We start from the raw sequence: 67,316 nt of genomic DNA, 5'->3' as shown, positions 1-67,316 counted from the left end.
ACACTGTTAGCTTTTTTTGCTCCAATTTTCCATACGTAAATACATGTGTTATTGCTAACTACTTGTGTAATAGGACTGTGTGCAATAATACCACTTTAACTTACTAGGCCAAAGGAGATGTGTATTTTCTTCCTTCAGCACAATTATTATATGCAACAATTTAGCACTTCTCCATCTTTAACTACTATGGTCACTATTGTTCCTGATCTGCCCTGATCTTCGGTCATCAACTTGCCACAGACTGCAGATGGAACCTAGCTTTTGGCTACAATTTGGCACCTTTACATTTTATATGTTTATTCATGTGCATTGTCCCATGTACAAACCCCGTTTCCATATGAGTTGGGAAATTGTGTTAGATGTAAATATAAACGGAATACAATTATTTGCAAATCATTTTCAACCCACATTCAGTTGAATATGCTACAAAGACAACATATTTGATGTTCAAACTCATAAACATTTTTTTTTTGCAAATAATCATTAACTTTAGAATTTGATGCCAGCAACACGTGACAAAGAAGTTGGGAAAGGTGGCAATAAATACTGATAAAGTTGAGGAATGCTCATCAAACACTTATTTGGAACATCCCACAGGTGAACAGGCAAATTGGGAACAGGTGGGTGCCATGATTGGGTATAAAAGTAGATTCCACGAAATGCTCAGTCATTCACAAACAAGGATGGGGTGAGGGTCGCCACTTTGTCAACAAATGCGTGAGCAAATTGTTGAACAGTTTAAGAAAAACCTTTCTCAACCAGCTATTGCAAGGAATTTAGGGATTTCACCATCTACGGTCCGTAATATCATCAAAGGGTTCAGAGAATCTGGAGAAATCACTGCACGTAAGCAGCTAAGCCCGTGACCTTCGATACCTCAGGCTGTACTGCATCAACAAGCGACATCAGTGTGTAAAGGATATCACCACATGGGCTCAGGAACACTTCAGAAACCCACTGTCAGTAACTACAGTTGGTCGCTACATCTGTAAGTGCAAATTAAAACTCTCCTATGCAAGGCGAAAACCATTTATCAACAACACCCAGAAACGGCGTCGGCTTCGCTGGGCCTGAGCTCATCTAAGATGGACTGAAACAAAGTGGAAAAGTGTTCTGTGGTCTGACGAGTCCACATTTCAAATTGTTTTTGGAAACTGTGGACGTCGTGTCCCCCGGACCAAAGAGGAAAAGAACCATCCGGATACTTATAGGCGCAAAGTGTAAAAGCCAGCATGTGTGATGGTATGGGGTGTATTAGTGCCCAACACATGGATAACTTACACATCTGTGAAGGCGCCATTAATGCTGAAAGGTACATACAGGTTTTGGAGCAACATATGTTGCCATCCAAGCAACGTTACCATGGACGCCCCTGCTTATTTCAGCAAGACAATGCCAAGCCACGTGTTACGTCAACGTGGCTTCGTAGTAAAAGAGTGCGGGTACTAGACTGGCCTGCCTGTAGTCCAGACCTGTCTCCCATTGAAACTGTGTGGCGCATTATGAAGCCTAAAATACCACAACGGAGATCCCCGGACTGTTGAACAACTTAAGCTGTACATCAAGCAAGAATGGGAAATAATTCCACCTGAGAAGCTTCAAAAATGTGTCTCCTCAGTTCCCAAACGTTTACTGAGTGTTGCTAAAAGGAAAGGCCATGTAATACAGTGGTGAACATCCCCTTTCCCAACTACTTTGGTATTGCAGCCATGAAATTCTAAGTTAATTATTATTTGCAAAAAAAAAAAAAAGTTTATGAGTTTGAAGATCAAATATCTTCTCTTTGTAGTGCATTCAATTGAATATGGGTTGAAAAGGATTTGCAAATAATTGTATTCCGTTTATATTTACATCTACCACAATTTCCCAACTCATATGGAAACGGGGTTTGTAAGAAATATGTAACAAATATAGCAAATGGCAACTTCCTATCAGGAGTTTTATAATACATCTATGAACAAGCTTATTGGTGTGTCTGTTGGGACTGATGAAAGTTAAGTAGGAGAAAATGTGGCCGTTTAAAAATTATTTAATGTCTATGTGCGGCCCAGTAGCAAATGCGTCACGGACCGGTGCCGTTCCCCGGACCGGTGATTAGGGACCACTGACTTATAGCATATAAGAATATTGTATTACTGTTAAGCAAACTATGAATAATAAAACACGCCAAAACATGTGTCCTTTATCAACCCTTTTTCGATTACGCATGCACCTCCTGGTACCCCAGCACCTCCAAAACCCTCAAATCTAAACTCCAAACATCCCAGGACAAGCTAGTCAGGTTACTTCTAGACCTCCACCCCAGATCCCACCTCACTCCTACCCACTTCTCCAAAGTGGGCTGGCTCAAGGTGGAGGACAGAGTAAAACAACTTGCACTGAGCCTAGTCTATAAAATCCGCTACACCTCCCTGATACCGAAGTACATGTCAAACTCCTTCCATAACGTAAATGACCGCCATAACCACAACACCAGGGGGAGCTCCACTAACCACGTTAAACCCAGATTCCGATCTAACAAAGGTCTTAACTCATTCTCCTTCTATGCCACATCAATATGGAATGCACTCCCAACAGGTGTAAAAGAAAGTGCATCCCTATCCTCCTTCAAAACCTCACTAAAAGAACACCTCCAGGCAACTTCAACCCTAGACTAACACCCTCCCCCCTCCACATCCCACCTCAACCATAGACTAACACCCTCCCCTCCTCCACATCCCACCTCCCCGGATTGTAAATAATCAAATGTAATTAATCAAATGTATATACTTTTTCTTGTGCTTTCTGAGCTCACTATGTTCACTGCTCGCTGTACATATCCTACCAAGTCAGACCTACACTGTTTCAATGTCCATTTATCAGATGATGCAATTGTTGATGACTGAAGTGCTGATATCAACCAAACCTATCCCCCCCTTCCACATCCCACCTCCCGGATTGTAAATAATGTAAATAATTCAATGTATATACACTGATGATTAACTTGTGTGATGACTGTATTATTATACTGATAGTATATATTTGTACCATGAATTGATTAACGCGGACCCCGACTTAAACAAGTTGAAAAACTTATTCAGGTGTTACCATTTAGTGGTCAATTGTACGGAATATGTACTGTACTGTACAATCTACTAATAAAAGTTTCAATCAATCAATCAATAGCTACACGTATGACGAAAAAACGCTTGAAAATCAGTGGTCATCAGTGAGGTAAGATTAATTAGTAGGGCTGCGAATCTTTGGGTGTCCCACGATTCGATTCAATATCGATTCTTGGGGTCACGATTCGATTCAAAATCGATTTTTTTCGATTCAACGCGATTCTCGATTCAAAAACGATATTTTCCCAAAACGATTCTCTATTCATTCAATGCATAGGATTTCAGCAGGATCTACCCCAGTCTGCTGACATGCAAGCAGAGTAGTAGATTTTTGTAAAAAGCTTTTATAATTGTAAAGAACAATGTTTTATCAACTGATTGCAATAATGTCAATATGTTTTAACTATTAAATGAACCAAAAATATGACTTATTTTATCTTTGTGAAAATATTGGACACAGTGTGTTGTCAAGCTTATGAGATGCGATGCAAGTGTAAGCCACTGTGACACTATTGTTCATTTTTTTATTTTTTTATAAATGTCTAATGATAATATCAATGAGGGATTTTTAATCACTGCTATATTGAAATTGTAACTAATATTGATACTGTTGTTGATAATATTAATTTTGTTTCACTACTTTTGGTTTGTTCTGTGTCGTGTTTGTGTCTTCTCTCAATTGCTCTGTTTATTGCAGTTCTGAGTGTACATATAACAATTTAATTAATTTTTTTTCTTTTTACATTTTTTTCCTCTCCAGTGACTGCACGTCACTGGTAAGGTGTGTCATTTGTTGTGAGTTCATGCACTGTGTTGGTTTTGTTCATTGAACAAGGTGATGTTCATGCACGGTTCATTTTGTGCACCAGTAAAAAAACATAACTTTTTCTTGAATTTGAAAAAAAAAAAACATTTAATTTTTCACTAAAGAAGGGTTCGGTGAATGCACATATGAAAGTGGTGGGGTTCGGTACCTCCAACAAAGTTAAGAACCACTGTTCTACTTATAACAGGGGTGTCCAAACTTTTTCCACTGAGGGCCGCACACTGAAAAATCAAAGCATGCGGGGGCCATTTTGATATTTTTTCATTTTTAAAACCAACACAATATAATAACACAAAAAAATAAAAAATAAAAATAAACATTGAATATACACTTCTTCTTTTTTTAACCTTTGGGGCTCCCTCAAGTTAGGTCCGAGGGACCCAGAAGGGTTTCAGTCTTAAAAGGTTAAAAATAAGTCATTTATTTATATATTATTTTTTTTATTAAACGCTTGAATCTCTAATTCAGCGTTTCTCAAAGTGTGGGGCGCGCCCCACTGGAGGGGAATAGAGACATGACAGGTGGGGCGCGAGGAACGGCAGGAAATTTCACTTTGATTTTTTAAATTTTTTTATTATTATATTCTTTGATTTTTTTTTTTACTATGCTTTCATTTTCTATACACACTGGAAATCACTTTGTGATTCTGTCTGTGAAATCCGCTATATAGATAAATGTAAATTACTTATTTTTCCTGTAGGCTTTACATTTCTAGGTAGGAGCGAAAGTTTGACAGACATAGCAACAGTAACTAATGGGGGCGGGGCTAAGCAGAAGCTTTGTGAATGGCGAGTCACTGTGCGAGGATTTGCTGTTTTGCAAATACATAAAAAATAGAGCCACTGCTGATGAGCTGTTCAAGATAATGGACAGTTTCCTCAAAGAACACGACCTTAAATGGGAAAACTGTGTGGGCTTTTGCTCTGATGGCGCGCATGGCAAAGTCAAGAAACGGGCTGCAGGCTCTAATAAAGAGGGTTGCGCCAAATGCGCATTGGACACAATGTGTCATTCACCGGGAAACACTCGCGTCAAGGCAGATCAGCCCCGAATTCAATGAGGTTTTAACAGTGGCAGTGTCAAGCCTGAAACCCCGATTTGAAAAGCTGTGCAGTGCAAAACAGGCTCATTGCAGCCACTAATGCTGGAGTACTGTAAAACTCATGTTCACTTGCCCTGTCCTCCTTTTTTTGGCAAAGATTGCAAAGTGGCACTTTTATTTTCATTTATTATTGAACTTGATGCAAGTTATTTGATTTATTATTGAACTTGATGCAAGTTATAACACTTTTATTTGATTTATTATTGAACTTGATGCAAGTTATAACACTTTTTTTTTATTTATTATTGAACTTGATGCAAGTTATAACACTTTTGTTTTATTTATTATTGAACTTGATGCATGTTATAACACTTTTATTTGATTTATTATTGAACTTGATGCAAGTTATAACACTTTTTTTGATTTATTATTGAACTTGATGCAAGTTATAACACTTTTGTTTTATTTATTATTGAAGTTGATGCAAGTTATAACACTTTTGTTTTATTTATTATTGAACTTGATGCAAGTTATTTGATTTATTATTGAACTTGATGCAAGTTATAACACTTTTATTTGATTTATTATTGAACTTGATGCAAGTTATAACACTTTTTTTGATTTATTATTGAAATTGATGCAAGTTATAACACTTTTGTTTTATTTATTATTGAATTGATGCAAGTTATTTTATTTGATATTGAACTTGATGCAAGTTATACCACAGCTGCACAGTTATTTTATTTATTATTGAACTTGATTTTATTTTATGTTATTGAGTTTGAATGTATAACACTTGATGTTACTTGATGTTCGATAAATTTGAAAATGTTAAGCTTGGCATTAGCATTCTGTTGGGGCGATGGGGGCAGGTGGGGCTTGAAAACTCCCCCTTGTCAAAAGTGGGGGATGACTAAAAAAGTTTGAGAACCACTGCTCTAATTCAACTTCAGGTGAATATATATATATATATATATATATATATATATATATATATATATATATATATATATATATATATATATATATATATATAATTTTTTATTTATTTATTTATTTTAATTTTTTTATTTATGTATTTATTTTATTATTATTTTTTTTATATTTCATGAGCTTTTTGTAAAAACCCTATTTTTGTGGGTAAAAATACAAAATATACAATATTTTTCCCAAAAAGATTTTCAAAGTGGAATATTTGATGTGAAGTAATTGGATCCCTAAATATCAATCAATCAATCAATCAATGTTTATTTATATAGCCCTAAATCACAAAAGTTTCAAAAGGCTGCACAAGCCACAACGACATCCTCGGCACTAGGTCAATAATCCATAGCAAAATTGACTTGAATTTATTATTATTTTAATTATTTTTAGCAAAGACCAGTGTTTTTTGTTAGGGACGGCGTGGCGAAGTTGATAGAGTGGCTGTGCCAGCAATCGGAGTGTTGCTGGTTACTGGGGTTCAATTCCCACCTTCTACCTTCCTAGTCACGTCCGTTGTGTCCTTGGGCAAGACACTTCACCCTTTGCCTCTGATGGCCGCTGGTTAGCGCCTTGCATGGCAGCTCCCGCCATCAGTGTGTGAATGGGTAAATGTGGAAATGCTGTCAAAGCGCTTTGAGTACCTTGAAGGTAGAAAAGCGCTATACAAGTATAACCCATTTATCATTTTAATTCCACTAAAATTCTTGGGGATCTAAAAGTGCTCCACTCATAAAAAGGTCATGCTTTTTTTTTTTTTTAGATTCAACACTTAAATCTCTATATCAGCTTCAGATAATCTATAGTGTAATTAGTTTAATATATTTATAATAACAATCAATATAATAATTAGTATAATTAACATTAGTATATAATTAGTATGTATTTTTTAAAATAATTTTCATATTTTTTTGTTTGTTGTATTTATGTCCTTTTTGTCCTTGAATCAGTCAATAATTCATAGCAACATTGATTTTGATTCATTATTTTTTGAGAAATCATTTTAAAAAATGGTGTTATTAGAGTCAACAATGCAACTTTTTCTCGTTGCATTTCACCGATTTGCTCTTTTATTCTACTTTTTAAATGTTTTTTTAAACATTTTTTTTTAGTATTTTTAGAATGATGTGCCGTGGCCCCCGGGCCACACTTTGGACACCCCTGACTTATAAGATATCTATGTTATTTTGGGTGAGTCAACGGTAGACGGTTTGTTGTTGGGGGGCGTGGCGTTAGACCGTTTTTTAAAAGAAAAAAATAGCTCTCTGATTGGTGAAATGCCGTCCGCTATGGATGATCAAACCGGAAGTCGTTTACTATTGGACAACAGGCCACCAATGCTCGCGTCTCATTGGCTATTTGCACAAACGGGTAGATTTTTAAACTTTCCACAACGCTTGTGGGAAGAAGCGTGAGATATCATTCTGAAGTTACGTGCTGTGAGCATCGGAAGGATACCATACTTCTGCTAACTTTAAACAAGTAGTTTCTATTAGGAATGTAGGTCGTTTACCTACTGCCTTGTGATACTTTAAAATGTCCGACATTGGAACGTTACCACCGGGGACCTTTATGGACTTTAGTCCAATACGGAAATGCGGCGCCGAGAAGGAAAATGAGTTCCCTGTTTTGAGTCTGGTGCTGTTTTCTAAGGCTCCATTTGTATCGTTCGGGACAGTGAAGGTCGGTACCTCGAAGTCTGCTGTTCTCCACATTGAGAATCCGGCAGAAGACGCCGAAGCTGAGGTCACCGTTGACAAGATCCCGTCCAGCAAAGGCTTCTCCGTCAATCAAACCGCGTTCACAATCCAGGTATGTTGTCCAACTCACTGCAAGTCCAATTCTAAATGCATGTGCTATTTTATTTGAGTACATTCGAGATGCTTTATGACAAACACTGTCCATATAGAAACAACTTGGTAAGAAGCAAAATACAAATAATCAACCATGGATGGCACATGGACTGAGAAATGCTTGCAAAAAGAAGGATGCACTATATAGGACATTTGTAACACTAAGATCTACAAAAGCAGAAAACAAGTACAAAACGTATAAGAACAAGCTACGAACATGTATACATACATACACTCATGCACGTAATCACGTTTCATCAAACATACATTTAATGTTGTTACCCTAGGGCAGAGCTGGGCAAATATTTGGACTCGGGGGCCACATTGAGAGAAAAAATGTGTCTGGGGGGGCCAATGTGTATGTGTGTATAAATTATATATACACATTTAGCTGTAAAAATCTGCTGTATAGTATGTGTGTTTGGGTCCCTTTGTTTCCCCAGGAACTCTAATACCAAAAGTCACAATGTCCCATAGAGTTCTAAAAACAGACCACCTCAAAAAAACGGAATGGAACTTTGCAGTTTTTTACTGAATGGGACACTAGACTAGACTTCCTTTTTATATGTCATTCAAATTTGAACTTTACAGCACAGATAAGAACAACATTTCGTTACATAAACTCATGGTAGTGCAGGATTTTAAAAAAAAGCAATAAGGTGCATATACACTACCGTTCAAAAGTTTGGGGTCACCCAAACAATTTTGTGGAATAGCCTTCATTTCTAAGAACAAGAATTGACTGTCGAGTTTCAGATGAAAGTTCTCTTTTTCTGGCCATTTTGAGCGTTTAATTGACCCCACAAATGTGATGCTCCAGAAACTCAATCTGCTCAAAGGAAGGTCAGTTTTGTAGCTTCTGTAACGAGCTAAACTGTTTTCGGATGTGTGAACATGATTGCACAAGGGTTTTCTAATCATCAATTAGCCTTCTGAGCCAATGAGCAAACACATTGTACCACTAGAACACTGGAGTGATAGTTGCTGGAAATGGGCCTCTATACACCTATGTAGATATTGCACCAAAAACCAGACATTTGCAGCTAGAACAGTCATTTACCACATTAGCAATGTATAGAGTGTATTTCTTTAAAGTTAAGACTAGTTTAAAGTTATCTTCATTGAAAAGTACAGTGCTTTTCCTTCAAAAATAAGGACATTTCAATGTGACCCCAAACTTGAACTGTAGTGTATAAACAAATAAATAAATATATAAAATAAATAAATAGATTACTGTACAGATAAATATATAGCACTTCCTCACATGCGTCCACGTTTATGGATGTATGTTATATTGTCTTTTTTATTCCAGCAAGTTAATCCATTTTGGGGGAAGTTGAGGGGATAATTTAATTATGATGCGTTCAAGAGTTTTGCGACCTGAGGGAATAAGCTGTTACAGAACCTGGAAGTTCTGCTTCGGAGGCTGCGGAACCTCTTTCTAGAGTCCAGCAGTGAAAACAGTCCTTGGTGGGGGTGGGAGGAGTCTTTGCAGATTTTCTGAGCCCTGGTCAGGCAGCGGCTTTTTGCGATCTCCTGGATAGGAGGAAACTGTACATTAAAATAAAGAAAGTGGGATTTACAATATTAACTATGAACAATAAAACATTGAATATTAAACACATATGAACATCGCTCCTCTTTTACGTGGGATTTACAATATTAACTATGATAAATAAAACACTGAATATTAACAACATACAAACATCGCTCCTCTTTCACATGGGATTTACAATATTAACTATAAACAATAAAACACTGAATATTAACATATGAACATCGCTCCTCTTTTACTTCTCAGACCAGCTCCTCCATAGACATATTTTACAATCAAGCAAAACAAAAATGTAACAGACAGCTTTCTTTTGTCTAGTTATCATAACGTATACGTATTGTTGCATTTGAACAACTGTATTGTTGATAATAGAGGTAAATTATTGGTATTATTCATTATCAATAGGTATATCTATTTTTAGGAACACTAGTACAAAACCTCACAATAATGTCTGACTGAATGCTAAAAACGTTATGACAGACCGCCTTAAAAAACGTAATGGATTTTTTTTTTCTATGAACGATAAAACACTGAATATTGACAAAATATGAATGTCACACCGTTTTCGATCAACATATTTTACAACGCAACAAAAATGCAACAAACAGTGAAATATGAATGCGAAGGGTACACAATAAACCCACCTACAATCTGATATTTGCTGAATTTCCCCCAGGGATCAATAAAGTACTTTGTATTCTATTCTATTCTATATATCACTAAGCTTTAGAACTTTGTTGTGAAAATCTCCTTCCGCGTCTGTGGAAACGCTTCCCGCCCACACTGCTGAGCTGCTGTGACGTAGATTACCATAGTAACTAATTAGATGACCCAGGGTTTCCCACACATTCATTTATTTGTGGCGGCCCGCCACGAAAGAACTACGTCCGCCACAAATAAAAACGTTTTTTTTTTGGTTTTTTTGTCCTCTCCAGCTTCTCAGGCAAATCATATAGTTGATGTAGATGCCCATATCGGCTGTTCAGATTTACTTTACAAAAGAGAAGTGTAGGATACTTCTCCTGTTGCCTTATTTGTATTTGACTTTATTAAATGTATTTATATTAGAAACACAACATGTGTATATAACGAAGGGTGCAAAGTCTGCAGGCAGTAGGAAACACATGGTTAAGTGTAGGGAGTAAAACTGATGGCAGTCTAAAGTTCAAGATTTTTGGAGCTCTTTGTTCAGTGGATCAGATGTTTGATGAAGCTCTGTGTCTATCTACCACCACTACTGTTTTCTGTTTATTTGTTACTGACTGTGGCAGGACACCTCTGCCTCTGTTTCACTTTATGTTGCTGGTAAATAATATGGTTGTAGTAGTAGGCTAAAGTTAAATTATTTAGTATGCACTAATTAAAGGGGCAGAGCTTTGAGACATTTTAGCTTTTATATTTTATAAGATATATTTTTTGTAAGAACCACAATTAATAAATATATTTCAGTGAATAACTTATTGTTCAAATCTGTATATAAATATGTACATAAAGTGTTGTAATTATATTGTAAATTGGATAGATGGACGTTTAAAAGTAAGTATACATTTTTTGAGCCTTTTTAGAGAAAATCAAATCATTGTAGTAAATATGCAAATTACTCGATGTCATGGTGACCACGCCCATAGCCACGCCCCCACCGCCACAGGTATCTTGGCAGTTTATGGGAAACACTGTATTATATTCTATATATCACTAAGCTTTAGAACTTTGTTGTGAAAATCTCCTTCCGCGTCTGTGGAAACGCTTCCTGCCCACACTGCTTGGTGCCTCGTCTGAGCTGCTGTGACGTAGATGACCATAGTAACTAATTAGATGACCACAGTAACTAATTAGATGACCATAGTAACTAATTAGGTTACCATAGTAACTGGTATATCATCCATATGCACAGATTCCAACCATTGAAATACTTTGTATAGTTCAAGACTTAAGTTCATTAGAAAACATGACTGCACATCATAATGGCAGCTACAGTTTCCATCTTAAAGATCTAAAAAAAATTTTTGGGAATGTCCGGCGGGCCAGATTGCAAAGCTCAACGGGCCTCATGTGGCCCCCGGGCCTTAATTTGCCCAGGTCTGGTCTAATAGGTTCATTTTGTTTGCATTTTAGGGGCAACACAAACTCTCAATATGGTGCATCATCATTCTAAACCAGGGGTGTCAAACTCATTTTAGATCGGGGGCTCACATGGAGAAAAATTTACTCCCAAGTGGGCTGCAATGGTAAAATCACGGCACGATAACTTAAAAATAAAGACAACTTCAGATTGTTTTCTTTGTTTAGAAATAGAACAAGCACATTCTGAAAATGTACAAATCATAATGTTGGTGTTTTTTGTTTTTTTCTCTCTTACATTTATTTGTCGTTATTTATACTTTCTGATTAAATTAATGTTCATCAGTCAACTCGTTGGTGTTAATTTTCAATCCATCAAGATAAAAAAAAATTATATCGAAATCAAATTAAAGGATGTTATTTATGTAGTTTGCTCATTTTCCTCGACTGGTGCACTAACATCATGTTTTTTATTACATATGTAGCATCATCTACAAAGATACAAATAATTGCTATTGCGACACCTAGTGGGCACATTTAAAAACAGCAGTTTCTTTCATTTAAAACATTTCGGCTCATTTTTATACTTAGCAAACTCATCCCGCGGGCCGGTTAAAACCTGTACGTTTGACACCCCTGTTCTTAACGGCTCCAAACACTTGCTACAATAACCTTGCGTCTTTATAATGTGATTCAAAGCAACTGCTCTGTCATAGATTCTGCATTTATTATACCGATAACTTTACATTTTGGATTGAAAGTATTAGTGTTATCCCAGATTTAATATATGAAACTGTGTACTACTTCTACTGCAGCAATATTGTATCTGGCATTGTAAGCAAAAAGTGTGAAATGTTTTAGGTTTGTTCATGATACGGCATCATCTTTTTGATTGTTGATTGTGTGTAATGAAGCAACTAGTAATTGAATCATTTACAATTGTGCTTGTAGCCCCAGGGTGTGTTTAGCCTGACAATAACCTGGACTCCAACGGAAGAGGGCGGAATCAGAGAACTTATCATCTTCATTGGCAATAGAGTCCTCAAGCACCAGGCAGTCCTGCTTGGGAGAGCCGAAGCATCAAAAAAGAAAAAGGTATTTCCCCCCCATGCAATTACACAATTTGGTTTCACTCCTGGAGTGCAGTTCAGTGACATTTTAGTTGCTTGCTCGGGATGGGCATGGTAATTGATTAGAGATGTCCGATAATGGCTTTTTTGCCGATATTCTGATATTGTCCAACTCTTAATCAACCGATACCGATATATACAGTTGTGGAATCAACACATTATTATGCCTAATTTTGTTGTGAATCCCCGCTGGATGCATTAAACAATGTAACAAGGTTTTCCAAAATAAATCAACTCAAGTTATGGGAAAAAAAAATGCCAACATGGCACTGCCATATTTATTATTGAAGTCACCAAGTGCATTATTTTTTTTTAACATGCCTCAAAACAGCAGCTTGGAATTTGGGACATGCTCTCCCTGAGACCCACTACAACTATAGGAAGTACTATACTTTGACTTTCACGACGTTCATTATTTTTTAATTTTTTAAAACATGCCTCAAAACACCTACAAAAACAATGAAGGCACACAGCTTCAGTCCAGAGTATACTAGAGTCATAAAGTAAACAATAACATTGTCCTCCTTTAGTGCAAGACTGCCTGGCATACTGTATAACCGGAAATTATAAACTGGGCTCAATCTGCCCTGCTCTAACGTATTTGTATGAGTAACAAAAATGTACTGCAAGCGAGTGGTGAGTGCTTGAAGTGGCCTACCAGTCAGCCAGAGCTTCTGAAATGCTGCGTTGAGACAGGGCAGTCATTGCAAATTGCCAGTTTTTTATCTGTCAGAGACACTTTAAAATAATCCCGAACCATGTCGTTAGTCAGTCACCGAGCGAGCTCGCTTGTTAGCCACGGCTACAGCACCGGCAACAACACACTCTTGCTGTTGTTATGCTCCGCTCGCGGCGGTTTGATGAGGTCATCAAGCGTCTCCTGTGTTGTGTGTGTGGGAGAGGGGAGAGGCTGCTGACTGGGAGACGCAACTGCTCTGTGCTTCTCCCTATGTCCGTGTACCACTCCGTACAGCGGCGTTTTAAAAAGTCATACATTTTACTTTTTGAAACCGATACCGATAATTTCCGATATTACATTTTAAAGCATTTATCGGCCGATAAAATCGGAATGCCGATAATATCAGACATCTCTATAATTGATAATATCATCCGTTGTCTATGAATGTTCTCATTTATTCAGGTCAATCAATCAAAGTGTACTTACATAGCCCTTAATCACAAATGTCTCAAAGAGCTGCACAAGTCACAACGACATGCTCGACTCAGATCCACATTAGGGCAGGAAAAAACTCAACCCAATGGGGACAACGAGAAACCTTGGAAGAGACCGCAGATGTGGGGGAACCCCCTTGGGCGACCGGTGCAATAGATGCCGAGTGGTTACAGTTAATAACGTGAGATTCCAGTTCATGGTGAGGTCAGAAGTGGATACTCGTGTATGTAGACAAGTCAGCAGCGCGGAGACGTCACCAACTGATGCATAGAGCAGTTGTCCGTCTCGGGTACCGACTTGAAACAGCTAGCGCATCCTCCGTGGAAGCTGATATGTGGCTACATGATAACTATCTATTTAAAGGCTAAAGTATACAAATTAGTTTTAACATGGGACTTAAATGCTTCTACTGAGGTACCATCTCTAACCCTTACCGGGAGGGCATTCCAGAGTACTGGAGGCCGAATAGAAAACGCTCTAAAGCCCGCAGACTTTTTGGGGGCTCTGCGAATCACTAAATAGCCGGAGTTCCTTGAATGCAGATTTCTGGCCGGGACATATGGTACAATACAATCAGCAAGATGGCATGGAGCTAAACCGTTAAGTATTTTATACGTAAGTAGTAAAACATTAGCGTCGCATCTTAAGTGCACAGGAAGCCAGTGCAGGTGAGCCAGTATAGGCGGAATATGATCAAACTTTCTTGTTCTTGTCAAAAGTGTAGAGGCAGCATTTTGTACAAACTGTAATCTTTTAATGCTAGACTTAGAGAGACCCGGAAATAATACGTTAACAGTAATCGAGACGAGACGTAACAAACACATGAATAATGATCTCAGCATTGATGGTTGACAAAACGGGACACATTTTAGCGATATTACGCAGATGAAAGAAGGCTGTTTTAGTAACACTCCTAATGTGTGACTCAAATGAGAGAGTTGGGTCGAAGATAATACCCATATTCTTTACCAAGTCACTTTGTATGATTGTTTGGTTGTCAAATGTTAGGGTGGCATTATTAAATAGGTGCCAGTGTCTAGCAGGATCGATAATCAGCATTTCCGGAGACAATGCAAAATATGTGGCTGTCCTAGTTGTTTGCTCATATTAATGTTTTGAAGGGGTCACATTATGGTAACATAGGATTTTGGGGATTAGTGATGGTGTGTCCGACAGAGTGGGAAATTGTTGTACAAATCCGCTAATTATCATAAGTCCAGCAAAGGTAGTGTTGTCCAAAGAATAACATTACATCTGCTTTGGGAAGCTGAGGTATGTCCACAAAGGGCACCATTATTCTACCATTTCATTTTGGGGATGAGGCAGGCATTTGAATATTGAATATTTTTCAATATTGTTTGAGAGCATTGCTTCAATCCGCTTTGAGAAAGCTTCTCACTGTACACTAACTGTATTCTTGTTTTTCAGAAGAGCTTATGGGATGCAATCAAAAACAAAAGGGGAGCTGAAAAAGGATCTCCTTACAAGGGGAAAAGGACTGAACCACCGACAAAGATGGCTGCCAATAAAACTGTCCAAGTGTCCCGAAAACCACAGCATAAACGGGATAAACTCCGCAGTCCACTTTCTTCACTTAATGAGGGAAAACCTGTCAGAGAGAAGTTATTCCACAAGCACAGTCACCCTGATGATAACCCTCAAGAGTCAGAGCAAAAAAAGGCTTTAAATCCCATTTATAAGCCATGGTCTCTGGCAGACCAGGAGAACGTACGCCATGTTCAAAAACACTCTTCTCCTGTGTTAGCCACACAGGTGACAGGTTCTTTGGTGGAAAAGCTGGAAAGCAAAGTGCTTGCCAAAATGCTTAATACAACTCTGTCCCCTATTGGGACACCAGAGAGGTTCAAAGAGATCATGCCTCGCATTAAATCAGTTGAAAGTCATGTTATCGGAGGCCCAGCACTCTCTTTGACTGATGCACTGGCCCTCATTGACTCTGATCTCAGTCCTGTCAGCAGCAGTCCCCGAGACACCAGTTCCAATTGTGTATTTTCCGACTCCCTTGAATCAAAAAGCGACAATCATGAATGTGGAATGAACGAGAACGTCTTCAACGCTCAGGTTGGCAGCCCAGAAATGTCCCAGTCCACAAAGCACGGACTTACCTTTAGCAAGAAGGCTGTTATGCCCGAGGCCGTGGAAATACCTACAAAGTTGGCTTTTAATTGTGAAACGGTGATTAAAAAGAAGGCACCGGTGAGTGAAAGGAAAATAAAGAAGTCAAAGCGTCGCCTAATGGAGAAAACTCTTGAGTTGACTGAAAGCTGCAGCCACTCTGAGTCTGGACCAGGTACCCCGTCTCTACCTGTAATAGAACCAGACTGGACGCAGAGATCAGCGGAAGTTGGTTTCTCATGTGTCAACACAAGAGCAGTCCAAGAATTAGATACTTCCAGCACAACTCAAAAAGCTGATGCCTCACCATCACCTATAGCTTTACTTGCCGGCACGCAGAAACCCACAATTCATTTGGACTTCACCACCAATTCCCCACCCCTCAATGCTCCCCTCATGACATTCACTGTCACCTCTCCATCATCGTTGAGCGAGTCTTCCTTTCGCCACTGCAGCAACAAACCCAACAATCGCCTTCCCGAATCGTCTCCAACAGATATCGCCTCAGCCGATCCGTCCGCTCGGTTGGACTCATTTCCAATTCATACGGCAAGGAAGAGCAGAAAGAGGAAGAGTGAAGAGTATTTGAAAAGTGCGTTGAAGATCGACGCTGGTGGGAAAACTGAGCCAGTCAAAAGGACCAGAACGGTGGTTTGGAAAAATGAGCCCACCAAATCGACACACGAGAGGACGTGGTTACAGAAGCAGCAGGCCAAATCAACAGGTAGTTTGCGATATCACACAATGGTATCACGAATCAACATCTTGTATTGACTTCATACATATAAAAAAAGAACCAATGCAAACAGATAGTTAACCCTCTTAATCAATTACATGACAATGTTTGCTTCTATTCTTTATACTAGTGTGGTACCTCATATTTTTCATTGATCAGCTCCCAAAGGTCCGTTGAAAACCGAAGCAATTTCCCATTGTAAAAAAATGCAAATCCAATCAATTTGTTCCAGACACCCAAAAATGTTACCAGAAGATCCAGTGTTTCTCATCTTTGTCGAAGTGCTGGCACTCTTGTTATATCCAAAAATTTATGAACACATTTGTGCTCACTGCTTGGTATCAATCAATGTTTATTTATATACAGCCCTAAATCACAAGTGACTCAAAGGGCTGCACAAGCCACAACGACATCCTCGGTTCAGAGCCCACATAAGGGCAAGGAAAAACTCACAACCCAGTGGGATGTCAATACGAATGACTATGGGAAACCTTGGAGAGGACCGCAGATGTGGGTGACCCCCCCCCCCCTCCCACCCCCCAGGGGAGACCAGATGCAATGGACGTCGAGTGGGTCTAGCGCAGTGGTTCTTAACCTTGTTGGAGGTATCGAACCCCACCAGTTTCAAATGCGCATTCACCGAACCCTTCTTTAGTGAAAAATATTATTATATGTATTTTTTTTAAATTCAAGACAAAGTTATGTTTTTTTACTGGTGCACAAAATGAACCGTGCATGAACATCACCTTGTTCAAAGAACAAAGCCAACACAGTGCATGAACTCACAACAAATTACTGTCAGGTTCAAAAACCAAACTATCTATTACACAAGACAAGAAGAAGGAATCAAGCAGAGACTGAGTTGAATTTTACTCATGAGGAGAGACGTATTGGTCTGTACACTCAGTTACAGTTTCCCCCTACGCTCTAAGGTACAGTCCCACGTGCTCCTCTATTTATTCGGGAGGTCCCTAGTTAACATCACCGAGGCTGCTTCTGAAGGGAGGGATAATGCATGCAGCCCCAGTAGTCACAATACGTGATTATTCAGAATGGAAATGTGCTGACACTCGTGATTTCGCCCTGTCTCTGATTTGTCTGCATTGAGGTACTCTATGTCCGTCCTTGGCTGTCAGCAGGCAGGGTCTGGAAACAAACTGCTGACACGAGACAACTCGCAAAGCAAGATTACAAGTTGTGCCTTTGCACAGATAGAAAAGTACAACTTCAGCGCAATTGATAATAACTATAGCAACGGCCTTTAAGCATAAGAGTTGTGTGATAACCTATACATAAATATTCTAACATTTACACACCTGCAAATCAGATGGAAAATTAAAGGGAACATTGTTTGGGGGTATCCATAACACGGCGATAGGGAGAAGTTTTTATTCACACGATGAGTCGGGTGGTCTTGACCTTCGCCAAACCCCTGAGACTGACTCACCGAACCCCTAGGGTTCGATCGAACCCAGGTTAAGAACCACTGGTCTAGCGTAATATTGTGAAAGTCCAGTCCATAGTGGATCTAACATAATAGTAAGAGTCCAGTCCATAGTGGGGCCAGCAGGAGACCATCCCGAGCGGAGACGGGTCAGCAGCGGAGAGATGTCCCCAACCGATGCACAGGCGAGCGGTCCACCCCGGGTCCCGACTCTCTTTCCATCAGTTAATGCGTGAAACACCTTTTGCTTTTACGAAACTACAGAGGACAGCCAGTAAGCGCCATATTACCCGTCATTGTCTAGCTAGACTTATCGTAGCAGTGTGGTGCGTTCAATCACAAATTAGAAACATGGATTCTAAAGCTCTTTTGATCGTGATTGGACTATTACGAATGCTACAGTGTTATTTGGTTGTAGTTAATTTGCAGCTGGAGTCAATTAAAAAAAAAGGGACTGAGTCACCCATATGTGTTTGTGTAGAGCAGGGGTCACCAACGTGGTGCCCGCGGTAGCTCGTAAGGACCAGATGAGTCGCCCGCTGGCCTGTTCTTAAAATAGCTCAAATAGCAGCACTTACCAGTGAGCTGCCTCTGTTTTTTAAAATTTTATTTATTTACTAGCAAGCTGGTCTCGCTTTGCTCGACATTTTTAATTCTAAGAGAGACAAAACTCAAATAGAATTTGATAATCCAAGAAAATATTTTAAAGACTTGGTCTTCACTTGTTTAAATAAATTCATAATTTTTTTACTTTGCTTCTTATAACTTTCAGAAAGACAATTTTAGAGAAAAAAATACAACCTTAAAAATGATTTTAGGATTTTTAAACACATATACCTTTTTACCTTTTAAATTCCTTCCTCTTCTTTCCTGACAATTTAAACCAATGTTCAAGTAGATTTATTTTTTATTGTAAAGAATAGTAAATACATTTTAATTTAATTCTTCATTTTAGCTTCTGTTTTTTCGACGAAGAATATTTGTAAAATATATTTCTTCAAACTTATTATGATTAAAATTCAAAAAAAATTGTTCTGGCAAATCTAGAAAATCTGTAGAATCAAATTTAAATCTTATTTCAAAGTCTTTTGAATTTCTTTGAAAAATTTTTGTTCTGGAAAATCTAGAAGAAATAATGATTTGTCTTTGTTAGAAATATAGCTTGGTCCAATTTGTTATATATTCTAACAAAGTGCAGATTGGATTTTAACCTATTTAAAACATGTCATCAAAATTCTAAAATTAATCTTAATCAGGAAAAATTACTAATTATGTTCCATAAATTTTTTTTTTGTAATTTTTTCAAAAAGATTAGAATTAGCTAGTTTTTCTCTTCTTTTTTTTGGTTGAATTTTGAATTTTAAAGAGTCGAAATTGAAGATAGACTATGTTTCAAAATGTAATGGTCATTTTTTGGGGTTTTCTCCTCTTTTAAACCATTCAATTAAGTGTAAATATAATTAATTATTAATAATAACATAGAGTTAAAGGTAAATTGAGCAAATTGGCTATTTCTGGCAATTTATTTAAGTGTGTATCAAACTGGTAGCCCTTCGCATTAATCAGTACCCAAGAAGTAGCTCTTGGTTTCAAAAAGGTTGGTGACCCCTGGTGTAGAGGGACTACGGATGGACATTAGCGTTTGGCTGGAATCAGATATGTTTATATTTCAATACAACATTTTGAGAAATGTTCATCAATGTGCACTGTCCCTCCCAAATAAAATTTAAATGGAATCATACTAAAACAGACATATTTTTGGTAAAAATGTTGACCTTAAACGAAAGCATACTAAAACTAGGGCGTAAACGAGGTACCACTGTATTTGCATAAAAAGCTATATTATATTTGACTTTTGAATAAAGATAAGGTCCATATCCTTTTTATTTGGTGTTTTTTTTTAACTATATCTAGTAAGGATGTCAAAAAAAAAAGTTTTTCAAATGAATCGCAATACTTTTTTCTCACCATTCTTAATCGATTAAAACAAATTGATCCATTGATATCAAAAATCAATTCAAAAGATAAAATTAACTTCTTTTTTTTTTTTAACTGTCCTTTCCAGCTAGGCCAGGGGTCGGCAACCCAAAATGTTGAAAGAGCCATATTGGACCAAAAATACAAAAAAAGTCATCTGTCTGGAGCCGCAAAAAATTTCAAGACTTAAATAAGTGTTATAATTATGGCAACACGCCCTGAGATGGGTAGGTTGTGAGTACAAACCCCGGCTGAGTCATACCAAGGATTATAAAAATGGGAGCCATTACCTCCCTGCTTGGCACACAGCATCAAGGGTTGGAATTGGGGGTTAAATCACCAAAAATGATTCCCGGGCGGGGCCACCGCTGCTGCTCACTGCTTCCCTCACCTCCCAGGAGGTGATCAAGGGTGATGGGTCAAATGCAGAGAATAATTTAGCCACACCGAGTGTGTGTGTGTCAATCATGGGTACTTTAACTTTAACATGATGTAAATATGCCTGATTAGCACTACATAACAAGTCAATAATATCAACATAGCTCACCTTTGTGCATTCACGCACAGTATAAAACCTTTGGTGGACAAAATGAAACAAAGGAGTGGCATAAAACACATCTTTCTGTGGTAGCGTCGGAGAAAGTTGGACATGTAAATAAACTGTTGAGTCACAGTCCACACAACGGTGAGTTCAAGGGCACAGAAATTAGTAGGACAAAACAGCGCTCGCCAAATACTCTCTTTAGTGAAGCAGAAACACAAACATATCAAACAGTTGTCTTTCTAACAATGAGGAAGGTTTGTGTCGTGTTTGTCCTACAGAAACCACATTACAACAAAAAATATATTTTTCACTCCGTTTTTTCCCATTTCCATACATTTTGTGAAAAAGCTCCATGGAGCCACCAGGGCGCTGCTCAAGAGCCACATGTGGCTCTAGAGCCGTGGGTTGCTGACCCCCGAGCTAGGCAAACCATATTGTTGATGTAGATGCCCATATTTGCTGTACAGATAAGTAATACAACGTATCAAAGCTGTATGTCTATTAGAGTGTAGTTAATCATATAACTGGCACCCAATGTTATTATAAAATATTGATTATGAATTGGGAATCGTTCTGAATTGAGAATCGATTCTGAATCGAATCTTTACCTCCAAAATTTGAATCGTGTGGTGCCTAAAGATTCACAGCCCTAATATCTAGTGAATACATCGATTAGTTTATCTCTGTCTGGTGTTAAAAAAAGTAGTATTCACAAATGTTGCACGGTACCAAGTAATTAGATTTTATTTTAGTTGTATACATAACAAAAACAATTCGGAATTGCATTTCGTCAATGATGTACAGTAATAACTGAAAGTGTATCGTCAACCTTTTGTTTATTTATACTGTATATAATGTTTTTAAGGTTCTGTGCACTCCATGACGACGTCTCTAAAGACCGCAAAATCATCAGTGCCTGCTCAGACAAAGACACAAAGCACCAAACTTGCCTCGCAAGGTATAATAACATTTTGTTATGTTGTTATTGCATGAGAAATGTCTCCAATAATTCCACGCTACTATATGTATATTTACGCTACAAAGAAAACAAATTTCCAGCTTGGCATGATTACTATGAACATTAAGTCCTTATACTGTATTGTAATGTTCCCAGGCGCTGGCTTTCTGAGGTCTTCCCGAGAATCGAGGGTCAAGGGTGTGAAGCCTGCAAGAGTTGCTGCTTTAGCACAGTCAAAGCTGACCTTCATCAAACCAGCTCAGACAGGTATTTGGCAAGCCGTTTTTGTCCATATTTTGATCAATATTTACCCGCTAACCAAACGTGCCCTTCTCAACCCAACCAGTCGAGGCTTTTGTTTGAGCTTTCTTCTTAGAGGGAGTTTTTTCCCTGACTCCTTCGACGAGTGCTTACGAAGGATTTAGTTAGTTTTCTTAGTGCTTTGAGATTAGGGCTTGGTATTGCAGTGTTTCCCCCAGAACATTTGTTAGTAAGGTGGTGTCTCTCCAGGGGGAAGGGGGTGGGTGGGTGTAAGGAACAGCGTAACTCGGCCTGTCGCCATCACCTCTCCATCTCATCGCTGCCACCGCAGCCTGGGGGGGCAAAAGACTACAGACTGTGGTGAAGTAGGCCAGCTTTGTCGCGTGAGGAAGCCTACCATTTTTGGTTGTTTTCCGCTCCATATGCTGAATGCCGATATACTATAAATATCTCAATATTTTTTCCGTAAAGTAAAAACAATACACAAAACAGCCCTAGTTACCTGAGATACTAAGTGTCATTATTATGACTTAGTAAGTCAATATTTTGACTTGGTAATTTAATAAGTCAAAAATATGACAAAATAATGACTTACTAAGTCAAAATAATGACCCAAAAATGCTGGAGAAACATACTGACAGAGGCAGAGGCAGAACTAAGCTTGTTAAGACTTTAGTTTAGGCGGTGGCTCTTTGTTGGTAAGGCGGCCGCCTTAACAACAAAGCGCTGCGGGAAACCCTGTATTGTTTATATATTACGCAATACTAGTGCCAAATCGATGTTTTGAAACAATGGTCGTGCCGGCTTAAATATTATTTTTTATGGTCACACCGCCATCTTGTGTTTTTGATAGATTACATTTGTGATTATAAATTTCATTACTTAATGATCTTGAAAGTATAAACATTGGTATGCCAATACTGCCCCTGTAACTACTGTACTTTGTTTTGTATGGATAGATACCCAAAACTAATGTCAAAAGGTAGAATAATAAGTGTTGTATTATATTTTAAAGGGACCCTATTATGCAAAACCAGCTGTTTTTTTACCTATTGGTACCTGCTGATGATTATTTGGTATCTGCATTAGTCCTGAAAATTTTAGATTAAACAGTTACAGCATTGCAGAGATATTTATAAAATCATCTTGCCCTCTTTTATACTTCCAGGAAACGAGCTGTTTGCAATTTGCCCATTTGTTAACCATATATGGTCGAGGTTTACCCAAAGAGCTTTGCGCAGGTCCGCCATTGTAGTACAACGCTGTAATCAACAAGCTCCTTCTTTTTCGCTATCCTCTCTTATTGTGGGGCAGATCGGCTCGTACATGCACATGCATCCCCTGATGTTGTTGATCCTAATACAAAGAAGCTTATAATTCAAACTTAATCTGTCAGGAAATTCACTATGAAAGAGGTAAAAGTTGATTTTGCATCATTGGCCCTCTTTAACGATAGCTACAAAAATCTAACTTGACATATTTCTTCCCCCCCAAAAAAAAATATTTCATATGTTTCTTCAAGTCATACCAAGGCATCCACTTCCTTTTGCTGCCAAGAACATGTTCTACGACGAGAGATGGATTGAGAAGCAAGAGAGGGGATTTACATGGTGGCTCAACTACGTCCTGACCCCAGATGATTTTAAAGTCAACACTGAAATGACCAAAGGTGGCTTCTGTTAACACTTTGAGCAATATATCTATCCCTTTCTGTAATATAAATTTGAAGTATATGACATCTTTGTCTAGTGAGTGCTGCTTCCCTTGCCATGGGCTGCAGTGATGAGTTCCACGTTGCCAAAGCGCCCACCAAAGAGGAGATGTCTTTCAGCACTTACACTGCCCGTCGAAAGTTAAACCGACTCCGCCGATCTGCCTGCCAGCTCTTCACCTCCGAGACTTTGGTCAAGGCCATCAAGAAGTTGGAGATTGAGGTGGAAGCAAAGAGGCTACTTATCCGCAAAGACCGCCATCTTTGGAAGGATATAGGTAAAACTCACACCACTATTCTCTGGTATTTGGCCTTCATACATAAAACATTTTTCAGGTGAACGACAAAAAGTCCTCAATTGGCTTCTTTCCTACAATCCATTATGGTTACGGATTGGTCTTGAGGTACAAATGTTTTGCTCTCCTTTTATCTTCAGTTATGTTATTGTGTGATGCCACTATTCATGTAAACGCTGACTACAATTTCACTCCATACTCAGACAATCTTTGGGGAGCTCATCTCTCTGGAGAACAACAGCGATGCGATGGGTCTAGCTATGTTTATACTCCAGCGACTTCTATGGAACCCAGACATCGCGGCTGAGTTTAGGCACCCCAAAGTTCCTCATCTATACAAAGATGGTAAGACAGCTTTCAAGCTTTTATTCAGTCCCTGAAATGATTTGCAATGTCGTGGGTGCGCCATTTCCCGCATTGATTGATTGATTGAGACTTTTATTAGTAGGTTGCACAGTGAAGTACATATTCCGTACAATTGACCACTAAATGGTAACACCCGAATAAGTTTTTCAACTTGTTTAAGTCGGGGTCCACTTAAATTGATTCATGATACAGATATATACTATCATATATACTATCATCATAATACAGTCCTCACACAAGATAATCACATTGAATTATTTACATTATTTACAATCAGGGGTGTGGAGGGAGGGGGGGGGGTGGGGAGGGGGATATGGACATCAAGTAGTGGACATAGAGAGAGAGAGAGAGAGAGAGAGAGAGATCAGAAGGCATAAGAAAAAGAAAAAGTATCTGCATTTGATTGTTTACATTTGATTATTAGCAATCCGGGGAGGGTGTTAGTTTAGGGTTGTAGCTGCCTGGAGGTGAACTTTTATTGCGGTTTTGAAGGAGGATAGAGATGCCCTTTCTTTTATACCTGTTGGGAGCGCATTCCACATTGATGTGGCATAGAAAGAGAATGAGTTAAGACCTTTGTTAGTTCGGAATCTGGGTTTAACGTGGTTAGTGGAGCACCCCCTGGTGTTGTGGTTATGGCGGTCATTTACGTTAAGGAAGTAGTTTGACATGTACTTCGGTATCAGGGAGGTGTAGTGGATTTTATAGACTAGGCTCAGTGCAAGTTGTTTAACTCTGTCCTCCACCTTGAGCCAGCCCACTTTAGAGAAGTGGGTAGCAAATTCAACCAATCCCTGCAAATTTTGGCCAGTCAAGTTTGTCTCTGAGCGGCGCTCAAAACTGCACGTTAACTGTCAAATCCAGTAACTGTAACCTATATTATCAGCATGTAACTGCTCAAATGGCACAATTGTCTTCCTCTTGTGTACCTTAGACCAGTGTTTTTCAACCAGATACAGCAGGGGTGGGCAATTAAATTTTACCGGGGGCCGCATGAGCTACCCGAGCACTGCTGGAGGGCCACATCGACAATATTCCAATTAAATTTTGCTCAATATTATTTTTGATGTATACCGTAAGATAAATAATAATAATAATAATAATAGTAATACTTCAACATAGTGTGTGTAACAGCATTCCATGACTAATATAAATAAATTAACATTAATAATAAATGACAGTAAAATAAGCACACGTATGACTGAGGAGTCATAGTGTAACTTTGTGTGGTGTTTGAGTTGTCCGACTTTTTGTGTGGCCTAAAACGCACCAGTGGTTTAGTGCTATGCGTGTTGGTGACAGATGACAAGTTGGTTTTGGCCTGGTTTGTACGGCAGAAAATGACTAGTTTTTCGAGATAGAATTGTTTTACTCATGTTTTTGGTGTGGTTATGTCCGAATATGAACAGTTTTTCTCAATAAAGTGATCGATATAATTCCTGTCCTCGAAGCATCTCGATAGACGTTACAATAATTGAACGGTGTTGACGAACACCGTTAGGGCCGCTTGTTGTCACTGTCACTCAGAGTTGCATTGCAAAATTACATAGAATAAATATGTTTATTTTGTTTAGAATTCAGATGGGATTTGATTTGGTGCGCGGCATATATTTGCTGCGCGCAGCGGACGCTTGAGCAGTGCGCAATTGCGCAGGCGCGCACCTTAGAGGGAACGTTGCTTCGCAGTCCATGTCTTGTTGAAAACACGCCATTCCTCATCAACTTTTCTCATTTTAGCGTCTCGGGTGTGAACCGTGCATCACTTGTCGCTGCATGTGCACCTTCACTCGCAGGTTACACACGGACACACGCCCATATATAATACTTTTCAAAATAAAAGCAGCACAGTTGTGTTGCGCGCATACGGAGCCCCTAAAGGGACATGGGATTTTTTTTGTTTTAGACATGTATCTCGTGGCCACGAGAAAGTATCTCGTGGCCACGGGAAACTTTTTATTAAAAAAAAAAAAAATTTTTTTTGTTTTTGTTTTTTTTTACTAAAAGTTTCTCGTGGCCATGCAATATTCAGTGTTGACAGCTAGATTTTTTGTGGACATGTTCCATAAATATTGATGTTAAAGATTTCTTTTTTTGTGAAGAAATGTTTAGAATTAAGTTCATGAATCCAGATGGATCTCTATTACAATCCCCAAAGAGGGCACTTTAAGTTGATGATTACTTCTATGTGTAGAAATCTTTATTTATAATTGAATCAATTGTTTATTTTTCATCAAGTTTTTAGTTATTTTTATGTTTTTTTCCAAATAGTTCAAGAAAGACCACAACAAATGAGCAATATTTTGCACTGTTATACAATTTAATAAATCAGAAACTGATGACACAGTGCTGTATTTTACTTCTTTATCTCTTTTTTTCCACCAATAATGCTTTGTTCTGATTAGGGGGTACTTGAGTTAAAAAAATGTTCACAGGGGGTACATCACTGAAAAAAGGTTGAACCACTGCTCTGTATTATCTCTCCTGTATAGGCCACGAGGAGGCGCTGTCTTGCTTCACTCTGAAGAAGCTGCTCTTACTGGTGTGTTTCTTGGACAAGGCCAAAGAGTCTCGCCTGATGGAACATGACCCATGTCTGTTCTGCATGGATGCAGAGTTCAAGGTAGGCCAGGAAGTCTCAGCGGATGTTGGATTTAGCCATCAAAATAAATCTCTTTTGCAGTTCATGAATGGTTGAGCTTTAGGCAAAGATCTCAGGCATATAAGACACGTTTGTGGTTGGCACGGTGTTGTTTGTATGGACATGCTGAACAAGTATTAAGGAACACCACATGTTAAATGGACTTAACATAGACGCTGTATGGGAACCTTAGTTAATACTGTAAAAAATTAAAAGAAAATACTGTAACGTTTCCAGACCAGTGTCAAGCAATTTAAAAACAAAAGCTTAATTGACACAAATGGCTTTGAATTGTAATCATTAGAGATGTCCGATAATATCGGACTGCCGATATTATAATTATATTAAATGCTTTAAAATGTAATATCGGAAATTATTGGTATCTGTTTCAAAAAGTAAAATGTATGACTTTTTAAAACGCCGCTGTCTACAAGGACGTAGGGAGAAGTACAGAGCGCCAATAAACCTTAAAGACACTGCCTTTGCGTGCCGGCCCAATCACATAATATCTACAGCTTTTCACACACACAAGTGAATGCAAGGCATACTTGGTCAACAGCCATACAGGTCACACTGAGGGTAGCCGTATAAACAACTTTAACACTGTTACAAATATGCGCCACACTGTGAACCCACAACAAACAAGAATGACAAACACATTTCGGGAGAACATCCGCACCGTAACACAACATAAACACAACATAACAAATACCCAGAACCCCTTGCAGCACTAACTCTTCCGGGACGCTACAATATACACCCCCCGATACCCACTCCCCCACCTCAACCTCCTCATGCTCTCTCAGGGAGAACATGTCCCGAATTCCAAGCTGCTGTTTTGAGGCATGTTAAAAAAAAAAAGCACTTTGTGACTTCAATAATAAATATGACAATTTTTTTCCATAACTTGAGTTGATTTATTTTGAAAAACCTTGTTACATTGTTTAATGCATCCAGCGGGGCATCACAACTAAATTAGGCATAATAATGTGTTAATTCCACCACTGTATATATCGGTATCGGTTGATATCGGAATCGGTAATTAAGAGTTGGACAATATCGGATATCGGCAAAAAAGCCATTATCGGACATCTGTAATTATAACTAGTGTCTACATTTAAATGTGTCTGGTATTATATTAGGAAAATATTAATACAGGATTTGTTTTCCATTTGTTTTTGAAATGTTGTGCTTTTTTGGGGTTAAGGTTACATGGAAACCTTAAAACATTGATAATAAATTCATAAAATCGCAACGATCGCAAATATTGAAATGAAAAAAGCCTTAAAACATTACAACTTTAGCCAAAACTTTCTGAAAAAGCTGCAAATTCAAGCATTTTAAACCACAGCAATCTCAAAAAAAGCCTGCAAAATCCTCAAGGTACTGTTCATTGATGTATTTGTTTCCCATAGATACCCATAGTTTTATTTATTTTATTTTTAATAGAAAAGTAAAGACCTGCTGCTGGCTTTCTCGAGAGACTTTCTAAGCGGAGAGGGGATCCTGCCCCGCCATCTTGGCTACCTGGGACTACCCGTCTCCCATGTTCAAACTCCCCTTGACGAGTTCAACTTTGCTGTGGGGAATTTGGCAGTTGACTTAAAATGCGGAATTCGACTTGTGTAAGTAACTCCCTTTTTAAATGTAATTCTTTATCACAACTTTACTATCATTTTTATTTTCGTGATTTTGTTTTTCTATCCTCAGGAGAGTCATGGAGCTGCTCATAAAGCAGTGGGGCTTGTCAGCAAAGCTTCGACTGCCAGCCATCAGCCGCCTGCAAAAAGTCCATAACGTAGATATCACTTTCCAAGTCCTCAAAAGCAGAGGGGTGGACCTCAAGGATGAACTTGGTAACTTGATTGTAGCTTGAATGCAGAACTTTTATCATTTCACTAGTGAGATTGTTTTCTCAGAGACATTTCTGCTTCCTTGCGACCTCTTAACGCCCACAATAATAGACATGTTGTTAAATTATAACCTTTTTAGAATAGTATATCATATGAGAGATACTAATCCGTCTTTTTTGTCCATTGAAAAGATGGCTTTGAGTAAGGCAGCAGTCATGTCTGGAACCACCATTACATGTTATGTAGACCAAAGAAGAAGAAAAAAATATGACTCCTTTAATGCGCCCTATAATCCGGTGCGCCCTATGGTCCGGAAAATACGGTAGCTATTCCTGGCCCTCCAGGGATGATACTTGTAAAGAAGTGTAGTTTATTTGCTGCCTTAAAGTGAGGATTGCTGACTTTGAAGTGGTGTTGCACCGTGGAGGTAAGTTAGTCTCTAGTTGTTGGCTTATTTGCAGACACAGAATGTCATCAACATGCGTTATCACAATATAACGATGGTATTAAATGGTTGTTTTGCTAACCTGCATTCTTTTTTCAACATTTTTAAATTGCTGTTTTACTGTGTTTGCATTGATAAAAATGTGTCACCACACAGATCAAGGCTCACATAACCCACCACTCTCATGTGCGCTTTATTGCATCGGCCGTGCGGAAACCATGTCTACCTATTTAAAGTTTTGGGTACTCCATGCGGTCTGCATTTTTAAAATAAATGTTTATTAGTTGACCGGGGTGGTGGTTCCTCTCTTTAAGAAAGGGAACCGGAACTATCGTGGGATCACACTCCTCAGCCTTCCCGGTAAGGTCTATTCAGGTGTACTGGAGAGGAGGCTACGCCGGATAGTCGAACCTCGGATTCAGGAGGAACGGTGTGGTTTTCGTCCTGGTCGTGGAACTGTGGACCAGCTCTATACTCTCGGCAGGGTCCTTGAGGGTGCATGGGAGTTTGCCCAACCAGTCTACATGTGCTTTGTGGACTTGGAGAAGGCATTCGACCGTGTCCCTCGGGAAGTCCTGTGGGGAGTGCTCAGAGAGTATGGGGTATCGGACTGTCTGATTGTGGTGGTCCACTCTCTGTACGATCAGTGTCAGAGCTTGGTCCGCATTGCCGGCAGTAAGTCGGACCCATTTCCAGTGAGGGTTGGACACTGCCAAGGCTGACCTTTGTCACCGATTCTGTTCATAACTTTTATGGACGGAATTTCTAGGCGCAGTCAGGGCGTTGGGGGATCTGGTTTGGTGGCTGCAGGATTAGGTCTCTCCTTTTTGCAGATGATGTGGTCCTGATGGCTTCATCTGGCCAGGATCTTCAGCTCTCACTGGATCGGTTTGCAGCCGAGTGTGAAGCGACTGGGATGAGAATCAGCACCTCCAAGTCCATGGTTCTCGCCCGGAAAAGGGTGGAGTGCCATCTCCGGGTTGGGGAGGAGACCCTGCCCCAAGTGGAGGAGTTCAAGTACCTAGGAGTCTTGTACACGAGTGAGGGAAGAGTGGATCGTGAGATCGACAGGCGGATCGGTGCGGTGTCTTCAGTAATGTGGACGCTGTATCGATCCATTGTGGTGAAGAAGGAGCTGAGTCGGAAGGCAAAGCTCTCAATTTACAGGTCGATCTAAGTTCTCATCCTCACCTATGGTCATGAGCTTTGGGTTATGACCGAAAAGACAAGATCACGGGTACAAACGGTCTAAATGAGTTTCCTCCGCCGGGTGACGGGGCTCTACCTTAGAGATAGGATGAGAAGCTCTGCCACCCGGGAGGAGCTCAAAGTAAAGCCGCTGCTCCTCCACATGGAGAGGAGCCAGATGAGGTGGTTCGGGCATCTGGTCAGGATGCCAGCTGAACGTCTCCCTAGGGAGGTGTTGGGGGCACGTCCGACCGGCTGCTGTACCCGCAACCCGACCTCTGATAAGCGGAAGAAGATGGATGGATATTTATTAGTTACACAATTATTAAAACAAATGTCTCTGTGTTGGCCATGCGATGAGGTGGCGACTTGTCCAGGGTGTACCCCGCCTTCTGCCTGAATGCAGCTGGGATAGGCTCCAGCACCCCTGCGACCCTGAGAGGGAAAAGCGGTAGTAAATGAACGGATGGATGGATTAATCAAAGCAACAGAATATAAATCTAAGCCGTTTTCCAAATTGATTAATCGTTGCAGCCATGAATGTTTATGTGCGATCTGATCCTTGGTGTGGTGTAATGTGTGCAACATACACCCCAGTAAAATCCAATGTATCTTAAGGAATTAGAATTAGAAGGTACTTGTAAAAAGAAACAACATATGAATCGTGTCCTTTATTTTCAGGCCAGATCATAGATTCCAGAGACATTGTGGATGGACACAGAGAGAAGACATTGAGCCTACTGTGGAAAATAATTTTTTCGTTTCAGGTACATCACATTCTCTGATTAGTAAGGCACAAGTTGAACGATTTGCAGTATTATCTGAAATCGTATACATTATATATGATGCACAGGTGGAAGTGATTTTGGATGACGATCTGATGAGGGAGGAGATTGGCTTCCTGAGGAGAACGCTATGGACAAAACAGAGATTGGCTTCTTTGAAGGCTGATCGAGGCCCAGACTCTAGCGCGCCAAAGACCCAGGTGCCCTATGAACACAGCAGCACTAAGGTGGCTCTGCTGATGGAGTGGGCCCGATCTGTGTGTGACTTCTACAACCTGAAGGTGCGTTTGGAAAATCGTGTTTTCACATTTTTTCTAACAAAATACTCTGTTATTATCAGAAGTTGACACACACTAACCTTTTCCACTGAGAGCTGCACACTGAAAAATCTGAGCATAAAGGATGCAGGGGACATTTTGATATTCTTCATTTTGAAAACAGTTAAAACGCTGTTTTTATATATAAGGCGCGCTGCCGATGAATGGCCTATTTTTTGATCTTTTTTCATATATAAAGGCGCACCGGATTATAGGGCGCATTAAAGGAGTCTTTTTTTTTTTGTTCTTCTTTGGTCTACATAACATGTAATGGTGGTTCCAATCCAATCCACTTTATTTATATAGCACATTTACACACCAATAACTTTTTCTTGTTACATTGCTTGTTTTTGGAATGTGCCGCGGGCTGTGAAAAATGGTTAAAAGCTGCCGGCCACACATTGGACTATCCTGACATGACACTCATAATGGGCATAATTGTAATATTAATTTTAATAACTTATTTGAACCATTATTTTTCCTGAGTGGAATAATTGTATGATGTACAATCATTGTATTGTACTGTTCAGTCATCTCTCGTTTATCGCGGTGAATTGGTTTCAGGCTGAATCCTGGTGAAGTAGGATTATTATTTAAAAAATCTAGTATTTTCATAGTAATCAAAACTGTCCTCTAAACCAGTGTTTTTCGACACCGCCGTGAGATACAGTCTGGTGTGCCGTGGGAGATTATCCAATTTTCACCTATTTGGGTTAAAAATATTTTTTGCAAACCAGTAATTATAGTATGCAAATGATGTGTTGTTGAGTGTCGGTGCTGTCTAGAGCTCGGCAGAGTAACCGTGTAATACTCTTACATATCAGTTGGTGGCAACAGGTAGCTAATTGCTTTGTAGATGTCTGATACAGCGGGAGGTAAGGGGCAGGTAAAAAGATATTTAAAGCTTAAACAAAAAATAAACAAAAGGTAAGTACCCCTAAGAAAAGGCATTGAAGCTTAGGGAAGGCTATGCAGAATGAAACTAAAACTGAACTGGTTACAAAGTAAACAAAAACAGAATGCTGGACGACAGCAAAGACTTACTGTGGAGCAAAGACGGCGTCCACAATGTTTATACGGACATGACATGACATGACATGACATGACAATCGACAATGTCCATGTTGTGTGTTAGTATAGTTAATCATTTCATCAAATGCAGGTTTCAACTATTGCAGTTAGTGTTAGCTAATGCTCCGCATGAAAGAATATTTAATAATAGCCTGTTTCAAATTCAGAAGTAATATAGTCTGTAAACTGTTAAATATGCTGCACAGCACACTACTTCTTAATAATGCATTGCAATGTCTGAACAAAATAAAGATGACCAGGCTAACATTGTGTAAGCAAAGACAAATCAGTATGATTGTTTTTAATTAAATATTAAAATTACATTTTTCGTCTTCTTGGCCGTATTTCTCAAGGAATGGATCTTAATATTTTCACTTTGAAGCCTGTTGGATTCTTTGTTGTTTGTTGGTTCTTCTGGAAGATTTCAACAGTATTTATTTGAAACTGGTCACACAGGTAAAAGTTAAAGTTAAAGTACCAATGATTGTCACACACACACTAGGTGTGGCGAAATTATTCTCTGCATTTGACCCATCACCCTTGATCACCCCCTGGGAGGTGAGGGGAGCAGTGAGCAGCAGCGGTGGCCACGCCCGGGAATCATTTTTGGTGATTTAACCCCCAATTCCAACCCTTGATGCTGAGTGCCAAGCAGGGAGGTAATGGGTCCCATTTTTATAGTCTTTGGTATGACTCGGCCGGGGTTTGAACTCACAACCTACCGATCTCAGGCCGGACACTCTAACCTCTAGGCCACTGAGTAGGTAAATGTTACAGCGTTCGTCCAACTCCTGCAAAAGCAGTTGTCAAATGGCCAGTATCACATATGATCAACATCGCGAGCAGACTTCCGCAAAAGTGGGCCCAGATAAGAATTATTCACTCTTTCTCTAGCAAAAGGGCAGTCCTGTCCAATGACTCCATACGTCATGAAATGTTCACAAACTTAGAAAAGCCAAGTGATAAAAAAGGAGACACTTGAGTTGTTCCATCCATCCACGAGGGGAATTTTGTCAAGAGGACATGTAGCCAATTGTACATATGATCAATTGTATAAATGTAATCTGAGGCAAGTTTTTCCTTTTTTTTAAACTTTAACCTTTTGTACCATTCTTTGTTTTTGTTTTTTTTGCTATGAAAGGAAGCTTGAACTTGGTTACATTGCGTGCGTGCTTTCTTAAGTCTTACGGTTTAACCAAATAGTTTGAAGTCAAAGTTCAAAACAAACATGTGAATTGAAGTGTATATTTGCTATAATATTCTAACAATCCCTTAATTGTCATTATTGGTTTTATGAGCTTGTATTTGTCCTACCAAAGATAAAGAAAAAGATGAAGACTCCTGTCTTTGTTTAGGTGGAGAACTTCACCGTGACATTTTCCGATGGCCGTGTTCTCTGCTACTTGATTCACCACTACCAGCCCGGTCTCATCCCAGAGAAGTCTGTGCATCATATCACCACCCAGACTGTGGAATGCTCGTCTCGGGGTCGCCTGGAGCTCGACTGCTCAGCCACAGATTCGGACAACTCTTTTGACAACTCTTCGACGGGCCAAAACGGTACAAAGTTGTTGTAGTGATCAGGTCCAGTTAGTGCCTTTTTTAAATAAAAATATATCTACAGTCATGGTCAAAAGTTTACATACATTTGTAAAGAACATAATGTCATGGCTGTCTTGAGTTTCCAATAATTTCTACAACTCTTATTTTTTTGTGATAGAGTGATTGGAGCACATACTTGTTGGTAAAAAAAAACAAAAAAACATTCATAAAGTTTGATTCTTTTATGAATTTATTATGGGTCTACTGAAAATGTGACCAAATCTGCTGGGTCAGCAATGTTAATATTTGCTTACATGTCCCTTGGCAAGTTTCACTGCAATAAGGCACTTTTGGTAGCCATCCACAAGCTTCTGGTTGAATTGTTGACCACTCCTCTTGACAAAATTGGTGCAGTTCAGCTAAATTTGTTGTCTTTCTGACATGGACTTGTTTCATCAGCATTGTCCACACGTTTAAGTCAGGACTTTGGGAAGGCCATTCTAAAATCTTAATTCTAGCCTGATTTAGCCGTTCCTTTACCACTTTTGACGTGTGTTTGTGGTCATTGTCCTGTTAGAACACCCAACTGCACCCAAGACCCAACCTCCGGGCTGATGATTTTAGGTTGTCCTGAAGAATTTGGAGGTAATCCTCCTTTTACATTGTCCCATTTACTCTCTGTAAAGCACCAGTTCCATTGGCAGCAAAACAGGCCCAGAGCATAATACTACCACCACCATGCTTGACGGTAGGCTTGGTGTTCCTGGGATTTAAGGCCTCACCTTTTCCCCTCCAAACATATTGCTGGGTATTGTGGCCAAACAGCTCAATTTTTGTTTCATCTGACATCACATGGACAAAGATAAGACCTTCTGGAGGAAAGTTCTGTGGTCAGAAAAAAGAACCAAACTTCATGAATGTTTTTTGTGACCAACAAGTATGTACTGCAATCACTCTATAACAAAAAAATAAGAGTTGTAGAAATTTTGGAAACTCAAGACAGCCATGACATTGTTCTTTACAAGTGTATGTAAACGTTTGACCATGACTGTATATATGTATATTATATTTTCGACAGTCTCATTAGGGTAGCTCTCTATGTATGGTTTGTACCTAATTGATATGTCTCCCCCTGCCGCTCACCAATTAGGACCACAGTCCCCGTCTGTTGAGTTTAAAGAGCTACTGGAAAATGAGAAGAGCAACTTCAGACTGGTTAATAATGCAGTGGCTTTCCTGGGTGGAGTGCCCGCCATGATCAACCCAGCTGACATGTCCAACACCATCCCCAATGAGAAGGTACAACATATGCTCCACCTTTTTCCAACCTATCCATGTTTATAGATTTGGCGACTTCACGATTCTCGATGACACACGTGTAGCCGGTTGTGCGATGTCACCCTACCAAGTGGAAAACACGTTTTAAACAAAACAAAATGTCTTAGGTGTTAAGATGAGGAAAAAGTAACATGTGAACTTTTTGATTATACCCCAGGTTGTGATGTCTTACCTGTCTTTCCTGTGCGCTCGTCTCCTGGACCTGCGTAATGAAACCAGAGCAGCTCGCATCATACAAGGTGCCTGGAGGAAATACAGACTAAAGAAGGACCTGCAGTTGTACAAGGTGGGTCACATGGTAGAGAACACAGGATTGCTCATTTGTTATCTGTCTGTTTAGGTTTTTGGACTTTACTTTATATAAATATACTTTATATATATCGGGCACTGCCACCTAGAACTGCTACCCTCGGGCAGACGCTATAGGGTGCTAAAAAAACAGTTTTTACCCAAGAGCCATAGTAGCATTAAAGAGGCCTGAGTGAGCACAATGTGTCCATCATGTCCTCATGTGTCATGTCTTTTTATATTTTCGGACTATAATGTGCAATAATGTTATGTGTATATGTATATATATGCATATGTATGGATATACCGTAATTTCCGGACTATAAGCCGCACCTGACTATAAGCCGCACCAGCTAAATTTAGGGGAAAATACAGATTGCTCCATATATAAGCCGCACCCGACTATAAGCCGCAGGGTTTTGATGTGTAATTACCGTAGTATATAGGGGTTCCTGCTACCACGGAGGGGATTGTCGGGACAGAGATGACTGTTTGGGAACGCAAAGCGTCCCATTTATTAACAATAAATCTTTCAATCAAACTTTCACATCTTTGACATGGCGAACAGCATTCGTGCGGAGTACAAATAATACAACGGTGCAAAGTAATACAAAGTGCTCGCCTGTACGTTATCAAAATAACCAGCCTACCGGTATATGAAAAGTCAGTCTTTAATCATTGTGTCATCGTCTTCCTCCTGCGTACTAAAACCACCGAAATCCTCTTCGTCGGTGTCGGAGAAGAACAGGCCGTAAATAAGCCGCACCGGGGGAAAAAGTAGCGGCTTATAGTCCGGAAATTACGGTATGCATGTGTGTGGATATATACATATATATAGATACATATCTTCTTTTTATTTTTTTTTATTTTATTTTTTTAATATTACTAAATTATTGTGTATGCACCTTGGCGGATCTGCTCCAATTTCATTGTTCTTTGAACCTGTTCACTGTAATAATGACAAATAAAACTCTATTCTATTCTATAAAAAACAAAAATAGTGCGTGTCCGAAAAGGAGCAGGAAGAAGCAAAAGCTTATAATGACCTGCCCCTTCACTCTGATATAATAATCTGATTCTTGATCAACCACAGAATACACGATGACCTTATTTAACAAAATTCATCAAGTATGTATTAGGGCTGGGCGATATATCGATATACTTGATATATCGCGGGTTTGTCTCTGTGCGATATAGAAAATGACTATATCGTGATATTCGAGTATACGTTCTCACGCAGTTGCTTTTAGCTGCGGGCATTACACTACATGTGTTTCCCACACTTTCTTGTCTCTCCTTCTCACAGAGACTTAAAACAAGCGCACTTTCTTACATACGTCACATACTGTCATACGCTCCCGCAGAGCAGACATAGTAGCGACATAGTAACGTTAGCTGTGATGCTAACGAGAGAGAGAGAAGGTGCGAATCTGGTAACAAATGAAGGAAGAATTAATTCCAAAGAAAAACAGCACAGGGTCCATCGTCTGGCGGTGGTTTGGCTTCAAGCGGGAAAATGTTGAACAATTATGCGGCAAAAGCGTTGCTACAAAAAGTAGCAGCACTGCTAATGTAGCATCATTTGAAAAGTCACCTGCTAGAGAATGAGTGCTTGAAACTTTGCATGTCAACATCTCCGTTCGGTGTCACACCCACAAAATGCCGAAGCAACTATTTCCAGATCAACACTGTATGAAAAAAATAGTCAACAACAGAAGGAGATAACGTCCGCAGGAACCTACCACGTAGTGAAGGACATACACTATTTAATTTCCTATTATGCAGCTCATTTTTATTTGACACTTTTTGACATATCTTGTGTGACATCATGCACAAAAGTGCACTTTATTTGTTTTAAACTATTGTAGTGGCGTTCTGTACAAAAAGTGCACTTTAATTTAGTGTTGTTTTGATATGTCATCTTAGTGACATCATGCACAAAAGTGCACTCATAGCTTGTTTTAAAATGTCTCTGACAATCTTGCACTTTCTGTTTTGAAATGACATGAATGTTTGTGCCACTGCTTAATAACTGTTTAATAAATACACTTTTGGTCAATTGACTAAGTTGTGATTTCCTTTTCTGCATGAAAGTTTAAAATGAGCATATATTAATGCAGTATGAACAAGAATGTTTTAATGTAGACACATAGAATCATCATACTGCTGTGATTATATGCATCAAGTGTTCATTAGAGGCTAAGGCAAAATATTGAGATATATATCGTGTATCGTGACATGGCCTAAAAATATTGAGATATTAATAAAAGGCCATATCGCCCAGCCCTAGTTAAACGGTAATGATAGGTAATGATACTGGAACAAGAACTTTTTCAATGCAATAAATGCCTTGCCTAGAATCACCATGGCCTTTTGTCGCAACACAGGTCAGAAATGTGGCTGCTGGGAAAATCCAGGTAGCCTTGAGGCATTTTCTTGCGCGGCGCTGGGCCGAGAAGCAATGTGCAGCTTCCTTAATCATCCAATCCGCTTGGAGAGGATATGTCACTCGCAAATCACTGAGGACCGAAAAAGATGCAGCGCTCTGGATCAAACACCATCAAGCAGCAACAATCATCCAGGTATGTAGTTTTTTGTACAATAATTAATTTGGATAGTTGACATTTTAAAATAGTCTATTAGTACTTTCTTTTAAAGCCTAAATATACGGTCCTATGTAAATATGCTAATATTAATGTGCTACTTAGAACAGTGTTTTTCAACCTTTTTTGAGCCGAGGCAACCAGGAGAAATCATTAAAAAACAAAACTCAGTTGACAGTAAAAAGTCGTTGTCGCAATTGTTGATATGACTTTAAACCATAACCAATGCATCACTATAGCTCTTGTCTCAAAGTAGGTGTGCCGTCACCACCTGTCACGTTACGCTGTGACTTATTTGGAGTTTTTTGCTGTTTTCCTGTGTGTAGTGTTTTAGTTCTTGTTTGTGCTCCTATTTTGGGGGCTTTTTCTCTTTTTTTGGTATTTTCCTGTAGCAGTTTCATGTCTTCCTTTTGAGCGATATTTCCCGCATCTACTTTGTTTTAGCAATCAAGAATATTTCAGTTGTTTTTAATCCTTCTTTGGGGGGACATTGTTGATTGTCATGTCATGTTCAGATGTACATTGTGGACGCCGTCTTTGCTCCACAGTAAGTCTTTGCTGTCGTCCAGCATTCTGTTTTTGTTGACTTTGTAGCCAGTTCAGTTTCTAGTTTCGTTCCTTAAGCTGCAATGCCTTTTCTTAGGGGCACTCAACTTTTGTTTATTTTTGGTTTTAGCATTAGATACCGTTTTAGCATTAGATACCTTTTCATCTGCATACTGTCGTCTGCATATTGGGATCACGACATACCATGTTCCGACATCTACAAAGCAATTAGCTACCGGCTGCCACCTACAGATATGGAAGAGCATAACATTGTTACTCTGCCAAGCTCTAGACAGCACCGACACTCAACAACACATTATTTGGAGACCTTAGTTACTTGTTTGCAAAAAATATTTTTACCCCAAATAGGTGAAATTAGATCATCTCCCACGGGTTACCAGACTGTATCTCACGGGACACTAGTGGTTGAAAAACACTGGTTTAGAAGACTGGTTTGTTTAGTTGAAGGAGACATGTTGGTTCCATCTGTAGCTGCTACAGTTAAACCTGCTGAAGTCGGTCCAGTTGTCAACCATTCAATCCAACTATTATTATCATCATCTTTACAGCCCTTTGAGACACTTGTGATTTAGGGCTATATAAATAAACATTGATTGATTGATTGATATTATCTTATTATCAAAATCAACCTGCTTACTGGGGTCATATAATTTTATTTTTTTCCACATTTAAATTAATTTCTTGTGGTCTACATCAGTGGTCCCTAACCACAGGTCCTGGGACCGGTCCGTGACGCATTTGCTACCGGGCCGGAGAGAAACATTAAATAATTCATTACAGACTGCATTTTCTCCGACCTAACTTTAGCATGTCCCACTAGACCAGGGGTGTCAAACTTGTTTTCATTGAGGGCCACACCGCTGTCATGGCTGCCATTAGAGGGCGGCTTTTAACAGTAAGTAAATAATGAATTTGCCTATGAATTTTAATATTAAAACATTTTTTTACGTAAAAAGTAAAAAAAATATTTTGGATTTTACCAGTTTTTTACAGAAAAAAACTGTCAGCTTAGTTGGCACATATTCGGAGGATGACTTTCAGATATAATTCTCCTACGCTTCTCTCTTGGGTTGCCGGCTTTTCTTAGCAGGCAAACGTTACGGCCCACTATGTTTTAACCCCTGAATAACATCTCAGAACTATAACAATCCTTTATCACCCATGTTTCTTATGTATCTGGCAAAATTCACAAGTAATTGCAAGTAATGGTTAGTTCAAATTTCAGCTGTTAACAACAGCTAATGTTTTTGTTTCACTCGGCGAGTCCAAGGTGAATCGAAGTAAGTGCCTTCCACTCTATCTTAGTCACCAAAAAGTTATTTTTGTCTGAATATGTTTTGTAATTAATTAAGAGTGGTTCACAATATCTAGTATGTCTATGCTGGTTGTAACTTGGGAAAACTCTGACATTGAGCCATACAATCATTCTCTTCAAAGTGTGCTGTTATCTCTGTCCAATCAATTAATACATGTGCAACAAATATGAACTCGTGGAAAAAGTCTTTGAATATGCGTTTGTTGTAACCACAGGCGCAGTGGAGAATGTTTTCCGCCATGAAGTCTTACCACCAGCTCCGATACTACACGATTGTGCTCCAAGCACGATGGCGAATGAGGAAGGCCGCCACAGCATTTGGAAGAATCTACTGGGCAACAGTTGTCGTACAAAGACATTTAAGAGCTTGGATTCTTGCAAGAAAACAGAGGGGACAGTATCTCTTGCTCCAATCTGCAGCGGTAAAAATACAGAGAGGCTACAGACAGTGGAAAATCCTGAAAACTCAAAAGGAAAACCATGCAGCCAAAGTAGTGCAAACTATATTCCGGAAATGGTACGCAGAGAAAATGCCCAACAGAGCATCTGCAGCGGTTAAGATTCAATCTTGGTATCGAATGAGGAGGTGTTTGTATCAGTACAAAAAGTTCCAAAGAAGCAGCTTGCTCATTCAAGCCTACTACAGAGCTCATGTACAAAGGCGGAACTTTCACAAACTGAAGCAACAGCACAACTCGGCCATTGTCATCCAGAGTGTCTTCAGAGGGTACGCTGTCAGGAAACGGGTGAATAGGAATAGAACAGCATTCCTCCAGAAGAGAGTAGCCTGTGTTATACTACAAGCTGGATTTCGAGGCATGAAAATTAGGACAGAACTGAAGAAAAAGCATAAAGCTGCAACCGTCATTCAGTCTGCAGTTAGGATGTTTTTATGTAGGAAACGGTACATTCTCCTTCAAAGCGCTGCGATTGTAATCCAGTGTCGTTATAAAGCACTGCTCCAGTGCAGAGCTCAGCAACATGTGTACAGAGAGCAAAAGAAAGCTGCTATAACAATCCAAGCAGGGTACAGAGCATGGAGAGAAAAAGAAGAAATTAACAAGAGGCACCATGCTGCCAGAGTAATCCAGGCTAAATTCAAAATGTACGAAGTGCGGATGGCTTACCTTGCTACTAAGTGTGCTGCAGTCATTATTCAAGAACGGTTCAGGGCCAAAATCCTCATGAATCAACAGCTGAAAATGTACAGAGATATGAAATCTGCTGCTGTTATTATCCAAGCAGCATATCGCGGCCACCAGGCCAGGATGGAGGTTATGAAAATGCACTGTGCTGCAATGGTCATTCAGAGAATGTTTCTCACTTTTCAGGAACGGAACAAATTCCTCGCTATCAGGACAGCAGTTTTGGTGTTCCAGCAGCGTTACAGGGCAGTGACTCTGATGAAAAAAGCCCGGACAGATTATCTGTCAAAGCGCATGGCAGCCATTTGTTTGCAGTCTGCCTTTAGAGGATACACAGTCCGAAAGCAATTGATCATCAAGCATAAAGCCGCTGTTACAATTCAATCCAACTTTAGGAAATGTCAACAAAAACACTTCTACAGGAGATTACAATGGGCTGTCAGTGTTTTGCAGGGACGTTACAGAGCCAACAAGAAAATGAGACATGAGAGATTGACTTTTCGTGCCAAGAGACATGCTGCCATCATTTTACAATCTGCCTTCCGGGGAATGAAATCCAGACGGATCGTCAAACAAAAACACCAGGCAGCTGCCACTATACAGAGAGTTTTCAGAGCCCACTATGAACACAAGAAGTACCTTGCTTTGAAATCCTCAGTGCTTGCTATGCAGCGCAGATATCGTGCGACCTTGACAGCCAAATCACAAATGCGACTTTATCAAAACATACGCAAGTCTGCGGTCATCATTCAGGCAGCATACAGAGGGATGCGGGCCAGAAAGAATGTTGTTCTTTGGCATCAAGCTGCCACGGTGATACAGTCTGTTTTTAGGCGACACAAAGCGGAAGTTAAATTCCAGGCCATGCGTCTATCAGCAATCATCATCCAGAAATACTACCGAGCTTACGTCCGCCACAAACAAGAAAGGGAATTATTCGTCAAAGTCAGATCATCAGCCATTGTTCTGCAGGCAGCATTTAGAGGTTATTCTGCAAGAAGAGAAATTGCCAAGATGCAAAGAGCGGCTACTGTCCTCCAAGCAACTTTCAGAAAGCATAAGCAGCAATCGACTTTTAGGAAGCAATGCTGGGCTGCCTGCGTACTGCAGCAGAGATTCAGAGCTCTTAAACAGAGAAACGTTGAAGTTAGAAAATATAATGAAATCAGAAAATCTGTCGTTTGTCTACAAGCTGCCTTCCGGGGAATGAAATCAAGGCAATCCGTCAAACAAATGCATCAGGCTGCTACCACGATCCAGAAGGCTTTCAGAGCCTGTTGTGAACACAAGAAGTATCTTGCCTTAAAAACATCAGTGCTCGCCATACAGTGCAGATATCGTGCCACTGTAGCAGCCAAATCACAAATGCAACATTACCAAAACATGAAAGAAGCAGTTGTGCTTATTCAGGCAGCATACAGAGGGATGCGGGTCAGGAATTGTGTTGCTCGGTGGCATCAGGCTGCCATTGTGATCCAGTCTGCTTTTAGACGACACAGGGAAGAAATCAAATTCCAGGCCATGCGTCTCTCAGCTGTTATCGTCCAGAGATACTTCCGGGCTTATATCCTTCAGAAACAAGATCGTAGACGCTACTTCAAAGTCAGATCCTCCGCTATTGTTCTTCAGGCAGCATTCAGAGGTTATTCAGTGAGGAGAAGAATTGCTCTAATGCACAAAGCCGCTACTGTCCTACAAGCAAATTTCAAGAGGCATAGGCAGCAAATGACTTTGAGGAAGCAACGTTGGGCTGTCTCTGTCTTACAGCAGAGATTTAGAGCTCTTAAACAGAAAAATGTTGAGGTAAAGCATTATCAAGAAGTAAAGAAAGCTGTGATTTCTCTGCAAGCTGCCTTCCGGGGAATGAAGTTAAGACAATCCATCAGACAAATGCATCAGGCTGCCACCACTATCCAGAAGGCTTTCAGAGCCCATTGTGAATACAAAAAGTATCTCGCCTTAAAAACATCAGTGCTTTGCATACAGCGCAGATATCGTGCCACTGTAGCAGCCAAAGCACAAATGCAAAATTACCAAAACAAGAAAAAAGCTGTTGTGATTATTCAGGCAGTATACAGAGGGATGCGAGTCAGGAATTGTGTTGCTCAGTGGCATCAGGCTGCCATTGTGATCCAGTCTGCTTTTAGACGACACAGGGAAGAAATCAAATTCCAGGCCATGCGTCTCTCAGCTGTTATCGTCCAGAGATACTTCCGAGCTTATATCCTTCAGAAACAAGACCGTAGACACTACTTCAAAGTCAGATCCTCAGCTATTGTTCTTCAGGCAGCATTTAGAGGTTATTCAGTGAGGAGAAGAATTGCCCTAATGCACAGAGCCGCTACTATCTTACAAGCAAACTTCAAGAGGCATAAGCAGCAAGTGACTTTCAGGAAGCAACGTTGGGCTGCCTCTGTCTTACAGCAGAGATTTAGAGCTCTTAAACAGAAAAATGTTGAGGTAAAGCATTACCAAGAAGTAAAGAAAGCTGTGATTTCTCTGCAAGCTGCCTTCCGGGGAATGAAGTTAAGACAATACATCAGACAAATGCATCAGGCTGCCACCACTGTCCAGAAGGCTTTCAGAGCCCATTGTGAACACAAGAAGTATCTTGCCTTAAAAACATCAGTGCTCGCCATACAGCGCAGATATCGTGCCACTGTAGCAGCCAAAGCACAAATGCAAAATTACCAAAACAAGAAAAAAGCTGTTGTGATTATTCAGGCAGCATACAGAGGGATGCGAGTCAGGAATTGTGTTGCTCGGTGGCATCAGGCTGCTATTGTGATCCAGTCTGCTTTTAGACGACACAGGGAAGAAATCAAATTCCAGGCCATGCGTCTCTCAGCTGTTATTGTCCAGAGATACTTCCGAGCTTATATCCTTCAGAAACAAGACCGTAGACACTACTTCAAAGTCAGATCCTCAGCTATTGTTCTTCAGGCAGCATTCAGAGGTTATTCAGTGAGAAGAAGAATTGCCCTAATGCACAGAGCCGCTACTATCTTACAAGCAAACTTCAAGGGGCATAAGCAGCAAATTACTTTCAGGAAGCAACGTTGTGCTGTCAATGTCTTACAGCGGAGATTTAGAGCTCTTAAACAGAAAAACATTGAGGTGAAGCATTATCAAGAAGTCAAAAAAGCTGTGATTTCTCTGCAAGCTGCCTTCCGGGGAATGAAATCAAGACAGTCCATCAAACTGATGGATCAGGCTGCCACCACTATCCAGACAGCTTTTAGAGCTCATCGTGAAAAGGAAAAATATCTGAAAATAAAATCCTCTGTACTAACAATTCAGCGACAATTTCAAGCCACTGTAGCAGCCAAAACTCAAAGGAAAAGATTCTTGGACGCACGCCGCTCAGCTATTGTCTTTCAGGCAACATACAGAGGCCAGCAAGCTCGGAAGCATCTTGCTCATTTGCACTTGGCTGCAACAATAATCCAGACCGCATACAGGAAGCATGTAGCGGTAGTCAAATTCCAGGAAATGCGTGCGTCTGCTGTATTTATCCAGAGATTCTACCGGGCCTTCAATGATCAGAGGCAAGAAAGAAACAATTTCCTGAAAATCCTGCAAGCCACCATTATTATTCAGGCTGCTTTCAAAGGCTACTGTGTGAGGAAGCACATAAATCGACAAAGCCAAGCTGCCTGTGTCATCCAGTCGTATTGGAGGTGCATAATCCAGAGGCGCGTCTTTTTGAAGAAAAGAGAAGCAGCTGTGAAATTGCAACAGAAAATTCGAGCAATGCAGCTTGGAAAGCTGGACAGGAACAAGTATGTCCGGATAAGGCAGGCGGCAATCACACTTCAGACCCAATACAGAGCTTGGACTGCACGGAAGCTGGTAAGTTTGTCAAAAGAAAGAAAAAACGTTTTTAATAATCATGAAAAATGAAATTGAGTTGGTATTATTTTAATCCAGAAACTTGAGGCTGCCAATGTACAGAGAAGACTTTGTTTCGCTGGGGCTGTCTACCACCACCTCAGTGCCATCAAAATCCAAAGAGCTTTGCGAGCACACTGGGTCTTGGAGTCTGCTAAGAGACAGATCCATATCGTCATCGCCATACAAGTATAACCGCAATGGTTTTATTCTAAAACACTTAAGCAACGTGTGAAGACCATTACTTATTTAACCCCTTGTTTCTCTTTCGTTAAGCGCTTGGTGCGAGTGAAACAGCAAAAAAGACGCTATATGGAAAACCGAAGGAAAGTAGTCACCGCCCAGAGAGCAGTCAGGCGTTGGTTAACTCGTCGCCACAAGGCTGCGTCTGTCATCCAGGATGCTACGCGCAGGTTTCTCCTTCTCAGGCGCCAGAAGAGAAGAGAACGGGGCATTGTCAAAGCACAGGTATCGTTCTTTCTTTGAGATTTTATGTTGGTTAATGTCAAAGCTCTGTGCAAAAGGTCAATATAAACACTTTACAGAAAGTATTTACAGGCCAATTAATCGAACAATAAATGAAAATTAACTCAATAACCTTTGCTGGTATCCATAAATTGCCATGTGCATGTGTTTGTTTTCTTCGTCTCCTGGATATCGAGTGCAACGATGTTCAATACAAGAGACGTATCTAGTCGATACTACAATGTTTACATTGAGATTTTTTATCACCACAAAGTATTTTTTCCTTTTTTTCAATTTTTATTATATTAAATGTTAGGGGTGTAACGGTACGTGTATTTGTATTGAACCGTTTCGGTACGGGGGTTTCGGTTCGGTTTGGAGGTGTACCGAACGAGTTTCCACACGAACATATTAAGTAGCCACCTCCGCTTCCTTCTGCCTCTGTTTCTGTCAGTACTCTACACCAGTGGTCCCCAACCACCTGGCCGGACTGATTGGTACTGGGCCGCACAAGAAATAAATAAACATTTTTTTAAATTTATTTTTAAATTTTTAGTAAATCAACATAAAAAACACAATATATATCAATATAGATCAATACAGTCTGCAGGGATACAGTCCGTAAGCACACATGATAGTATTTCTTTATGAAAAAAAAAATATATATATATTTTTTTAATTTATTTTTTTTATTTCACCCCCCCAGTCCGTGGGACAAATTTTCAAGCGTTGAGCGGTCCGCAGATACAAAAAGGTTGGGGACCACTGCTCTACACAGCACCCAGCATTGTCCCACCCACACAACCATCTGATTGGCTACAAACAGAGTCAGATTTAGTGCTTAGCATTTAGCAGGTAAGCATCAGGCAGCGGACTCTCCCCAAATGATAATAAACACCTCCCAGTCAACTACTAGTAACATCACTATGAGCCCGTTGACCTTCTAGAAATATAAAAGGCAGCTCAGCTCGCTCGCAGTCCTGGCTTGAGGTGAAGGCTAATTCGCTTTTAGCGTAACGTTAGCTCATTTTGCGGTGTGCGTGTGCGTTAAGGACAGCAAAGCCCTGTCTGTCTATTATTTCACTTTACCTTCTTCTGTGTTGATTGAGCTGTGTTGAAGCAGCAAAAAAGGACGTTATGTTAAATGAAGAGTTTCTGTCTCTGATAGTTGATATAATAATGTAACTGCATCTTTAAGCCTACATGAACTCCATGGTGTTCAGGGATGAATAGCCTCTTCTTTTGCTATTGTACCATTTTTTCAGCTATAGTTACATGAATCATTAGTAATGCAGCAGCCTAGTTTTGAATGGCAGGGTCCCTGCTATCACATGTTGATAAAAATATAACATTTACATAATAAATCAACTACAGGCTTCCCAAATGCTGTAATAAATTAAGCATGATGAGTTGACTTGAAACTGTTTAATGTTGCACTTTTTATATGTAGAAGAAAAGTTTTGTCATTTTATTTAATCTGAGCAACAACTTGCGGCAGTTTAATGTTGATTAACGTGGGCAGGATTATTATAGTATTCCCAATGTTAAAAGGATAAAGCCATTGTTTACAAATTTGGTAAATAAATAACCAACATTTTTTTATTTTTTTGTTTTCTTACTGTAATGAAAATTAACCGAACCGTGACCTCTAAACCGAGGTACGTACCGAACCGAAATTTTTGTGTACCGTTACACCCCTATTAAATGTAAAAAATACTTCCTGGACACATGAGGACTTCAATTATGACCAATGCATAACCCTGTAACTACCTGGTATCGGATAGATAACCAAATTTGTGGTATCACCCAAAACTTATGTAATGTATCAAACAACTGAAGAACAAGTGCTTCTTACATTTTAACAGAAGTGTAGAAGAAACAGAAAAACAGAAAATAACCAGATATTAACAGTAAATGAATAGCTTAATAATATTTTTTTTACCGGTTATCCCTCATAATTTTGACAAAATAATAGAACGAGAAATGACATTTAACCAGATAAGAAAACCCATTGAGATCAAGATCTCTTTCACAAGGGTGACCTGGCCAAGAGGTCAACAGCACATGTCACAGAGCAGTTTCAAAATAAATACATTAAGACATACATTTTAAAATACATAAGAGAACTGTAAAACAACAGAGATTTACATCTTTAAAAACACAGGCACTGTGCAAACGTCTCTCGCTGTTTGTCCCTCAGGACAGAACGGAAGGCTCCAAATGGAAGTAGTTCTGTAAGTTTCAGTTTCGTCTGCAATTCATTCCATGCCATAGGGCAGGGGTCACCAACGCGGTGCCCGCGGGCACCAGGTAGCCCGTAAGGACCAGATGAGTAGCCCGCTGGCCTGTTCTAAAAAATAGCTCAAATAGCAGCACTTACCAGTGAGCTGCCTCTATGTTTTAAATTGTATTTATTTACTAGCAAGCTGGTCTCGCTTTGCCCGACATTTTTAATTCTAAGAGAGACAAAACTCAAATAGAATTTGAAAATCCAAGAAAATATTTTAAAGACTTGGTCTTCACTTGTTTAAATAAATTCATGAATTTTTTTTACTTTGCTTCTTATAACTTTCAGAAAGACAATTTTAGAGAAAAAATACAACCTTAAAAATGATTTTAGGATTTTTAAACACATATACCTTTTTACCTTTTAAATTCCTTCCTCTTCTTTCCTGACAATTTAAATCAATGTTCAAGTAAATTTATTTTTTTTATTGTAAAGAATAATAAAAATTTTAGCTTCTGTTTTTTCTACGAAGAATATTTGTGAACTATTTCTTCAAACTTATTATGATTAAAATTCAAAAATGGCAAATCTAGAAAATCTGTAGAATCAAATTTAAATCTTATTTCAAAGTCTTTTGAATTCCTTTTAAAATTTTTGTTCTGGAAAATCTAGAAGAAATAATGATTTGTCTTTGTTAGAAATATAGCTTGGTCCAATTTGTTATATATTCTAACAAAGTGCAGATCAGATTTTAACCTATTTAAAACATGTCATCAAAATTTTAAAATTAATCTTAATCAGGAAAAATTACTAATGATGTTCCATAAATTCTTTTTTAAATTTTTTTCAAAAAGATTCGAATTAGCTAGTTTTTCTCTTCTTTTTTTCGGTTGAATTTTGAATTTTAAAGGGTCGAAATTGAAGATAAACCATGTTTCTAAATTTAATTGTCATTTTTTTGGTGTTTTCTCCTCTTTTAAACCGTTCAATTAAGTGTAAATATCATTAATTATTAATAACAACATAGAGTTAAAGGTAAATTGAGCAAATTGGCTATTTCTGGCAATTTATTTAAGTGTGTATCAAACTGGTAGCCCTTCGCATTAATCCGTACCCAAGAAGTAGCTCTTGCTTTCAAAAAGGTTGGTGACCCCTGCCATAGGGGCAGCAATGCCAAAAGCTCTTTTGCCAAATTCGGTCCGTACATGAGGAACAGTTAAAACATACAAATTGTTAGAACGTAATGCGTAAGAGCTAATGACATAATGACATAATGTCATCAGCCAAATTAGGAGCCTTTGTTACCCGTTTGCTTATTTACTACTAAATGTGAAGTTTTCTACTATGTTCAATATCTTAGTTAATGTAAAATTGTTCTTTGATCGCAATGAGAAATGTGTTTTATTTTTTTGTTAAGATAAAGCCAATAATGCCAATTTTTTTTTTAGGTCTCCTTTATTTAGAAAAGTATTAAAATACATTTTAGCACCGGTACCAAAATATTGGTATTGGGACAGCCCTAACCTCTGCTGTGGGGGTTTATGTGTTCTCGAGTCTTGCTTCTTAACCTTTTGAAGTGTTTTTTTTCCCCTCACTCTAGGCTCTTTGGAGAGGACACTGCTCCCGCCGCTTGAATGACAATGCCAAAATAATAAAGTTGAGACAGAACTTGCGTAAAGTCTCAACTAGTGCCCGAGAAGAGGACAAATTGTTCAACAAAACATTCTCCGCCTTGGACTGTATCCTTCGATACAAACACTTCTCCCACATCCTCAAGGCACTGGAAAACCTAGGTAAAGTTTCAGAACTATTCATGTGTGCAATGTCTACTTCTATGGTACTGTTCCAAAAAAATACAACGAAAAGACCATGTGCTGTTTTGTGTCCGTGTGTGAATGTACAGAGACCACGACCAGGTTGTCACCTGTGTGCTGTGAGCAGCTGGTAGACCGTGGCGCCACCAGTGTCATCTTCACGCTCATACGAAGCTGCAACAGGAGCGTGTCCTGCATGGATGTCATCACCTTCTCCATCCAGATCCTCCTCAACCTCGCTAAGGTATTCCGCCCACAGAGCAGCTCATTTTAAGTGTTCGAGTCAGTCAGGTGTAGTGTTGTCCCGATACCAATATTTTGGTACCGGTAACAAAAGTATTTCAGTACTTTTCTAAATAAAAGGGACCACAAAAAATGTCATTATTGGCTTTAGTTTAACAACAACTCTTACGGTACATTAAAGGCCTACTGAAATGAATTTTTTTTATTTAAACGGGGATAGCAGGTCTATTCTATGTGTCATACTTGATCATTTCGCGATATTGCCATATTTTTGCTGAAAGGATTTAGTATAGAACAACGACGATAAAGATTGCAACTTTTGGTATCTGATAAAAAAAAGGCTTGCCCCTACCGGAAGTAGCGTGACGTAGTCAGTTGAACATATACGCAAAGTTCCCTATTGTTTACAATGATGGCCGCATGAAGTGAGAGAGATTCGGACCGAGAAAGCGACAATTTCCCCATTAATTTGAGCGAGGATGAAAGATTTGTGGATGAGTAAAGTGCAAGTGAAGGACTAGTGGGGAGTTGAAGCTATTCAGATAGGGAAGATGCTGTGAGAGCCGGGGGTGACCTGATGTTCAGCTGGGAATGACTACAACAGTAAATAAACACAAGACATATATATACTCTATTAGCCACAACACAACCAGGCTTATATTTAATATGCCACAAATTAATCCTGCATAAAAACACCTACGTGTTTGTTATGCTAGCTCCTAGCTCCTCTGCTAGCTCCTAGCTCCATAGAACGCGCCAATACAATTCAAACACCTTATCAACACACACAATCACTCAGCCCAAAAGACCGTTCACCTAACCCAAGGTTCATAAAGCTTATATATTTTAAGAAAGTTACGTACATACGCAGAAAAAAAGTTGCGCACATACGGTCAAGCGATCAAATGTTTAGAAGCCAAAGCTGCATACTCACGGTAGCACGTCTGCGTCTTTGTCATCCAAATCAAAGTAATCCTGGTAAGAGTCTGTGTTGTCCCAGTTCTCTACAGGCGTCTGTGTATCGAAGTCAAAAGTCCTCCTGGTTAGAGTCTCTGTTATCCGAGTTCTTCCATCTTGACTGCATCTTTCGGGAATGTAAACAAAGACGCGCCGGCTGTGTACTGTTGTTGCTGACTTCGTTCGAAAAATACGTCCATTTCGCACCGACAACTTTCTTCTTTGCTTGCTCAGCTTCTTTCTCCATAATGCAATGAACATAATTGCAACAGATTCACGAACACAGATGTCCAGAATACTGTGGAATTATGAAATGAAAACAGAGCTTTTTTGTATTGTATTCAATGGGGAAGGCATACCTCTGTTCCCCGGGCTACGTCACGCGCATACGTCATCCTCAGAGGCGTTTCGTACCGGAAGTTTAGCGGCAAATTTAAAATGTCACTTTATAAGTTAACCCGGCCGTATTGGCATGTGTTATAATGTTAAGATTTCATCATTGATATATAAACTATCAGACTGCGTGGTCGGTAGTAGTGGGTTTCAGTAGGCCTTTAAACATATGTTTATTATTGCAGTTAAGTCCTTAAATAAAATAGTGAACATACAAGACAACTTGTCTTTTATTAGTAAGTAAACAAACAAAGACTCCTAATTAGTTTGCTGACATATGCAGTAACATATTGTGTCATTTATATACCTATTGTTTTGTCAACATTATTAAGGACAAGTGGTAGAAAATGAATTCTTAATCTACTTGTTCATTAACTGTTAATATCTGTTTATTTTCTGTTTCAACATGTTCTACACTGCAAAAAGTCAGTGTTCAACAACAAGAAAAAAAACATAAGGGTATTTTATTTGAACTAAGCAAAATTATCTGCCAATAGAACAAGAAAATTCGGCTTGTCAAGACTTTCCAAAACAAGTAAAATTAGCTAACCTCAATAAACCTTAAAATAAGTATATTCTCACTAATAACAAGTGCACTTCTCTTGGTAGAAAAAAAAAAGAGACCTTTTTGCTCAAAATGTTGAAAAATACTCTTAAATTAAGTAAATGCTAGTGCCATTATCTTGACATAATGACATGCGCTCGGCATCATGATTTTTTTTTCATGCTTGAAGTAAGAAATTATTACTTTAAAAAAGTAGTTTTATACTTGTGAGTGTTGATGACACAGCTTTGCAACAGTTGATATTCTAGTTTCAAGCATGTTTTACTCAATATAGGTCATCAAATCTCAGCAACAAGCTGTAATATCTTACTGAGATCATTTAGTACCAAAACCCTTAAAACAAGTAAAACACTCTAACATAAAATCTGCTTAGTGAGAAGAATTATCTTATTAGACAGAAAATAAGCAAATATCACCTTTATTTGAGATATTTAATCTTACTTAGATTTCAGTTTTTGCAGTGTATCTACACTTCTGTTAAAATATAATAATCACCTATTCTTGTGTTATTTTTGATACTTTACATTAGTTTTGGATGATATCACAAATGTGGGTATAAATCCGATACCAAGTAGTTACAGGATCATACATTGGTCATATTACTAGTCCTCATGTGTCCAGGGACATATTTCCTGACTTTATGAACATAGTATAAATTAAAAAAAAGAACGAAAGAAGATTTTGTGATGCTAAAAAATATCGATGTAATCATAGTAGTATCGACTAGATAGCTCCTGTAGTTGGTATCATTACAGTGGATGTTAAGTGTAGATCCACCAATGGCGTTTGTTTATGTAATATTCTCCCAAAATGTGGTTGTCATTGTTGTTTAGTATGGTTTCACCATATGACACATATTTATGACAGTGTTGGTGTTGTTCATACGGCCACCCTTAGTGTGACAAGTATGGCTTTTGACTTGAGATATCCGATAATATCCAGATATTATTGGCCGATAAATGCTTTAAAATTATCGGTATCGGTTTCAAAAAGTAAAATGTATGACTTTTTAAAACGCCGCTGTACGGAGTGGTACACGGACGTAGGGAGAAGTACAGAGCGCCAATAAACCTTAAAGGCACTGCCTTTGCGTGCCGGCCCAATCACATAATATCTACAGCTTTTCACACACACAATTGAATGCAACGCATACTTGGTCAACAGCCATACAGGTCACACTGAGGGTGACTGTATAAACAACTTTAACACTGTTACAAATATGCGCCACACTGTGAACCCACACCAAACAAGAATGTCTAACACATTTCGGGAGAACATCCGCACCGTAACACAACATAAACACAACAGAACAAATACCCAGAACCCCTTGCAGCACTAACTCTTCCGGGACGCTACCCCTCTCAAATGCTCGCTAGTGTTACCATATCTGAGTTATTGTGCAGAAATATGGGGAAATGACTACAAAAGTACACTTCATTCATTAACGGTATACTTGCCAACCTTGAGACCTCCGAATTCGGGAGATGGGGAGGCGGGGTTTGGTGGTAGCGGGGGGTGTACATTGTAGCGTCCCGGAAGAGTTAGTGCTGCAAGGGGTTCTGGGTATTTGTTCTGTTGTGTTACGATGCGGATGTTCTCCCGAAATGTGTTTGTCATTCTTGTTTGGTGTGGGTTCACAGTGTGGCGCATATTTGTAACAGTGTTAAAGTTGTTTATACGGTCACCCTCAGTGTGACCTGTATGGCTGTTGACCAAGTATGCGTGGCATTCGCTTGTGTGTGTGTAAAAGCCGCACATATTATGTGACTGGGCCGGCACGCTGTTTGTGGGGAGGAAAAGTGGACGTGACGACAGGTTGTAGAGGACGCTAAAGGCTGTGCCTTTAAGGCACGCTCCCAATATTGTTGTCCGGGTGGAAATCGGGAGAAATTCGGAAGAATGGTTGCCCCGGGAAATTTTCGGGAGGGGCACTGAAATTCGGGAGTCTCCCGGGAAAATCGGGAGGGTTGGCAAGTATGATTAACGGTGTTACAAAAAAGATCAGTTAGAATAATACATAATGTTGGATATAGACAACATACAAACCTTTTAATTTATTGAATCAAAAATACTGAAATTCCACGACATAGTGAATTTGCAAACAGCTAAAATTATACACAAAGCAAACTATAATCTGCTACCCAAGAATATACAACAATTCTTCTCATCAAAAGAGGAGAAATATAATCTTAGAGAAAAATGTAATTTAAAACATTTGTACACACGTAAATGATGGAATGGATTAAGCAAATAAATCAAACAATGTACTAATATGATCCACTTCAAGAAACTCTTCAAACTTAAAGTGTTTACAAAGTACAGAGAAGAAGAACCATGATAAACATCCTGAATTTATCTCATCCATCCATTCATTTTCAAGATAATCTTACTCCTCTCGCCATATGAAATATTACTTACTTCACCAATTATTATTTATTCATTTATTTATTTGTATTGTTATTACTTATGGAGTATATTGTGAATAAATTGAGAACAGGAAGTGAACAAAAGTTTTAGCAACTGCTATGTGAAGGAAAAGGGGTAGGATTAAATAAGCTCTGCTTCTTCCTACTCCTTTTCGAACATGTTGAATAGAGAAACTGGAAATTGTGATGTATCATGTTGTATGCATGCATGTTCCAAATAAACTCAAACTCAAAGCCAAAGCCGCTGATTGATGATTTATGCTCGCTGATCTGGGCTTTTGTGACTTGTTATTCTCCCCTGATATTAGTGTGGTTTCATTAAGTCTTCCCTCCTTCCCGTGTCTTCAATAGCACCACAAAACCACTGAAGCGGTATATTTGGTGGACAACTCGGTGGACACACTGGTGGACCTGCTGCTGCGGTACAGAGGGAAAGCGGGAGATAAAGTGCCGGACAAAGGTGGCATAATCTTTACCAAGGCCAGCTTCCTGTTGCTTCTGCTCCTGCAAGACAAAAAACATGTTGGGGTTTGTCCTCTTTTTTTAAATTAAAAACAAAAACATTATTTGTGGTGATTACGTCGGACTTACATCAACACAATTTTTTTTTTTCCCCCCAGGAGGTTATGAATAATCCAAAGATGTTGGATCGGTTAAGAAGCATTTATCGCCTCACTGTCCACAAGCACAAGATGGATGCCGAAAGAAATGTTACGAAACAGAAGATGAACGCATCGATCAACGGAAGTTTCTATGTCCAACAGACGCCCCCACGTAAATCCCGCCCCGTGCCAAAGTAAGTATTTGTAAAGTCTAATTTACTAAAATCTAGGGGTGTAATGGTACACAAAAATGTCGGTTCAGAGGTCACGGTTCGGTTCATTTTCGGTACAGTAAGAAAACAACAAAATATACATTTTCTGGTTATTTATTTACCAAATTTGTAAGCAATGGCATAACATACACTACCGTTCAAAAGATTGGGGTCACATTGAAATGTCCTTATTTTTGAAGGAAAAGCACTGTACTTTTCAATGAAGATAACTTTAAACTAGTCTTAACTTTAAAGAAATACACTCTATACATTGCTAATGTGGTAAATGACTATTCTAGCTGCAAACGTCTGGTTTTTGGTGCAATATCTACATAGGTGTATAGAGGCCCATTTCCAGCAACTATCACTCCAGTGTTCTAATGGTACAATGTGTTTGCTCATTGGCTCAGAAGGCTAATTGATGATTAGAAAACCCTTGTGCAATCATGTTCACACATCTGAAAACACTTTAGCTCGTTATAGAAGCTACAAAACTGACCTTCCTTTGGGCAGATTGAGTTTCTGGAGCATCACATTTGTGGGGTCAATTAAACGCTCAAAATGGCCAGAAAAAGAGAACTTTCATCTGAAACTCGACAGCCTATTCTTGTTCTTAGAAATGAAGGCTGTTCCACAAAATTGTTTGGGTGACCCCAAACTTTTGAACGGTAGTGTACATATACACACAGGGTCCATTGCCAGGGTTAATGCAGTCAACATATATAAAATAAAAACTAAATAAGATAAGGCTCAGAATTGGTTTCTTAACAAAACCTTTCTACATATAAGGTGCTTTTTTTGATTGATTGATTAATTGAGACTTTTATTAGTACAGTACATATTCCGTACAATTGACCACTAAATGGTAACACCCCAATAAGTTTTTCAACTTGTTTAAGTCGGGGTCCACGTTAATCAACATTAAACTGCCTCAAATTTTTGCTCGGATTAAATAAAATGACAAAACTTTCAATCTACATATAAAAAGTGCAACATTAAACAGTTTCAAGTCAACTCAGCCTCAGATTAACTTTTCTTCCCCCCCCCAGTCTTTAACCCTGGGGACTTTCACTCAATTTTCATGTTTTTTGCCAGAAAAATCAGTTTATCCACATTGTCTGCATAAAAAGCAGACCTGCTTGCAGTTACAATGTCTCCAGCTGTGGAAAATACCCTTTCGCTGGGCACGGAGGTAGCAGGTATGGCAAGGTAGTGCCTGGCTAACTTGGCAGTAAGAGGATATAAGGGCTCATTGTTCTTCCACCATAGAAGTGGGTCAAAATCTAGTTTTTAATGCAATGTGGTCTTAAATCTGCTGCTATAAAAACACCAACGGCATTTGTGATTGCTTTAGCCCTGCCTGACTCGCCGAGGAGAGGCTGCTTGAATGCGGTGTTTGCACCACGCTCGTCTTTCTGAAGCGATGTTGACTCGGGGGTGGTGACGCTTCAAATGGGTTAGCATGTTTGACGTGTTGTCAGAAGCATACCCTACCGCTGTTGCTGAACAATGTCAGCAAACCTCCGTCCTCCATTGTTGTATCGCACCGTGAAGCCCAAATGTTCCCAAACGGGAGATCTCAACGAGGCAGGAGGGTCTTCCAGCTCTGGCTTTTGCATGTTGTAGTAGCCTGGTCGTTGCTAGCATGCCGTGTGTTGTGCCTCGTGTGCATTGTTTACACACGTTCAGTGCACCCCCGAACCGAACCAAAACCCCCGTACCGAAATGGTTCAATACAAATACACGTACCGTTACACCCTTAGTGAAATTATTAACACATTACCGTAAAATATCAAATCATATTATTTAGCTCATTCACGTAAGAGACTAGACGTATAGGATTTGATCGGATTTAGCGATTAGGAGTGACAGATTGTTTGGTAAACGTATAGCATGTTCTATATGTTATAGTTATTTGAATGACTCTTACCATAATATGTTACGTTAACATACCAGGCACGTTCTCAGTTGGTTATTTACGCCTCATATAACGTACACTTATTCAGCCTGTTGTTCACTATTCTTCATTTATTTTAAATTGCCTTTCAAATGTCTATTCTTGGTGTTTATCAAATACATTTCCCCAAAAAATGCGACTCGTACTCCAGTGCGACTTATATATGTTTTTTTCCTTCTTTATTATGCATTTTCGGCCGGTGCGATTTATACTCCGGAGCGATTTATAATCCGAAAAATACGGTACCTGTGGCGTTTTGCTATGTTTACCAACGCGCAGGAGACATGAACCACTTTTTATGGGCATTTTAGAAGCAGTGCATCTACAATGGAACCACTTTTTGTTTAGTATTCACTGCTGAAGATGCGCTCATTGGTGGCTGGCACCACTTACTCCGGTTAAGACTCAAAACTATGCATACCGTATTTTACGGACTATAAGGCGCACTTAAAGTCCTTTTTTTCCCCTCAAAACCCGACAGTGCGCCTTACAACCCGGTGCGCCTAATGTACGGAATAATTCTGCTTTTGCTTACCGACCTCGAAGCAATTTTATTTGGTACATGGTGAAATGATAAGTGTGGCCAGTAGATGGCAGTCAAACATGAGAGATATGTGTAGGCTGCATTATGATGGCAGTCACACATAAGAGAAACGTGTAGACTGCAATATGACTCAAGTAAACACCAACATTTTATATGTTCCATTGGAAAATATAGAACATTACACACAGCGCTCAAAAATCTATCAAAATGTTTTAATACGACTTTGGTAAGTTATGAAGCCGCACTGCTTGATAGATTGAGTATTATTATGGTGTGTGTATAAGGTAAAACATATTATCTGGCGTTTTGTTGACTTCTATATGACTACTTTAATGCGCCCTGTAATCCGGTGCGCCTTATATATGAAAAAAGATCAAAAATAGACCATTCATCGGCAGTGCGCCTTATAACCCGGTGCGCCCTATGGTCCGGAAAATACAGTACATGAAGATTATTTTCTTATAAGAAATATTTTGATATATATTCTATGTAAAATAGGAAATAAAATAAAAATAAAAACGTTGTTAAAAAAAACACCAAAATGCATCGAATAAATGTATTTGAATCAGTCCTCTAGCAAATATAAAATAATGTTGCTGAATAGGCCATATTTTCAATATTTGCTACGTTTTCCAACGTGCAGGAGACAAGAACCACTTTTCATGGCCATTTTAGAAGCAGTCCTGCAGTGCATCTACAATGGAACCACTTTTTGGTTAGTTTTTCACTGCTGAAGATGCGCCCATTGGTGGCTGGCACCTCTCTTACTCCGGTTAAGACGCAAAACAATGCATACATGAAGATTATTTTCTTATAAGAAATATTTCAATATATAGTCTATGTAAAAAAACCGAAACGAATGTCGTTAAAAAACACCAAAATGCATCGAATACATTTATTTAAATCGGTCCTCTAGCACAGTGTTTTTCAACCAGTGTGCCGTGAGATACAGTCTGGTGTGCCGGGGGAGATGATCTAATTTCACCTATTTGGGTTAAAAATATGTTTTGCAAACCAGTAATTATAGTCTGCAAATGAAGTGTTGTTGTTGAGTGTCGGTGCTGTCTAGAGCTCGGCAGAGTAACCGTGTAATACTCTTCCATATCAGTAGGTGGCAGCCGGTAGCTAATTGCTTTGTAGATGTTGGAAACAGCGGGAGGCAGGGTGCAGGTAAAAAGGTGTCTAATGCTTAAACCAAAAATAAACAAAAGGTGAGTGCCCCTAAGAAAAGGCATTGAAGCTTAGGGAAGGCTATGCAGAACAAAACTAAAACTGAACTGGCTACAAAGTAAACAAAAACAGAATGCTGGACGACAGCAAAGACTTACTGTGGAGCAAAGACGGCGTCCACAATGTACATCCGAACATGACATGACAATCAACAATGTCCCCACAAAGAAGGATAAAAACAACTGGAATATTTTTTTTATTTTAAACAAAGTAGATGCGGGAAATATCGCTCAAAGCAAGACATGAAACTGCTACAGGAAAATACCAAAAAAGGAGAAAAAGACACCAAAATAAGAGCACAAGACAAGAACTAAAACACTACACACAGGAAAACAGCAAAAAAACTCAAAATAAGTCTTGTCGTGATGTGACAGGTGGTGACAGTACACCTACTTTGAGACAAGAGCTATAGTGATGCATGCTTGGTTATAGTTTAAAGTCATACCCAACAATTGCGACAACGACTTTTTACTGTCAACGGAGTTTCGTTTTTTTAATGATTTCTGCTGGTGGTGTGCCTTCGCATTTTTTCAACGCAAAAAATGTGCCTTGGCTCAAAAAAGGTTGAAAAACACTGCTCTAGCAAATATAAAATAATGTTGCTGAATAGGCCATATTTTAAAGTTAAAGTACCAATGATTGTCACACACAAACTAGGTGTGGTGAAATTTGTCCTCTGCATTTGACCCATCACCCTTGATCACCCCCTGGGAGGTGAGGGGAGCAGTGGGCAGCAGCAGTGGCCACGCCCGGGAATCATTTTTGGTGATTTAACCCCCAATTCCCACCCTTGATGCTAAGTGCAAAGCAGGGAGGTAATGGGTCCCATTTTTATAGTCTTTGGTATGACTCGGCCGGTGTTTGAACTCACGACCTACCGATCTCAGGGCGGACACTCTAGTCCAGGGGTCACCAACGCGGTGCCCGCGGGCACCAGGTAGCCCGTAAGGACCAGATGAGTAGCCCGCTGGCCTGTTCTAAAAATAGCTCAAATAGCAGCACTTTTTTAAAATGTTATTTATTTACTAGCAAGCTGGTCTCGCTTTGCCCGACATTTTTAATTCTAAGAGAGACAAAACTCAAATAGAATTTGAAAATTCAAGAAAATATTTTAAAGACTTGGCCTTCACTTGTTTAAATAAATTCATTAATTATTTTACTTTGCTTCTTATAACTTTCAGAAAGACAATTTTAGAGAAAAAATACAACCTAAAAAATGATTTTAGGATTTTTAAACACATACCTTTTTACCTTTTATATTCCTTCCTCTTCTTTTTATTGTAAAGAATAATAATTTTTTTTAAATTTAATTCTTCATTTTAGCTTCTGTTTTTTCGACAAAGAATATTTGTGAAATATTTCTTAAAACTTATTATGATTAAAATCGAAAAAAAATTATTCTGGCAAATCTAGAAAATCTGTAGAATGAAATTTGAATCTTATTTCAAAGTCTTTTGAATTTCTTTTAAAAATGTTGTTCTGGAAAATCTAGAAGAAATAATGATTTGTCTTTGTTAGAAATATAGCTTGGTCCAATTTGTTATATATTCTAACAAAGTGTAGATTGGATTTTAACCTATTTAAAACATGTCATTAAAATTAATCTTAATCAGGAAAAATGACTAATGATGTTCCATAAGTTGTTTTTTAAATTTTTTCAAAAAGATTCGAATTAGCTAGTTTTTCTCTTCTTTTTTTTCGGTTGAATTTTGAATTTTAAAGAGTCGAAATTGAAGATAAACTACGTTTCAAATTTGTATTGTCATTTTTTCCGTGTTTTCTACTCTTTCAAACCGTTCAATTAAGTGTAAGTATCATCAGTTATTAATAATAACATAGAGTTCAAGGTAAATTGAGCAAATTGGCTATTTCTGGCAATTTATCCACTTTGCACATGTTTAGTAGATCAGCTTTGCGTGTGCTATCAAGTTGGCCAGTGTTTTAGCACATGCAAACCTTTATTAAAACCAGACCCTGAATGTTTTATGTACGATAAGTGTTTGCAGGTGACTTACACTTTATTTATTTATTTTTCCCCAGGTTTGCACCAGACTGGGTTCTCAGGAAGGATACGATTAAAGACATAGTGGATCCTCTCATGGCCATCCAGATGGTGGCTAACACGCTGTTCATCTCCTTGTAAAAAAAAGCTTTTAAATCCTTACGTCGCAATTGCTTTTACTTGTACATATTAAATTCATTTCTAACGTCAACAGGTGTTTGTTTGCTTTAAAAATAAAATAAAAAATGATCACACTTTAGTATGGGGAACATCCATCCATCCATCCATTTTCTACCGCTTATTCCCTTCAGGGTCGTGGGGGACGCTGCAGCCTACATATTCACCATTAATTAGTTGCTTATTAGCATGCAAATTAGTAACATATTGGCTCTTAATTAGTCATTATTAATGCCTTATTCTGCATGGCCTTATTATACAAGTCAGGTTTAGGGCGATTCTAATATTACTTGAGCAGCAGTTAAGTAGTAAGTAGTAAGTACTGTAATAACTAGGACAGGGGTTGGCAACCCAAAATGTTGAAAGAGCCATATTGGACCAAAAATACAAAAACAAATCTGTCTGGAGCCGCAACAAATTAAAAGCCAAATTACATACAGATAGTGTGTCATGCGATATAGATTGAATTGAGATGACTTAAAGGAAACTAAATGAGCTCAAATATAGCTACAAATGAGGCATAATGATGCAATATGTACATATAGCTAGCCTAAATAGCATGTTAGCATCGATTAGCTTGCAGTCATGCAGTGACCAAATATGTCTGAATAGCACTCCACACAAGTCAATAACATCAACAAAACTCACCTTTGTGCATTCACGCACAACGTTAAAAGTGTGGTGGACAACATGAGACAGAAAAAGAAGTGGCATAAAACACGTCCTAGAAAGTCGGAGAAAGTTATACATGTAAACAAACTAAGGTGAGTTCAAGGACCGCCAAAATTAGTAGGACAGAACGGCGCTCGCCAAATACTCGAATCAGTGAAGCATGTTTAATATAAACAGTGTGCTTTATAACAATTACGGAGGTTTGTGTCATGTTTGTCCTCATTCAGAAACCATATTAAAACAAAAAATATATTTTTTTCCCCTCATCTTTTTCCATTTTTCATACTATTTTGAAAAAGCTTCAGAGAGCCACTAGGGCGGCGCTAAAGAGCCGCATGCGCCTCTAGAGCCGCGGGTTGCCGACCCCTGAACTAGGATATTACTTTGTCGCTAATGGTGTGACATTTTTAACACGGGGGATTGTGTTGAAAAATTAAAGGAGTAAAATGTATTACATTTAATACTGTATGTAAACTTTAAAAAAGTGAATTTCCCCCTTGTGGGTTAAAAGTATACACTATCCTGTTAAGCCAGGGGTCGGCAACCCAAAGTGTTAAAAGAGCTGTATTGGACCAGAAAAAACTTAAAAGACTAATATAAGTGATGTAATGATGGCAACACATAATGTAAGTGTCTATAGTAGCTATATTAGACTACTATCAAAATGACTTTAAAAGTCTTATACAAGTTTTATAATGATGGCAACACATGATGTAAGTGTCTAATTAGCTATACTAGCCTACTATCAAAATGGCTTTAAAAGTCTTATATAAGTGTTATAATGCTGGCAACACATGATGTAAGTGTTTATAGTAGCTATAATAGCCTACTATCAAAATGGCTTTAAAAGTATTATATAAGTGTTATAATGAAGGCAACACATAGTGTCTATATTAGCCTACTATCAAAATTACTTTATAAGTCTTATAATGACGACAACACATGATGTAAGTGTCTATATTAGCCTACTGTCAAAATGACTTTAAAAGTCTTATATAAGTGTTATAATGAAGACAACACATGATGTAAGTGTCTATATTAGCCTACTGTCAAAATGACTTTAAAAGTCTTATATAAGTGTTATAATGAAGACAACACATGATGTAAGTGTATAGCTATTTTAGCCTACTATCAAAAAGACTATGTGTCGCAGGCTGACACAAATCTTCGTTAATAGAAATGTTGTAATATTTATAAATTTTTACAACATTGGAAACTTCTCAGAAGGTGACTTAACTCCTGGAAATGACTGTCTTAGAATGGCCAAAGTTATAGATGTGTGTGTCCAAATGAAAGGAAACGTCTTCTAATGGATTTATTACAATCTATGCAAGCTAGGTAATGTTTGCTGTGGTCTGGAACAACATGGCACACAAACAACTATCAGAAATGCAGCCACTATTACATACAGATAATGTGTCATGAGACATGCAAATATAAATTAAATACACAGAGGACATAAGTAAATAAAATTAAATGAGCTCAAATATAGCTACAAACGAGGCATAATGATGCAATGTGTACATACAGCTAGCCTAAATAGCATGTTAGCATCGATTAGCTCGCAGTCATGCACTGACCAAATATGGCTGATTAGCACTCCTGCAAGTCAATAACATCAACAACGTTCACCATTGTGCATTCACGCACAGCATAAAACGTTTGGTGGACAAAATGAGACGAAGGAGTGGCATAAAACACGTCTTTCTGTGGCAGCATCGGAGAAAGTTGTACATGTAAACGATCACAGTCCGCACAACGGTGAGTTCAAGGGCCGTCGAAATTAGTAGGACAAAACGGCGCTCGCCAAATACTCTCACCGGTGAAGCATACACATATTAAACAGTGGGCTTTCTGACAATTAGGAAAGCTTGTCGTGTTTTTCCTCATACAGAAACCACATTAAAAAATATACTTTTACCCCCATCTTTTTTCCATTTTCATACATTTTTGAAAAAGCTCCCCTGACCCCCGTATTAAAGGCCTACTGAAATGATTTTTTAAAATTTAAACGGGAATAGCAGATCCATTCTATGTGTCATACTTGATCATTTCGCGATATTGCCATATTTTTGCTGAAAGGATTTAGTAGAGAAAATCGACGATAAAGTTCGCAACTTTTGCTCGCTGATAAAAAAAAGCCTTGCCTGTACCGGAAGTAGCGTGACGTCACAGGAGCTAGGATTCCTCACAATTCCCCATTGTTTACAATGGAGCGAGAGAGATTCGGACCAAGAAAGTTAATGTATGCTAATACACTGATCCCACCTACAACTGTCTTCTTTGCAGCCTTCATTGTTCATTAAAAAAATTGCAAAAGATGTCCAGAATACTGTGGAATTATGAAATGAAAACAGAGCTTTTTGTATAGGATTCTACGGGGTACCATAACTTCCGTTACTCGGACTTCGTCACGCGCATACGTCATCATACCGCGATGTTTCAGCCGGATATTTCCCGGGAATTTTAAAATGTCACTTTATAAGTTAACCCGGCCGTATTGGCATGTGTTGCAATGTTAAGATTTCATCATTGATATATAAACTATCAGACTGCGTGGTCGGTAGTAGTGGCTTTCAGTAGGCCTTTAAGCTATTAGAATTGTTTTTACGGCAGCACACAGATGACTCAAACTGTATGAAAATGACTACGCTAAATACTCGGAAATAACAGAGGACCGTAGTCTTCGGGGCCCGGGCACCCACATGGGATTGATGGCAACTTTCAGTCTTTAACCCTCCTATTGTCCTTGGGGTCAATGTGACCCCAAGGCATTTTGAGAGTCTCTAAAAAGATGGTTGTCATTAGTTTTTCTTCCTAATATTTCATGACTTTTCCTAATCCATCAGGGAGACACAGAAAAATATAAAATCAACTGCATGATTGTTTCTCATTTCTCTGTACACATTTTGACCACGCCATCGTTCCTCAGGGGTCATATAGACCCCAGGATTGGAAAGCACTATAAGTCTTTGTGTGTTAGAGTGAGACACATGATCCAATTGACTTTTTTGTGCTCCCAAGTGATCTGAACACAGAGAATTCAATTGTGAGTTGATCTGACCATCATACACTGAATTATTGTTGGTTTAATATCGTTTGGCAGCCATTTTGACAGTTTTCCATAGATATTTCGGCACATTGCACCCCCCCCCCCCACCAAATACCCCCCAGTGGGAAATTACTTATGTGTGCTCCTAAGTCCCCTGAACACAAAGAAACAAATAGTGAGTCAATCCAACCATCATAGACCGAGTTATTGCAGTTTGAATACTGTTAGGCTTGGTCTTGAATGTGACCAAAAGTGATTTTCGTAATTTCTGAACGTACAAATACATATAAACTCAGTTTTCCATATAAGTGTCACACAAGAAATGAAATGGAACAATCACTGTGAGTTTATCTGACTATTACATGCTGAACTAGTGTGGTTTGAGTAGCGTTTGGTGGCCATTTTAGCGTTTTTCTACCTCGAACATCCCAGTAGGAAACCATTTATTTGTGCTCCTAAGTCCCCTGAACACAGAAAAAAGCAGTGAGTAGATCTTTATTAGTAATTGATGCAGAAACCACTGAGATAAATGGTCTTGAAAATAAATTTATAATTTATACTCTGTCGGAATGGCGGGATGTCGGAACAGTTCAAACATTCCGTTCCCGCGCCGTGTGAGAACAGGAGGAGGGGAGGGGGGAGGAGCAAACATATAAAAGCACTCGCATAGCAGCCTTCTAAACCATTTCTCTGCTGCTGTCTCTGCTGCTGTTTGTGATATACTCTCTCTCTCTCTCTCTTGTTTCGAGTTTGCCTTCTAAACCATTTCTCTGCTGCTGTTTGTGATATACTCTCTCTCTCTCTCTTGTTTCGAGTTTGCCTTCTAAACCATTTCTCTGCTGCTGTTTGTGATATACTCTCTCTCTCTCTCTCTCTTGTTTTGAGTTTGATGATGCCAAACCACAAGACGTTCTCTGTCCAGGAGGTTTTGGATCAGGTTTTTAGTGAAGAGGTAGACATAGAGGAAAATGTGTCTGAAATCGAAGACAATGTTGTGGAAGACCCTGATTATGGGGCATCGTCCTCTGATGAGGATGAGACCCTTGATGCTGAAGTTCCTGTCAACACTGGAACACCAGCAGACATTTTCCTGTCCAAAAATGGAAAGTTGTCGTGGTCCCCTGCCCCACGTCAACGGCAGGGTAGACTTAGCGCTGGTAATGTCATCAAAATGGTTCCAGGCCCAACCCGATATGCGATTAGCCGTGTCGAAGACATAAAATCTGCATTTGAGCTCCTCATGACACCATCAATTGAGAACCATGTACTCTTGATGACCAATTTAGAGGGGAGTCGTGTGTTTGGGGACAGTTGGAAGCCGATCGATGCAATTGACTTGCAGGCATACATCGGGTTGCTCATTTTGGGGGGCGTGTACAAGTCCAAAGGCGAGGCAGCAGAAAGCCTGTGGAATAAAGAGACTGGAAGGGCCATCTTCCCAGCCACCATGTCTCTGAAGAAATTCCATATTATGTCTCGTGTCCTACGGTTCGATGACAGAGAGAAAAGACAGGGCCGGAGAGAACATGACAAGCTGGCAGCTATCCGGGATGTATGGGACAAGTGGGTTCAGCAACTGCCATTGCTTTACAACCCAGGCCCCCATGTGACTGTGGATGAATGTCTGGTGGCGTTTCGTGGCCGCTGTCCATTTAGACAGTACATCCCGAGTAAACCAGCCAAATACGGCATTAAAATATGGGCAGCATGTGATGCCCAGTCGAGCTATGCCTGGAATATGCAGGTCTACACCGGCAAAGCCCCTGGGGAAGCACCTGAAAAAAATCAGGGCATGAGGGTTGTCCTGGACATGGCTGAGGGACTGGAGGGGCACAATATAACGTGCGACAACTTCTTCACCTCCTATGCCCTTGGTGAAGAACTCGCAAAGCGGAAAGTCACCATGCTGGGGACAGTCCGCAAGAACAAGCCAGAGCTTCCCTCTGAGCTTGTTGCAATCAAGAACAGACAGGCTACATCCTCAGTGTTTGCCTTCACTGAGAACGCCACAGCTGTTTCGTATTGCCCCAAGAAAGGGAAGAACGTTGTGCTCATGAGTACGATGCACAAGGATGCCCAGCTCAGCACCAGGGAGGACAAGAAGCCACAAATGGTGTTGGACTACAATGCCACAAAGGGTGGTGTTGACAACCTGGATAAAGTCACAGGCACGTACAGCTGCCGACGCATGACTGCACGATGGCCCCTTGTTGTATTCTTCAACATCATCGATGTGAGTGCCTACAACGCTTTTGTGCTTTGGAGGGAGATCAGTGAAGGCTGGAACAGCGAAAAGCTGTACCGGAGGAGGCTGTTCCTGGAACAGCTGGGGTACGCGCTGGTGCAACCCCAAATTGCACGAAGAGTTGTCCTACCAAGAGCCTCAGCGGCTGCTGTGGTGATAGTGGAGGATGTTCAGAGGGAGGCACACACCTCCAATCCTCCAGTGGCCAGAGGGCAAAAACGAGGCAGGTGCCAGATCTGTTCCACTAGGAACGATAACAAGACAACTAATACATGTGGGGGATGTGGCAAATACATCTGCAAGGAGCACATCCGTTGTGGATCATGTGCCCAGTAGTGCTTTACCCTTTCTTGGAGAGTGGGGGATGAATATTGCCATTTTTCATTTGTTTT

At 39.3% G+C, this 67,316-nt stretch overlaps 1 protein-coding gene across 1 annotated transcript; it reads left to right on the top strand.

The window, feature by feature from the left end:
* The first annotated feature begins 7,337 nt into the window (after positions 1-7,337).
* Positions 7,338-60,940, top strand: aspm (assembly factor for spindle microtubules). The gene is made up of 26 exons (XM_062028526.1): positions 7,338-7,765; positions 12,374-12,517; positions 15,155-16,586; positions 21,429-21,521; positions 21,678-21,788; positions 23,305-23,451; positions 23,532-23,771; positions 23,830-23,897; positions 23,993-24,134; positions 26,645-26,775; positions 28,243-28,418; positions 28,504-28,649; positions 30,961-31,046; positions 31,133-31,345; positions 33,808-34,012; positions 35,145-35,293; positions 35,490-35,618; positions 38,008-38,202; positions 40,321-45,102; positions 45,181-45,330; positions 45,418-45,609; positions 49,434-49,626; positions 49,737-49,891; positions 54,583-54,759; positions 54,852-55,027; positions 60,817-60,940. The coding sequence occupies exons 1-26, from the start codon at positions 7,490-7,492 to the stop codon at positions 60,917-60,919; spliced, it is 10,011 nt and encodes a 3,336-aa protein (XP_061884510.1). The 5' UTR covers positions 7,338-7,489; the 3' UTR covers positions 60,920-60,940.
* The last annotated feature ends 6,376 nt before the right edge of the window (positions 60,941-67,316 follow it).

Source organism: Entelurus aequoreus, linkage group LG19 (genome assembly GCF_033978785.1).
Source record: "Entelurus aequoreus isolate RoL-2023_Sb linkage group LG19, RoL_Eaeq_v1.1, whole genome shotgun sequence".
In the NCBI taxonomy this organism is placed as follows: domain Eukaryota; kingdom Metazoa; phylum Chordata; class Actinopteri; order Syngnathiformes; family Syngnathidae; genus Entelurus; species Entelurus aequoreus.
Note: the sequence above shows the minus strand (reverse complement) of the source record. Positions and strands in the feature narration are given on the sequence as shown.

What these genes read in the sequence shown, in the direction of transcription:
- aspm (XM_062028526.1), top strand. Translation starts at nt 7,490, where the DNA reads ATGTCCGACATTGGAACGTTACCACCGGGGACCTTTATGGACTTTAGT. An exon ending in CAACACTGAAATGACCAAAG is followed by an intron (nt 23,452 to 23,531) that starts GTGGCTTCTGTT and finishes ATCTTTGTCTAG; the next exon opens with TGAGTGCTGCTTCCCTTGCC. An exon ending in ATATCGTCATCGCCATACAA is followed by an intron (nt 45,331 to 45,417) that starts GTATAACCGCAA and finishes TCTTTCGTTAAG; the next exon opens with CGCTTGGTGCGAGTGAAACA.